This window comes from Varanus komodoensis, unplaced genomic scaffold (genome assembly GCF_004798865.1).
Source record: "Varanus komodoensis strain SLA01 unplaced genomic scaffold, ASM479886v1 scaffold1, whole genome shotgun sequence".
NCBI lineage: Eukaryota > Metazoa > Chordata > Lepidosauria > Squamata > Varanidae > Varanus > Varanus komodoensis.
In genome coordinates this window covers 55331813-55403901 of record NW_025335268.1, presented here as the reverse complement: position 1 = coordinate 55403901, position 72089 = coordinate 55331813, and the positions used below count along the sequence as shown (strand labels likewise).

Here is a 72089-nt window from a genome sequence, read left to right as displayed (position 1 = left end):
AAGTCATGCTTGATCTGATCCGTTTTGTTTTGTGGAAAGGTTAATTTCACATGTGAAAAACCAGCAATCACTCCTCCTCCAAATAAATAATCGAGCCAAATAAATAAATATAGAGATAAAAGAGTGTAATAGCAAAGTGTAAGCATTGGTTTCAGTGTAAAATAATTTGTCTACAGAGCTAGACTGCCAGAAAAATAGTGAATTGCAAAAGCTTTCACTTGAAGTAATTCACAGTAGTGAATTACACAGAGATCTGTTACAGTCCATGCTCAGATAGGGTCTTAAAGATGGACGTGGATCTGCACCTCCATGCAGTGTTTTGTATCCATATATCTCCACAGGTATTTCTCCATGGAGGATAAAGATTATATCAGAATTGGCTATAGAGAGAGATTTTCAATTTAAACTCTTGTGAACTCTAGCTTGCATCACAGATTTTATTTCAGTGCTAGAACTGTAGAAGAATTCAAGAGTTATATGCAGAGTTGATATTAACAGAGCTGTATGCAGCACCTGAATAAAGGATGGACAGAAAGCACTATATTAAAATCAGATTCATTTTTATTAGATTGGATCATGATGTACAACTGAAAGTGGAGGAGGCATCGTTTTCATAAAAAGCTCTCTAGTGACACCCGGAGGCCACTGCAATGTACTACAGTGAAGGTCCAATATTTCCCTATTCGTTACTAAATACACTGCTACAGAGGTAACATGATTATTCTTGAATATAAAAGAGTTGTTTCAAATTTGCCACTGGAAAAGGTAGCATGGAAAATGCCAGGTAAATTTTATTCAGAACATCTTCTCTTACCTGGCACAATCCAGACAGTTATTTGCAACTTCATGTTCCTTGCTCGACACCTGCAATGCCGAGCAATAGCTGTCGTGTCTAAATAAGGCATTGCATAGATGTAACACCACAGAGAGAACTCCCATACGAACTCTGATCATAGCATAAACAACATTCCTCAAGGATATCAGTTTATGTCTTCTGAAGGGATGTCTAGTCCAGGTCAGGTTTAAAGATAAAAAATCTCAGAACGGGGAGCAAAGCCTCGAAGTCCTTAGCACCTGCTCAACAGGCTAAGAAGGTGCTCAAATCACCAGCTCACTGTCTGCCCCCCTATGGCAAGATGTATGTCTATTCAGATTAGTGTAGTTCTACTTTAATCTGAATTGTTGTTGTTGTTCAGTTGTGAAGTCGTGCCCAACTCTTCATGGATCTGATTTAGCATGTACAATTTTTGTGCTACCCTGTGTTGTCTTTTGTCCTCTTTTTTATGACTATCATCATTTGCACTGTTAACTGGCTACCTATCTCCAGTGGGCTGCTCGAAGCTTAATGTTCCCACACAGAAAGTACTGAAAAGCACTTCTGGGTGGACTGACTGCCTCCTGAGCAGTGAAATAACTCACATGTAAGTGCTGTTATTCCATGCATACCTGAATACACTCCAGCGCTCCAAAGGCCAAGCATGTACTGGCACGGACATGCATGCGCTCCGTGTGACTGTGTGTTGTTCAAGGTCAGGAGCATTAGACGTGGGTGTGTCCGCATGGAGTGCTGCTAGAATGGCTTTTGGTTATAAGAGCCAGCAGGCTAAAATCACTGTTGTAATAATGGAACTAAATCTAAATACTAGATTTCAGCAGCTATGGTCCCAACCAAACAGACATTAAGACATTTCCATTCTGAAACTGCATTAGTTGTAGGTGGGGGACTTGTAGACTTCCAGTTTCTAGAGATGCCTGTAAATAAAAGTTGGATTGTGGTAATTCTCTGAGGAAAGTGCACAGATAACTCAGTCATGTCAGCTTTCTCATGTCTTTCTCACATGAGAGTTCCTTGGCTGCCACATGGTCCACTGGCACCGGTTCTCAGAACCTTCTCTTAAGACTAAAAGGCCCAAGGTAGCAACTATCTCCAACAGGATTGCCCACTCCACTATTTAACCAGGTTCTCTAAGTTAATAGGAGTTCCATGACATAATTTTAGAACAGTGTAGGCATTCCTATGTAACAGAGCAAGCTCACCAATAATTTTAAGCAAAGAGAAACAATAAGTGACTGTAGAAACAGAAATTACAATAAGATCATGTATCAACCCACAGCTCAGATGAAACTGAGATAACATTCCATGAAACCTCCTAATGGATGGATGTGTGACTGCTTGTTTATATACATTTAAATCTCGCTGAGAGAACAACACTCTTCCTTGGGTGCACTCGGAATTTTTCGTTGTAATTCTTTTCAGATGGTTGAATTAATTTTCCTGATTCAGCAAAAGCTGCTCTTTGAAAAATGGCTTGTGATCCTTCTACATCCAGCAGGCCTTTTCAGCAGGAAGTACCACTGAGCTGTGCTTCAGAACTCACATATTCATGTATGTCCTCCAACAGCCAGCCAGCAAGCTCATAGGTAAAAAGTTCGGGGCAATAATCTTGTCTTCCTTCATTAGACCCCAGGTTCTAATTTACTAGTCAAACGACAAGCTGTCTCCAAGAAACCAATCTCATAGATTTTCAAAGAATCCATCTGGAAAGCTATTTACTGAATGAGGATACTAATTTGGCCTTGACACAGCCTCTTCCCTGACCCCTTCACCGAGAAATCTTTTGATTCAGGTCTTTCGAAGAATCCAGAAATAGAGTGTGTCAGGATTTCACAGATGCCTTTAGAACAAAATATATTTTACACATGAAACTTCTATTAAATGAAGCTGCTGCCCATTATTAACCACTCAGTACTTTGTCAAAATGCAGCAAGCATAGAAATCTCTCTCTCTCTCTCTCTCTCTCTCTCTCTCCCCCTCTCCCTCTCCCTCTCTCTGTGGGTGGGTGATATTAGTGCTGACTGTGCCAAAGATGATGATGTAGCAGATGGGCTATTGGGAGGATTTGACCATGGCAGGGATTGATTTGAGTGGGATGCACCATGTGGGAGTATGTGGGAGGCTTTCTGCCTCGTTACTTGTTTTATTCCCTTGTTCTGGTGTGTCCTTTGTAATCTTTGACAGTAAGCATTCAGAAATAAGAACACGTTGTCTTTCAGTCCTCCACATTCCTGTTTTCTCCTTACAGCATTAAGAACTGCTCAGGGTAGGCATTTTAAATGTGGATGTTTTACAGGCATGCTTTTAAGTAGTCTTAGACAAGAAGGGAATGAATACTTGATATTTCAGTATTGTATTCTAAGCACTGCTTCACACATCTTTTCTCTGTGCAAGCAGCCTACCCTGGTGTTACAAAAACTAGGGACTCTGGATGAAGATCATGGAGATGACAATTTTGCTAACTTAAAAAGTGTCGTTGGTAGTGCAATTCAGGGAGTGTACACCTGCCAAAGTAGATTTGTTTCATTTTATTTATTAAAAGCATTTCTACCCCATCCTTTACCAAGGTCTCAAGATGGCATGACGTATGTGTGACCTCCACTTATGGCAAGGGCTACCCACTGATGGTGGTGGTGTTTTTACACCGAGGAAGGCACGAAGGATGAAGCAAACCTAGATAAATACATGGATTTGCTGAAAAATTACTAATGCACTGACTGATCCTTGGCATATGTAACCTTACTTGCCTGACAAATGTATTTTAAATGCATTTGAATGAAATCAACTTGAGTTAACTGATGGAAAATTATTGCTTTAATTTATTTTCCATGTCAACAATTCTTTGAAGTCAATTTCCCCCACCCCCATACATGCACACACCCATTGCATAGTTAACAATATTGTCTTTTGAGGCTGTACACCAACAGGAAGATTCCTGGCTCACCTGAATAAAATCTCTTTCCTTAAGCTTTTCAGTGTGGCTTTCAGCTTGACTTTAATTTGACCTTGGCAAGTCATCTTCTCTTGCAGCTATATGTCACTCTTGCCTTCCTAGCAACCCTTAACACGATGGATCATGACCCTTTACTACACTAGCTTGAACTTGCGGGAAAGAGTGGGTTGACTTTCGAGAGTTTCAGTCCTTTGGGGGGCAATTTCAAAGAAATTTTCTCACTCATCCCGGGAAGTGTACACCACAGATGTTTATTTTGTGACCAATATTTTTAAGCCTCTGTATGAGGCCACAACGTGAGATTGTCGGAGTTTTCAGAGTGCTCCATCATTAGCTGGGCATCAGAAACAGCTACTTCAGCTGTTAGCGAGTGGGGGAGATGGCGGTCCACAGGCTGACAGTATTTTCAGAGAAGATGGAGGCAAAGTTGGTGGGAGAGCCTGTGCTGGTAGTAGGTGTGCAAATAAGTTTGGTATGGAAAAAGCGGATAGGGAGGTTTCTCCCCTCTTCATCATGCTTGAAGATGCAGGTCAGCCCATGAATCCGATTGGTGGGAAATTCAGGACAGGTAAAAAAGAAATACTGTACACAGCACACAAACTGAGGAACTCATCACTACAGGTTGTAATAATGGCCACCTGAATAGCTTTAAATGGTTTACACAAAGTCATGGGAAATTATTGTTGCATTGCATTTATATCCTGCCTTTTCTGCAGGGAACCTGAGGTAGCTTGCAAGGTTGTCCTTCTTTCTATTCATCCTCACAGTAGCAGGTAGGCTACCTGTGAAGTAGGCTGGACTGAGAGTCCATGACTGGCTCAGAGCACTCAATGAGCTTCGTGGTTGAACAGGGAGTAGGATCCAGACCCTCCTGAGTTGCAGTCCAGCACTCCAACCACGACACCCTACAGGTTTCTCAAGACTATCAGTGGCTGCTAACCATGCTGGCTGTGCATGACACTTCAGTATAGGCACACCTATCTCTCCTGCATACCAGTTACTGCAAAAAATGAAGGGAAAGAGACTATTTCTCTCTTGACCTATTTATGGGCTTCCCATGGGCAACTGGCTGACCACTTGGTGAACAGAACGCTGGACTACTTAGGCCTTTGTAAGATTCTCCATGGCTCTTCTTATGTTCCCGACGACTGAAGGCAAAGCTACTACACAGTCAGAAGTGAGGCACTGTTTGGAAGTATGTCAAATTTGTCTCTGCCTATTCCACCTTAACTTGTATAGATCCATGTATTTTCATGGGGCCTAATGAAGTTCCTTTTACTGCATGGAGAATCAACTAGGAAGCAGGAAGTTAAACTGTAAAGTACAGTAAAATTGAAAGGAATGGTATATATCTACCAAGAAATGCTGGATACTGTATATATGTTTGTAGTCCTATCGTCGTCATTTTATTTGGGGTTATTGTTTAATTATTATGTATTGTTTTTGTTTCTAGTTAAATGATCTTTTTAACTTTGTGAACTACCCAGAAAGCCTTTTAGCTATTGGGTGGTATAGAGATTAAATGAATAATCATTTAATACATAATCAACATAGCTGAACTGCCCCCATCCCCGAAGTGCACATGTGTAAGTCTCCAAAGAGATATACAGGCTACCATCTGGGTGTGATTTTAGAGTTAGCACTATTGATCAGAGACAACATACAATTAAGAATGAGGTCTCAGATTCCAACTACCAGGCACAGAAGCCAAAGTAGTCCTTTTTGTTTCTGTCCAGGTTAGGATTTCTAGTTGGAATAAATAACTGAACCCTGTTCAACTTTTCTCAGAAAGTAACAATGAAAATGTTGGTACTTGACATCACACGCACAAACAACATGATTAAGCTCATTGTGCTTACCACGACTTATAAAAACTTCATTGATACTGCTTGGATGAGCATGGTCTTTGTTCTATGTCAGAATTTATTTTTTAAATTACTTCTTTTGGAATTACTAGGTAAATATTGACAGCAGCATTGCTGTATGCATCTGGAACAACTGATTTTTTAAAGCCAAACTGGCATGCCAGCAAACCATGAAATAAACATAAAATATACATGCCACTTGTTTACATAACATACCCCTTTCAATAATTGGTAATAAGAAAGCCTCATGAGATTTCATAGTTCATTTTAATCCCTTTATTTTCTGTGTCCCAGTGCAGCTAGGGATCGCCAGCTTCCCTTGCTCCTGGCTGAGGCAGGGACGGCCCCACATTCTGCCACACTGGTGCTTTCCCACAGCAGCTGTCTCCTGGCCCTGCTGAGAGCGAGCAAGAGGTACAAGTAGTGCTGGCCAGAGGTAGGGGCAGTCCTTGCAGTGCGAGGCTGGGAGCCGCAAATGCAAAAGCAAGCTCCATTTTATTTCTCCAATGGTCAAGCTCCAAGACCATTTACATAGATCATGGTGCCATGATCTATGTAAATTTAAAATGCAGAACGACACAGGCTCTGAGTGCTTTGTAAAGTCAAGTTTGAAAAACAGTTTTCTTGTTCTTGTTCTAATGTGTGCCATGACTGTGGGAGGGGAAAAGAAATGTTACTCATGGGCATTACCACCACAATAATACCCATGGCCTCAGTAAAGACCCCATAAGACGAGTAGGTCAATGGTCCAAAATTATCTAGTTGGGCCACTGGCAGGGTTTGGGTCAAGGAAGCAAATGGCCCACGAAGGTAAGAAAAGTGAGAGGCAGGGATGGGGGAGAATGGGAGGGAAACCCTAACCCTACCCCCACTCCGCCCCACAACAGCAGCAAGAGGCTGAAATAGGAAGGAGAAGGGATAGACTGCAGCAAGCAAACTGGGGGAGTGCCCAGAGGAGCTTTCTGCAGAGCGTGAAAGTTCGTATTGGGCTAGAATTAGGAAGAAGGTCCATTTAGCCACACAGCGGTAAAGGTAAAGGTTTGCCCTTGACATGAAGTCCAGTCGTGCCTGACTCTAGGGGGCGGTGCTCATCTCCGTTTCCCAGCCGAGGGAGCCACCATTTGTCCGCAGACAGTCTCCGTGGTCATGTGGCCAGCATGACTAAACACCAAAGTGCACGGAACGCTGTTACCTGCCCACCAAAGTGGTACCTTTTTATCTACTTGCATTTGCATGCTTTCGAACTGCAAGGTTGGCAGGAGCTGCAGATTCGAACCTGCAACCTTTCGATCAACCAGCCCAGCAGCACAGCAGTTTAAACCACTGCGCTACCTGCTACACAGCAGTAGAGGAAGGGAAATTGCCTGAATCAGAACAGTAACAGACAGGGAGGGTTTTGGCATGCCTCTGCTCAGTGGGAAATGGCCTTTATGGCTGATTCTCACTTCCCTTGTGAAAGTAATGCCTGGGTTTAATCCAAAGGGCAGCGAGCAGAAGGAAGAAAAGTCACTAATGCTGCAGCTCACATACACACTTGCACGAATGTTAGTGGAAGAGTCCATTCACGACTCTCCCAGGTGAGCTCCAAGGCAGTTCTGATGCTTATGACTGAGTTTTGACAACACTCTTGCATATTTTTGGATTTGATTTCACTTTTCTTGCACAATAGGCCAGCAACCTTTAGGAGTACAAAGCACTTTCTATGTGCAGAGTGGCACCTTTGATCTAGCACTGCATTTTAAAAGCATCCCATGGTTTTGCTTTCCCCAGCTGTTACTGACCACAAACCAGTAGCTACGCAGAAGTGAAACAGTTGGAAAGCAGTAGGCATGAAATAGGAACATCTCTTTCACAGATTCATTGCTTTCTTCTCCGAAACACTGTGGGTTGAATCCAAATGTCACATTAGTAGAGGGCCTTTTGCATATCGATTTTGTAGTTCCTTCACCAACACACTGCAAGCAGGAGGTTAAAGTTCTCCATGTTGCTTTCCTGTTCACATGCTATGGACCTCTAATGAGTGAATGAACTTTTGCCTCGGACTCATTCTTGCACCTCAGGAAAAAACTACAGTCCCTTTTTTTCCAACTGATGAAAGGGGCAGGAAACACACCTTACCATTATACTCCCCAGGAAATTGTCAGCTTTTGCCTGCATAGCTGGTGATTGCGCAGTTTGGCCTTTTGGCAGTGGATCTTACGTTATGTTCTGGTTGGGGATGATGGGCAGAACAGAAGGTGAGCATGGTGGGACACCCTTTGAGGATCCCCATCCGGCAGGGCCCCACTGATAAGCTCCCTTCAGTTTCTTTTCCTCCACGCCAGGGCAGCCTGTTCACTCGCCTTCCTCTTGCCCTGGCCCAGGCAGTGGCAGCGGGGATGAGGCGCAGCGGTGGAAGAGACCACTTCTGCCTTACTTTCATTCTGCTCTTTCCATCATATGCCCGAAATGGAGTGACATGCAGACGCTGCTTCTGCCCCCATCGCCAGCCACTTTACGTCCTTGCTCTCCCCACCCCTCTCCTTGAATAAAGCTGATCTGGGAAACCCCTTACAAGTCAGCAGCTGTGTGTGCTTGGAACAGTGGAGCTACATCACTCATGCTGGAACCAAGGAATGTGGTTTCTTTTTCTTTTCTTAAAGGAAAGTCATAGTTCAGACTAGAGCTTAGCAGTGTACAAAAGAGTGTCAATCAACAAATCCTTGATGGCATTTTACAGATTTGTTTGAAAAGTTACTGTAACTTTCATCAGTCCACATTCCTGTACACTAAATACAAATATTCTTCTTCCAAAAGCAAAAGAGGGTCTTCTTTCAAAATCAGAAACTTTGAAGAGAGTCCAAGGGTATGTTGCTCTTTTTCTTTTTTTCTTTCCCCCTGCTGGCCTAACCAACATTTCCTTAAAATGACAAAGACAAAAGAGGATTGCTCTTAATCATATCATGTAAGCCCCCCCCCCCTCTCTCTCTCTCTCTCACACACACACACACACACACACAGAGAGAGAGAGAGAGAGAGAGAGAGAGAGAGAGAGAGAGAGAGAGGGGTTGCTTTTGTTAAGCCAAAATGCTTTTTATACCTGTGGCAGGGTTCAGGGGTTCAGACACTTGTTTAGAAATGTATGCCCTGCCATTGAAATGCACTATTATGGTGGCTTACAGTTAAACATGCCACTGAATATGCTAAAAACAGTAGCTGATGGAAGCAGAATAATCAAAGCAAAACAGAGCAGTGGAGACCCTTTAAGCAAGTCTTTATCTGGCCCCAGAAGACTGTCTGCATGGAGGAGGGCAAGAGACAGGCAAGCCTTTCCTCAGAGGAGGTCCAAGCTGCAGCACCACTGCTCACGTCTTCCTGGTGACCCCCCACTGCACCTCAGCCAGGGATTGCGCCAGGACACGGGCTTCGGATGAGGCACTCAAAGGGCAAGAGGGTACCTGTGCTGAGACGGGATCCTTCAGGTATCCTGCTCCCAGTTGATGAAGGGATTCGAAGGGCAAGGCCAATGGCTTGAACTGGGCCCGCGGACAGACCAAGAGCCAGAGAAATGTAATCTGGCACACAAAGGTTTTCTCTCTGTTAACAGCATCCTATTACACAGCACTGTGCAGTATTCTTGTCTGAAGATGGTAAAGATGGATTTTACAGAGCTACCCGAAGCAGCACTCGTTGCCAGCAACGCCTATGCCATGCGAATGTCTACTCCCTCTTCTATCAATTAGAAAGTATAATAGAAATGAAATTACCACCCCATCCCCATTATGAAGCATACGCCATCATAAAACAGGCTAGGAGGCAGCTATGCATTTGTCTGCAGCTGCGGCCCTTCTGTGTATCCACATTTCTTGCCAAGTATTTCTCAAAAGCAACACTTAAAGCAGAGCTGGGGCATTCGATCTTCCAAATGTCTCCACTAGCTAATGATTAATGACAACAGTGGTGGCAAAAGACAGAACATGTATAAAAACAAAGATGTCAAGAGCAGTTCAGTTGGCTCTGAATCACTAATGCTACTACTATTGTAACCTCTTCTATAACGTGCCACTGTGCGTTGCTTTCACACAACAAGCAACCCTTGTTTTTATTATGAACTACCTGACAGTTGAGCAAGGGATTTCTGTGTTATGTCTCCATCGTCCCCACTGATTCCTCCCTCTGTGGGCACGTATCCCACCAGCCAGAGCGCCTGACATTCAACCCCAAGGTGTGTTGCTTGGCTTGCCTTATCCGCATCGTGCTGCAAATAAAGGCCAGATGGCTGGAGTCATTCTTCCCAAGGCATTCTGTGGTAGTTGCCTCTCAGGACTATGGGAACCAAAATCCTGGGTTCAGACAGCATGACAAGCCATAGTAGTACAAAGAAACCATAAAACAACCTGATTTTTAATGGGATTTCTAGAGAGCAAACCTACCATATGAAATACCAGAACTGCACTTGGACAACATGACAGACCAACAAAAATAAAAAGCCACCATGGCTTGCCATGTTGTCCGAACACAGCCAGGGTAGTGGATTTGTATCAGGGGGAACTGGATTCAAATTCCCACACAGCTATGAAGTTCAGGTGATAGCCTTAGGCTGGTTACAGTCTCCCATCTAATCTACCTCACAGAGGTGTTGCAAGTCTAAAATGAGACAGTCCCGTGAGTGCTACTCTTAGGAAAGTCAAATGTGACTTTTAATAAGCACTGTACAATAAAAGAGACTATATAATCATTTTTAATTGAACACCCTTCCCAAATCTTGTGCTGCCATATGTACGGGGCTGTATTTCCCAAATTTCTAGCCAGCATTCCGTTTTCCAACTCCTCTGGAAGGCACCAGTTTGGGGAACGCTGTTCCATAGAAACAATTACAATATATAGTTCCAGGATGCACTCTAAACACTCTTCACACAAAAGTTATTTCTGTGCCATGGGCTTCACGCCTGCAGCATTGTCCCCTTGCTTACAGGAATGCAAAAACACTTCCCTGCCCAGTTCCTTGCCATATATTTTTACCGAGTCCTGTTGGATCAGACAAAAATTCTTCTGCCTAGCGCTGTTTCCCATAACGGCCCATCAGACTCCCCCATGGAGCTCAGAAGCAGAACATGACGGCCATAGTTCTTTCCTCTTTTGTCCCCAGGAACTGCTATGGGGAAACATGGTGCCTCAGAATCCGGCAGGGGTTCTGTATAGCCATTAGAACTCCTAGCCAATCACAGACACCTGACATGCATTTTAATTGGCAGAGCTCTGCTGGATCCAGGCAAGTACTCATGTCATTTTGTTTGTTTGTTTGTTTGTTTATAACGTTTGTGTGCCATCCATTACTTCTGTCTCTGGACGGCTTACAACATTAATCATCCAGGTCATCAAGCATGATGCTTTTACTTTAGAGTGTGGTAGTCATCAAAACAGCATATTATTGCCTGGAGATCTGGACTGTGGCCCATCTGTTTTCTATCCTTGCTTAAAGGGTAGAGTAGTACAGGGATGGGTAGAAAGTGGATGCCCTAACATTTTGGACTCAACTCCCTGAAGTCCCTGTCAGCATTGGCAATAGGAATATTTGCAGTTGAAGTCTAAAGGAACTGGGGATCTGCTCTCTGCCCAGCCCTGGCATTGTTGGTTCAGCTCCAGGAAATGTATGTACAGACCCTCTTTGTTATCCCCTCTTGAATTGGGATGCTGATAAAGAAATTATGCATATTGGAGGAGGGGAACAAGTGTGTGTGAGGGTTCCAAAAGGAAAAAAAAACCCTTGATGATCCATGCTTAGTATCACAGACATTGTAAGATCACATTCTACATACAGTACAATGTGCGTAGTGGGGATGTTTCAGCTCTACTGAGTAAGTAGTAAAGCGATGACTATTTACTTTGCATCTCCCTTTCAGTCCATTTGAGAATTCCCTAACAGGTCAAGTACACTTACAGTGCATCCTATACACGTCTACTCAGAAGTAAGTCCTATAATTCAATGGAACTTCCTCCTAGGCAGGCCCTTCCTTCCTGAGGATTTCAGTCTCAATTACCAGAGTTGTATTTGGAAACAAGAAAGAAAAAGTTTGACGTGAGAAACTGGATGGGCATAATTGCATTCCATTCATGGGCAGGGGGCAGATTTCTACGTATCAGTGGAATTGAATAAAAAACACTTTCATCCTTTGTGACTAACATTCCTTTTCAGACGGAAACAAAACTTCAAAGACACAAATGTTCAGGACTTTCTGGATGCCATAACCTAGTACTGGAAGATTATGATTTTTAAAATATTTGGGAATTGGTCTTTGATGGAGTAGCTGATTAATGGAGTAGAAACAAAATTGTTTCCTGGTGATACAAGTTCCATTCTCCTTGTCCTCTGTATCTTGTGCTGTTTGTTCCTTTACTACAGTTCTATTCATCTTCTAACACTGCTTCTTAATAATATTGCAGCCCTTCTATATCAATCTTTTCCTGCAGAGCCTCATAGACTAGTCTGAACAGTTATTTCACATTTAGCCTGTTCTGTTCAGACTGCACTTGCTAGTAAATGCCTGTGCCTTAAACAGCCATAATCCTGATTCCTTGTCTGAATAACAACAGAGACAGTAAAACCTAAGCTGTGTTTTTCCACAGATTGTCATGTGTAATGAACATTGCAATATGTTGTTTCTATTCAGAATTTAATCCAGGAAAGCAGCTGACAGTACAAGGTGAATACCAGACAGAAGGTCTGTCTTCTTAATATCTGTTATCCCTTCTTAAATCAGTTCTGGGATTTCCTGAAATGAGATGAAATTTGGAGATTTCCACAGTTGAAAGGAGTAATTTGCACACTAGAACATTCTTCCATGAAAATCTCTGAATGAAAATTGGGGAAAAAGTGAAAGAGGAAAGTGACCTTATGCTGAAATTCTTGATCTTCAAAGGTGACTATAATCAGACTTGTACCTTTGAGCGAAGGAGTGTTGATTTTGATCAGCTCTGTGAAATGTCAGGTATGATTCTGTGTAGAAATTTACTTAACAGGGGGAAGGGTCAGAGAGAGATGGGAGTTCCCGAGGTTGGCATTGCTAAAAGCTCAATAGCAGGCAATTCCAGTAAGACAGAAATGTGTGAAATGTCTATAATACATACATACATACATACATACATACATACATACATACATACATAATAAAAACTAATTGTGGCTGCCCAAAAAATTGTAGGAATGAGTTGAATTTTTTAAAATAAAATTGCTACTTATGAGAAATGAACAGGACAGGTCACCAAGCAGAGTAGCCCAAATAGGGACAGTGTCAGAAGGAGAAAGGGAGGATAAGGGCAACAAAAAATATACTTGAAGGCGGAGGAAGGAAATAGAAGTCCACTAATTATTAAGGATGGTAACAAAAGAGGAACAAAGAGGAGGTGAAACCCCTTCATCTTCATCTTCTCCCAGTAGGGGAACTCTATGCAATATCACAGGGTAGAGCAAATAGTGAGGGGTCAGGATTGCAATTCACAAATGCATCACTAGTGCCGAATTAGGATTTCAATACAACATTGATAAGGATCAGGACAGAAAAGAATTAGCTCCCTTAAACAAGTTCAAGGACTCAGGGCAAGATGAGCTGTATCCTAGGATGCTAAAGGAACATGCTTTACTCTCAGGACCTTCTTTTTCACTTCTTCTCTTGTTCTATTAATAATTTGTTATTTTGTTCCTAGCTTCGGATTTTAGAAATCATAGTCTGGAGACAGAATTTTAGTTGAACATTATGGCAGATCAAGCATCATTACAAAAATGTGAATAGCTATATGAGAATGCGGAAATAATTTCCTGGATAATTTGAAGGTGTGTTTTGCTTGCATCTTTTAAAGAAGCTGACAGGCACTTGTCAGAAATGTTTTGGGCTGGAGTGGAAAATATTTGTTAATTGCTTCATTTCTTTGTAATGAATCCAGTATTTCTACTTCAAGTACACTTGAAGTGATTACTAGTTTTAAACAATCCTCTTTTATCAACTTACAGGTGTAAGTGTAGTGTGGTGCAGTGGTTAAGAGCGCTGGACTAGGACTGAGGCAATCTGGGGTCTAGTCCCCACTCAGCCATGGAGCCAACGGGGTGACTTCGGGCCAGCCACAGACTCTCAGCCCAGCCTGCCTCACAGGCTTCTTGTTGTGGGGATAAGATGGAGGAGGAGGAGGAGAATGATGTGTGCTGATTTGAATTCTTTGTAAGAAAACAGATGAAATTTAACTCTAATAAATAAGGTTAAAATATAGAAGTAAAATATAAGGTTAAAAATGAGAACTGTAAAACCAACATTGCTGAGTTTTATAATTCAGGTTTTGATACATATTTCTTGGAATTTAATGGTGACCTTTCATTTCGTTCTGGTTAAACTGTCCACCAGCTCTGGGAGTTCTTCATGAGACAAAAATTGAGAGATATGTTGAAAATGTCTGAAAAATAAAATCCATTCACAACCGATGAGAATGTGAAAAGACTGGCAGTAGGAGAGATCCACAAATTCCCTTCGGTTAACTACCCTTTACATTTACACCTGTAGCCCTTACAGGAGTTAATTCCTTCTACCAAGTAAGAGATTCTCTCCATCCTCCATTTCACCTTCAAGACCCAAGTGATAATATTGTGGAGATAAAGTGACATATGCAAATTACAATACATTCCAAAATATGCTCCTTTGTTTTACTGATTCATGTTCACTATTCATATCTCCCTTCCTGAGCTAAGGCACCTTCTCTTAAGGTTCAAGTCAATCTTTTTTGTTAAACTGGTTTGTTGGCTTTTCTTTATTACTTCAGACTATTTTAAGTTGGGTTTCTAAAGCCAATGTTCCAGAACAGTCCATTTTCCAAAATGATGTACTAAAAAAGAGAGAATAAAACTCTTTTACAGTTTTCTATTAAACTGGCCAGTTTTCATTGAAAATATTCATTTAGATATTTAATAACATGGATATAGACAATCAAATTGTTCATTTACGGGATAAGGCAAAATGTCTCATGATTTCAACATTTTAATTTGCATGAGATTTTATTTCCTTCAAATGTGTGAGCAGCGTCCAGCTTTAAGGTTTATCTTGGGAAGGGCCGTAGTTCAATGGCAGAGCACATGGTTTCCATTAAGAAGGTCCTGGTTCAATGCCTGCTATATCTAGGGTGAGGTGGGAGGCTAGGAGAGAAGCTGCCAGTCTGTGTAGACAACCTTCAGTGAAATGGACCAATGGTCTGATTCCATATAAGGCAACTCCATATGTGGGGGCAGATAACCTGATCTCCACACCCATCCTTCTTTGGACTATACCTTACCTAACGGCTGATCACTGGTCATGCTGTCTGGAGCTTATGGGTGGTGAAGGCACTAGGTTGCCTACCCCATATTAAATATTGTCCTACTGTATGAGTGTGCACCATTATTACAAATGCCATGATGAAAACATAGTTCCTGTGTTCACTGAAACAAACAAGACATCAAAACAAGCAGAGAGAACTGCATGGATACTGGAGCATCTGTGTTCCAGAGAAATCACTGAATTACAAGCAAATGGTCATGTTTAATTATATTTTAATCTTTCTCAGAAGTCATATTAGTTGAGCTTCCTAAATTTTTTTTTAGTGTATTTGATCACAAAATAGTGAATGGCAAAGTCCTGTGGCTGGATTTGATTTTAAAGACAAATGTTTAAAACCCACACTATACGCACACATTCTTGCCATGTTTTGTCCCATAAAATTCTATGGGATAAATTTTGCATATTTAGAGGACTGAAGGGGAAATAGAAAAGAGAACAGCAGTCAAAGCCCCCTCCAAAAGTTGGAGTTCTGACATGGTTTGCCTCTCCACTCCAGCTAGTTTTGATCAAGCTACTACTACACAGGACCAAAGAACAGAATAAAAGGAGTATCTAGTTTGACAGTAAGTTAATGTGGCTTACTTCCAGAACAGGATGAATAAGACTCCATCTGTGAGAGCCAATGTGGTGGAGAGGTTAAGAGTGGCTAGGTGGACTGGAATTTAGGAGATGAAGGTTCTAGTCCTCACTTAGCCATTAAACTCATTGGGTGGCTTTGGGCCATCCACCGACTCTCTGCCTAAAACCTCACAAGTTTGCTGTGAAGATAACATAAAAAGAAGTACAATTATTTAAGCCACCTTGGGCTCCTTGCAAGAAAAAAAGGAAGGCTATACATAACCAATTGATCAATCAATTCACTGATCAATCAATCCAGCTCAATTCTATGCAAGAAGTCATGCCTGCTAGGTACAATCTATCAGCCCTTTAAGTGAGGTTACAGCCTTAAAGTGATGCTTAGCTTTGGGGCATAAGCTATATTTTGGAATTAATGGGATGTGTCAGTGAATTTCTCTGTGCTTTCAAGTGTCAGATACTAACAGTACAAGGTTATGCAATAGTCAGGTATACCAATCAGGATTTCAAGGTGTGCAGGAACAATAAGAGGTGCTACACAAAAGAATGTTTGCTTTCTTTGGTGAATGAATGACATCTAAGAATAAGGGGCAATTAAGAGTCATGCCTTAGAGTGTCTGGGAGAAAGACTGAAGAAAATGGGCTATAGGAGAAGAACATCTTAAAGATCATCAAGAATGCATCAAGAAACCAGGCTTCCTCCCACAGAGAATATAGAAATTATAAGCAGCACCATGCATCGTGATTGTTAATTTGTTCTCCGCAATTATTCATACTTTTATCTGGGGATTTGTATCCTGCCTTGTGTCATAACAGTGATCGCTGTCATTTTTCTACTACTCAGCTGAATGTCGCATCCTGTTGTTTCTGCAATAGGAAACCCACACTGGAGCTAGAACCATGTAATGGGCTTTAATCCGTCATTTCTCAAACTGTGGGCAGGGGACCACCTGCAGGCCTCATGCTGCAGGCCTCATGGGGACCACCTGCAGACCACCATGTGTCTACAGCAGGAAGGAGGGCTGGAAGTGTGTGTACGGGTGCAGGAGAGGCCAAGTTGTAGGTCAAGTGTGGAGAGAGAAAGGGGATGAGTAAGAATACGTGAGAACTGGTGGGGGAAAACCATATAGTATAAACAATCCTACACACAGAGCCCCCTGGATCGACAAAGTTGGTCCATGGCTGAGTCATGATGCCTCCAGTGCCACCTTGAGAAAATCTGAACTGTGGAGCAGCCTGCTCCAAGAAGTCACTGTAGTCAAGAATTTAACAATTTTCAAAAGGGGCTTAAGGTATCTATGTATAATGGTAGCTGACCATGTCATAGCCTGACTTCCTATGTTGCCCTTTTGAGGCAGATGCTGCTGCTGTATCTCTGGAGGGCTACAGCCAGATTGGATGTATGCTCAGTATTGCAGATTAACAGCACAATCCAATATACCAAGGAACAGGAACGTTTTCACAATTCCTTTCCGTTGGGGCAGGGGGTGGGGGTGGTTTGAGGGCTTATTCCTTCATGAGATTCTTCTGGGGACTGCATGCAAGGTGTAGGCTGGAGCCAGCTCTCTCCCCCCCCCCCCCCGCCCTCACCGGGTTCAGACAACATGACGAGGAGGGATGCGCAAGGAAGCTGCTCTGGGTTAGGAATCCATTGGATTCCCTGCGCCCAGCTCCCTGGACTATCATCCACTCTGCGGAGGCCCAGAATCTGAGTTCCTGGAGAATGTGCCCAGTGTTCAGCAAGGCAATCGCCAGGCATTGGGCCCCTCATTGGCAGCCACTTCTCATGCCAAAGAAGGCTGGTCTCAGGGCACTTCTTGCCAAAAAACAGCCCCCTCTGGCTGCTGAAGAAGATGCCTCTCTGTCCTAGCTACAGCCACCTTTTGGGCTGCTGCTGATGATGATGCAGAAGAAGGTTGCTGGTTGTGCATCCAGGGCTCCAAGATTTTCGGATCTCTTCTTGGTTCAGCTCACTTTGGAAGTCTGGGTTGAGCACAAGAGAGCAAGTCCATGATTGCCTGGAAGGACAGATTCTGACAGGGTTTATCCCTGAATTCCAGCGCAAGGTGGAGTTTTACCACTGTTGGTCTGTCATATCGCCCAAAACCAGTTGTCCTATTTCACCATGCTAAATTTGGACTCTAGAAGCCATGAAGAGAAATGGTTTGTTTTAGGGTTTCTGCATAAATCCATAGTTTGTCATGCTGTCTGAGCATCCTCAGATGAAAAGAAGGCAGCTGGAGGTTGGTGTTCTCCAGCCAAAACTGTGAAAGGAGACTTAAGCAAGGTGGCAGAGAAATGGGACACAGGAGAGGCTGGGAAAGCCAGTTGGGAGAGACTATGCGTAAGGTGTGTTTGTGTGTAACAGAAGACTTCAGTATGGTTCTGTCTCTTGAAATGTGCAAGTTGTGGTTTTGTTGTTTTAAATTAATTTTGTTTCACATGTGTGTTCATGTGTTTCAATGCTTCCTTTTTTCATTTAACAGTCCAGAGAGCCTTGGCTAATGGGTAATATTAAAAAAATGCAACTAACCAACCCAGGATTGTGGTTTCTGTGATCCCGATATGCAACTAACACAGAATCCCCTAGAAAGAGCAAGGCTTATGCTCTAGAGGTCCCAGCTGCATCCCCCTATCTCTGCTTTCTCCACAGTGATTATGCTCATCAAATGGTACCTTCCCCAACAGTGAATCTCCTAGTATTTTCCCCACATAGCAGGTCCTGTGTAAGAGGGTGTACTCTAAAGGAAAGCTCCAGGCTGCATGGGGAGCCATCCCACCCCTAATTAATGTTTATCTAAATCGCATTATATTCAGGATCACAGTCCCACTCCCAGGACACAGTTTCTGATGCCTTTCTTACATTTTGAAACATGTAAGCACAGTTGTAAAGCCTGCACTTCCCACATAGTCAAAGATGGCAAGTATATCCAAGTAAACTATAAGCAGCATAGCAACAAACTGGATTTAAACACAGTGCCTATCCCCTGTGAATTACAAAGGTAGGGAATGGAGCTGATGATCGCTCTTGGCAAGTATCCCAGCATTAGCAGGACTGCGATTATGAAGCTGAATGGGATTCTTGAGAGAGGAGTTTTGGGAGACCAGGAAGAAGTTTGGGTCTTGGAAGTGCCCTCAAGGTTGCTGCTCACAGGTTCCCAGGTCTGGGATCAGAAGAGTGAGAATGTTTTGGAAGAGATGTGAGGGGTCAAAGGACAGCAAAGGAGACAATGCCTTGCCCAGTCCCTGACCATGACAAGGAATTGGGAGAAATGAGCTGCCCAGTTAAGAGAGCTTGTGTAGGCCCTTCACCAGCAGGAGCCACCCTGAGGGTGCAACCGTTACTGAAAGGAAAGGCTCCTGGGGAGAAGTCCCTGGTTGAATTCAGTTTTCCTGATATGAGATGAGGCTAAGCTTCCAAACTCATAAGAGTGCTTTTGGAGTTGCTTTGTCTTGTAGCTGTAAACTGCCAATAAAGATCTGCTTTGCAAAGAGATTATCTGGTATTTTGGAGCTGAAGGGCTAGGAGAGGGCCAAGCCCTGGAAAATGAGTGTTTGCTCAAAGGGTGGCTGTCCATTCTCTCCAGTGCTTTTTTAAAAAGTCTTTACATACATACATCCTGTATCTGAAGCAGATTAGTCATTTTCCACCCAGGGCAGGTTTCTGTCAACAATTATGCAGAAGTGAGAATATCAGCAGGTGCAGACTTCTCATCACAAAGATGGAAGAGATTTGTATGATATATTCTATGCAACTTGGGCAGTTCAAGAGTTTACTGCCTGATGGTGTTTACTACCCACACACCCCATTCAGAACCCAGCTAGACCATCTTGAATCTTGCCTCTATACAAATGAAGGTCAGTATCTTTCACAGCCCTCAAGGGCAACATGCTACCTTAGGGGATACAGAATCCTTCAGAATCCTTCACTGCACCATTCACAAAACTTTATAGGGTGCAGACAGAAGATGCTGTCTTCTATTTATAATCCTCTCATGTTTTACTACAGCTTCCACCCTTTTGTCCCTTCCTGAAAAAAAACCCTTAAGAAAACACAGAATGGCTGCACATCACATGACATTTTGTGCTTCAAACTCCATCATGCACCATTTCATGTTGCATGCTCAGCTCTGCCCTCTTCCACCTTCTTGCTGCCACCCGCTGTTCCCCAGGCTCTGTTGGCAAAGCTTTACACCTCACTTTGCCTAGTGAAGCAATGTGAGCCCTACCTTATATTGAAAATGGCAACACTGAGTCCAAAATCCCACTTATTTCCATTACTTCTAGCACAAGACCTATGGATTCTATAAATCATATTGCATTGCATTGCATTAGATAAATCTTTATGGAACTGTACATATGGATGCAAAAGTGGGCGGAAGGAGTTGGGAGAAATCTTGATGCTCTGCTTGTAGAAAGTGGTTGTGCAGGAGAATGCTATCCCATGGTGTAGTGTAATAGAACTTTATCTCCATTTTGTTTCATAAGTTTCAAGAGGCAAATTGCCCAGCAGAAAGGGAAGGTAAGTTTGAACTTTAAGCCGTTATATTGGCTTTGGTGTTGAAGCACACCCGAAGTTGAATGTCTCATTCCAATTCTGATAAGACTGAATCCTTGTCCTGGTCCTTGTAGTCTAGTGTAGCCTATTCTGGTTGGCAGCCATTGCCCAAAATCTCAGACAGAGGTCTTACCCAACTCTGCTACTCAAGATCTGTTTTTTTGGTGGTGTGATGGACTGAACCTAGGGACCTTTTCCAATTGTGTCACAGTTTATATTTAGCAATAGCAAACTTCACTAACTAGCAGCTATCCTAGGTTTTTTGACATTAAAGGAAATACTGTCTAAAAGCACACTTTCCTAAAAATAGACATTAGAAAAAGGACCATATGAGCACATGAATTATCTACAAGGAAGTGGATTGGCAAATGCATGATGTGGAATTACTGAACACTTGCCTGCAGCTCACTCACGTTTTTCCTGGCAGTGGAATTTGGGGAAAATATCAGCACTAGATTCTTAATGAAAGCTAGGAGGTCGAATTTACTTCTGCTGCCACCCCCCACCCCTATATATCTTGTTCTTGGCATCCATTTACAATACACATTCAATGCTATTTTTAATTCAGTATTTACAACCCAGAATACCAAATACTGTGGGTTGAAAACTACTGCAGATGGTAAATGGCCAGTTTGTAATGCTGCCCACTGTGTATGTCTGTACCATCTGTGTTGGTGTTTGTTCCAAAAGGGCTCTGCAGAATGATGCAAATAATCCCAGTGAAGAGAAAAAGTATTGCAACAGATTAGACAGACACTTAATGATGACATCAACACCTACATTGACAATAGTTTGGCCATGTTTAATGTAAGCCCACTGCCAAACAGGTTCTACGAAATGGCACAGTGTTCAATGAATTTCAAAAACAAAGATGTAAAAGCACTTTACATATGGGTCCAGCATATAAGGCACATTAGTAAACTTAATCCCAAATGTTTTTCTCTAGGAAGAATTATTCAGGAGAAACCTATAGCTAAATCTTTATAGAGATGGGAAAGATCTGTCTTAAAAATGAGAATGGAAAAATATGGCCTAAACAACAGAATGACAAATTAAAAGGAAAAAACATGGCAAGAATCAGTAATCTGGATAAATCCTACTTTTTAATTAACATGTCATTCCACCATGAAACTGATACATTTCGGTAAGTGCATATAATATTGTTGTAGTATTGAGAGTGAGTGCAGTATCTAGTCTAATGAAAAAAAGGAAGTTTGGCTATCAAACTGAGCCAAAACTGTGGATGCCAGATGCCAGTATTTATTTAACCATTCATTTAATTAAAATGGTTGTCTGCATTATCCTGGCAAGAGGAGAGAATTTTAGTATTCCCCTGATCTGATAAAGGAATGCAGGTAAGAAAAGTTATCGTGTTAACTCATGAAAGGATTATACACAGCAGTGGTTAAGGCTGTAATCCTATGGGTTCTTACCTGGAGTAACTCCAACTGCATTCAATGGGGCTTACTTCTGAGGAAGCATGTGTGGGACAATGTTAATGCACTGGGTAAATGACTATGAATTCACCTTTACTCCCTGAACTTCATGGAGGAAAAACATTACTTTTACTGAGATACATAGGAATACCAATAACTACAAAATGGACACAGCAAGATTGTGTACTATCTTCTCCTTGCAGTACAGCTGCCTGTAAAGCTTATTGTAGTTTGACAAAGTAGTTAAAATGATGGAATTCAGCACCACAGGTATGGCAACGGGCATCAAATTGGATGAGTTTTAAAGGATTAAATGAGTTAAAGGAGAATAAGGCTATCAGTGGTTACCAGCCATTATATCTGTTTTCTCCTGAATCAGAGGCAGCATGTAGAGCAGGGACAGCCCAGCTGGAGGACCAGGTGGCCCGAGAAACTGGGCTTTCTGCTTTTCTCCACAACTTCGGATACAGGGCTAAGTTCTGAAACATCAATACATACTGAACACCTTGGATTTTGCATTTACATCTAATTTACAATGATACAAGCCATGCCACCATTTGAGAGTTATTCATTGTAAAGCATTCAGTTGTGCTTAAGCAAATGTAGGAGACTACCTGGAGGTTCCAAGGTGGAATGCCTCATGCATGGAAACAGGACAACTTTGAACATTAGCTGCTTTGCTTCACACTGTAACTGAAGGCAGAAATTAGTTGCATACAATAATTTTGTTGAAGTTTTGGTTGATTTGCCTTTCTCTGTACTGTGCGGCTTTGTTCACTTGCTCCAGGCTTCTGAGAGCATCCACTTTCACACAGAAGCAGGTTAGCTGCAATTTTCATACTAATCTTCTTGATGGGGGAGGTGAGTGGGAAACAAACTTACCTTTGTGTATTTGGGTGCACAATGATTTTCTGGTCCTTGTCAGAACTATACGGATTTTCAGGAGCACTCTATTTGCATACCATCTCCCTGTTTCATCCAATGCACATGCTAAAAGAATCTCTGCATTGTGCCCTTTAAGCAGTACCAAAAATGCATCTCAAGTCATTCTGTGCTATACTCTATGTCAGCCTTTTCCAATGTGGGAGTCTTGAGATGTGCAGAACCATAAATTGCAAGTGTCCCAAACCAGGTACCCATGTGCTCTCTTTCCTAGCTCAATATTTCCAACAGGCCACCAAACTGCAGGTAACGTGACTGCTGGGAAAGAGACCATGCAAAGGAAACTGTTTCCACCCATCCTTTTCCCCAGATAATCTTGCCACCTCAGCAAAGGAAGGGGAATTGGGGAGCACCTGTAGTGGGCCTTATACAGGTGTCACCACAGGTTGCCATCCCTTGGTCTAGAGCACACTTTCTAAATTCAATTATCTCCATGTTTTGGACCACAACTCCCAGAAATCCTGACCATCTGAATGGTGCTGAAAGAGGCTGGAAGTCTAAAACACTTGAAGGGCATACTGGCCTTGAGTAATAGATTAACTATTAACCTCAATTTTATTTTCTTATTCATTAAATTATAAGATCCCAAATAATGGCCTTGGTTCAAAGAGGCTCTTCCAGGAACTAAAAGCCACTCTTCACTTTAATGGCTAGCTAAAGGGGAGACACATCTGGTTTTTATTGCTGTTTTGCTGCAACCCCTATGATTTCAAAGAGCAGAATCCAATGGGGCACTTAAACTCCTGCCAATTCCTTTCTGCAAGTAATAGGTCCAACTGTAGTGCAAATGAAGGAGCCACTGTCTACACATGGAAGAATTGGTGCTTTCTAAAGGAAGCCCTAAAGGAAACACTCATTTCTGGAAGAAGGCAGGACAGCAGAGCTCCCTTATGTGAGCTCCCTACTGACCTGCCTTCTTCTAGAAACAAGCATTTCTTCTTGTTTCAGGTTGCCCTAGCAGCACTATCTAGCTGTTGTGCTAACAGTGAGAGACACTTGCACAATGAAATTGGCAGGATGGAAGAAAATCAGTTAAGGGTGTAAGCACCCCATTGGAGTCTACCCAAAGGGGGCTCTAAAGCAAATTCCAGGGTGCAGGTGGTAAGGGAATCAGACAAATACAGATCTTTCTGTGAATTGCAGAAGCTCTGGATCCAAATGCAGTATTTGAATGCTTTCCTTTTATGGCTAAGGAATGAGTGTCCCATGCCCTCAAAAGAATAAGACTGTTTGCAATCCAAATAGGAATTTCTGCTCAAAATATCCTGTTCTTTGTTCTAAAGGGCACTGACAAGTTAAGAACTGCCTTCTATGACTTTTTCCCATCATTGTTGCTTCATCGGTAAAAAAGCACTTCAAAAGCTGCCCATTTTTAAAAGAGACTAGCTAATGCAATGAGGCATCATCTCTACTTCTTTGTCCAGAGATACTAATACTTTGATTAGTGCTTTGATCTCCCAAACAGGATTATGATCTGAAGGCAGAAATTTGCAATGGAAATTTTAAAGCAATAAATGTGTTTCAAGATGCTAAGTGGAGTATCTTTTTGTAGGTTACCAAGTGCTTGTTGTCATTGCAAAAACCATCAGTGCTGCAAGTATTTGGCACCCTTTGCCATCAGAAACATCTTGTTAAGATACTGACTGGAATGCCAGCCTGTGCCCTTCAAGCAGCAGCAGAAAGATCAACACTGAGGCTGACGTAGTTCAGCCTTGAGTCACTGCTGATTATTTCATTCCCACCTTTAAAGAAATACATCTCTGAGGGAAGAAGGGTGCAGTGTGTGTGAAGAAGGAGATAATTGCATAGAGGCATATAAGGCTGAAGGCAATCTGTCTCCTGTCTTTCTCAAGCATACATATCAGTAAGGATAGGGGAAGGCAGAATTCGTTTTAAAATCAATTTTCATCTACACTACAAACCCACCCACCCCTTTCTCTTTTAAGCACTATATTTATTCTAGATCAGAAAGGGAAGAAAGGTACACATGACTTGCAAAAGCTAAAGGTGGCATGACCCAAGAATCATAGTAAGATTGCTTAAAATGGCACAAAATTATGTAATTGTCTTTTCTTGATAAGTTTGTTTCCTACATATGAATAGTTACCTCTCATGAGCTCACACCACTGCAGAAGCATTATTTTCTTGTATTTATTTATTACATTTCTGTACCACCCAACAGCTGAAGCTTTCTGGACTGTTCACAACTAAAACCATAAAATACAGGATAAAAATTAGAAAGTTTAAAACTACACTATAAACAGAATCCCATCACATGCAGAGGTGTAAAATACAATCCAGATTTAAAACAAACTGCAATACCTGCAAAAATACAAAGGTATTTATTTAGTACTGAGAAGAGCAGTTGGTACAAGGTGAGCATCTCAGGAAGGTCACTCCACAACCAGGGTGCCCCAGCAGAAAAGACACTCTTAGTTGCCACCCACCTCACTTCCTTTCGAGGGGTCTCCCAAAGAAAGACCACTGGAAGCTCATATCAGGGTCTAAGCTGACGTGTATAGGAGATAATGTTTTAGGTAATCTGGCACCAAACCATTTTGGTCATTGAATGCTAATACCAGCACTTTGATTTGGGCCCAGATGGAAATGTTCTAGTCAGCCCATGTTAGCAACCTCCCTGTCCCATTTCTGAACCCCCTGGAGTTTCTATAAAGTTTTCAGATTAGGAAAACATTTGGATTTGGGGTGAGAGAGAAATGCTGCAATGGACTTGATGGAAGACAAGATGACCCACAAGCTTCTTAGGCTACGAGTCAGGAAACCTAACACAGCTGACAAGCCAAGATCAAGATACCTTATTTGCCTGTCAGCTTAGAACTGCAAATATTTGGCTGAAACAGGGTAGCTGGTAAGATGTGTTCTTCTTGGAGAGCCATATATTACGCAGGCCTGATCTATCTACTGCAACTGAGGAATGCACAGGACAGGAGCAAACTTGGCAAGAGAAAGACATTTCCTGTCTCAAAATACCAAAAATCTAATGATGTCAATATTTTTCAGGATACTTTTAAGTTACTTGCTTCTGTTACCACTGAATATTACTGAAGTTCAATTATTTCTCTAGAAGGACCAAAGGTTAATCCCTACTCAAACACAGCAACCATTCAGTTCAATGCTCATCATCTGCTTCATTAATAAAGTATTCACGGAGTATTCTTTGTGGACTGTCCAAATGCAATCAGATTTCTTCATAAACAGTCTTACTAGTGTGAAATTTACTGGGCAATGATAGACAGACAGGCAAGTACATTTTTTAATAAAGATATAATTACAAAAAGGGGTAAAATCAGCTCAGGGAAGGTGAATTTTAATAGATCAGTTTAGACATTCAACATAATAACTCACAACCATTTTAAATACTATCGTTTTAGAGCCTGGTGGAACAAATTTTTAAATCATAATTAGGAAATTCACAATACAACTTGCCAAAAACTGAAACACAGTTGTTTCTAAAATAAATACGTTCCATGCCAAATTGTACAAAATGAAAATCAAGTCTCTTCCCATATGAAAAGCTCCTTTTAGCATTTTTTCTCAATTTAGTATTGTGTCCTTTACTTGATGTGAGGCTTTAATTTCAAGGATTGCTGAGCTGTTCTGACTTTGCGCTGTTCAGAGGGGGGAAAGCCAATCATTAGCATGAGTCACAATTCAATCTTGTTCTTTTCTCATTCAAGATGATAGGTGTTGCACGTTTATATCACTGTTTTTAAAAATAGCTATTGATACACATCTATTGTCATCCATAATGGAGAGTAGGTGCACAACGAACATTTCCAAGTAGATTAACATTGTCAAGCAGAGATACATGATAGGAGAGCCAGAATTTACTTACCCTTTGGTATCTGCCTTTTCACCACTGCTATCCTTGGATTTGTCTTCCTCTTTAATATCTAGAAGTAATGGTGGCAGTTTTACATAAACTAGGGAACTTGTGACTCTCCAGATGTTGAACTCCAGCTTCCATCATTCATGACTACTGGTCTTGCTTGACTGGCACTGATGGGAGTTTAAGTCCAAAATCATCAGTGCAGGGGGGCACAGGTTCACCAGCCAACATAAACAGTGCAATCCTACACGTGACTACACAGAATAAAGCCACTCTGAGTTTAATGGAACCAATTTGCCAGTAAGTGTGAATTAGGACTGCAGCTTATTTTTTTTCTCAAATGACAATGTTGACTTAAATGTTAACAAATTACAATGATAGTGCATGTTACACCTCTGTGAGGTTTATACCTTGTGATTCTTTCAAATAAAGAATGAGAATTACACAGATTAAAGGAATATTCTAGAAGAGATGAAAATATATGCTAACAACCTAACCTAGGAATATACAACTTGTGACTGCAACAAAAGGAAACCAACATGGATTACATAGTCTGAGAGGTACTTAACATCCTAGCTATTTCTGCAAATGTAGGAAGAGAGTTGTGTGCCAACATGTGACTTATGTCACAGGTTGTGTATGGCTTTCAACCATATTTAGTCAGAAGCAAAGCCGAATTATTTCAGATACTTGTAACATATTGTCACATGGAAGTTTTAGGATTGTAGTCTAAAAGGTAACAGGGAAAAAAATTCAGTTTAGTCATTGACCTCTTACCTGCTTTTTTGTCTTCTGTCTCTTTTTTGTCTTCTTCTAATCGGGCTTTCTTTGCTCCTTTCTTATGATCTGCAACATTTCTGCGTCCACCTTCTCCTTCATCTTCAGAGTCAGAAAATTCTTCATCACAAGCAATCCGCTTATCAGATGCACGAACTAGAATTAAAATGGTAAGGTGAGAACAGAGGTTTTTTCCCCAGGATCTCCTTTCTGTGCATTAAAATTCTTTTACCACTGGGAATCTACACAAGATACATGAGTGTCCTGTCATAAGTTCTCCAACCATGCAGCTCTAAAGAAAACCTATTGTGATTGCTGCGTCCATAAGACCCTCTACTTGACAGCAGTGCCAAGGACAGGGTCCGCAGCTTGGACTGCTGTGGCGAGGAGCACTTTCCTTCAGCTTCGGCTGATCCATCAGCTGCATCCCTACCTGGAGAACGATTGTCTGGCAACAGTGACACATGCACTGGTTACTTCCTGACTGGACTTCTGCAACACACTCTATGTGGGGCTGCCCCTGAAGACAGTCCGGATACTTCAGATGGTGCAAAACAGAGCTGCAAGGTTGCTGACGGGGACTGGGCGTTGTTCTCATATAACCCCAGTCCTCTATCAGCTTCACTGGCTCTCCATCGAAGTCCAGGCCCAATTCAAGGTGCTGGTTGTCACCTATAAAGCCCTTAATAGCTTGGGACATGGAAATCTAAAAGAACGCCTGCATCCACATTTGCCCTCCCGCCCCTTGAGATCGGCGGCAGAGGCCCTTCTCCGGGAACCCTCTGTGAAAGATATTAGGAGGGCGAGTACCCGGAGGAGGGCTTTCTCTGCGGTGGCACCCCACTTATGGAATGCGCTCTCCAGAGAGGTCTGCCTGGCACTGTCATTATTTGTTTTTCGGCACCAGGGCAAGACCTTTTTATTTAAACATTATTTTAATAAATGCTGATTTTATTTATTGGTTTTAAATTATTAAGCCAGGATGTCTCCAGATCTTATATATATGTATTTGTAAAGGTATTTATTTATATGTTGGAAGCTGTCCCAAGGTTTATGCGAATGGGATGGCATACAAAAATTCCAAACAAACAAACAAATGTCTTCAGTAAGATATTCTGTGATTTGGTAAGTGGTAAATGAGGCTACAGTTTTCAACATCAACATCCTTTCTGTAATGCACTTTTATAATTCACCAAGAAAAATAGCAGAAATAGCATTCAGTTACCAGTTTGGACTTGAAATGGAAGAAGCATCTCTAGAATGAATCAGGTCTGCTGATATTGACATTAATATACAAAGCCCTAAACAGCTTGGGGCTGGGATATCTGGTGGAATGCCTATCTCCACATATCCCTACCAGACCACTGAGATCATCATTGGAAGTCCTTCTCCCAGAGCCATCCTCAGTGAAACGAGAGGCAAAATGGCAATGAGAAGAGCCTTCTCCATGACTGCACCCCACTTGTGCAATGCCCTCCTCTAAGGAAGCTCAGGTGGTAGCATCAATGCTTGCCTTTCAGTGCCACATAAAGGCTTTTTTAGTAGCAAGTTTGGTTTTTATTCTGTTAATTTATCGCTACTTGTTTATTATGTTCAATGTTGTGAATATCAGATGTTATATTTCTACTTTATTGTTTTATTGTTCCTATTTTTGTCTGTTCCTGTTTTTATTGTAAGCTGCCCAGAGATCCCTTTGGGCTATAGGGCAGCCTATCAATATAATAAAATAATTCACAGCCAAAGAGGTTGCAAGGGCCAAAATAGCAGTTGCCATTTGCCATCAATAGAATTCTAAAGCCAACAAGTATATTCTAATTGCTCATACACTTCCTGTAATTTTACTAAACTGGGTCAACATGCATTAGTCTATATTCCAAGAGAGGAACAGTCAGGAGGCCAACTACTGCAGTGATTAAAAAACGATGGAACAGAATGCCGCCAATAATACAAATAGTGCACAAAATGACCAACCAGAAATAAATGAACCCTAATATTTTGTTCTCCTTCATGGATCAATGCCTTGTCGTGGCGAAGGGGCCTGCATAGCTCAATGAAGCTATGAGCTATGCTGTGCAGGGTCACCCAAGACGGACAGGCCATAGCAGAGAACTCTGACAAAACGTGATCCACTGGAGAAGGAAATGGTAACCCACTCCAGTATCTTTGCCATGAAAACCCCATGGACAGTACCAAAAGGCAAAAAGATACGACGCCGGAAGATGAGCCCCTCAGGTTGGAAGGTGTCCAATAACAGCAGAGGGCTAGTACTGGTAGCGCCAGAAAGAATGAAGCGACTGGGTCAAAGCCGAAAGGACACTCAGTTGCAGATGTATCTGGTGGTGAAAGGAGAGTCCGATGCTGCAAAGATCTATACTCCATAGGAACCTGGAATGTAAGATCCATGAATCAAGGCAAGCTGGATGTGGTCAAACGAGATGACAAGACTGAACATCGACATCTTAGGAATCAGTGAACTAAAATGGACAGGAATGGGTGAATTTAATTCAGATGACCATCAGGTATACTACTGTGGGCAAGAATCCCTCAGAAGAAATGGAGTAGTCTTCATAGTCAATAAAAGAGTAGGAAAAGCAGTACTGGGATACAATCTCCAAAATGACAGAATGATCTCAGTTCGAATCCAAGGCAAACCATTCAACATCACAATAGTCCAAGCCTATGCCCCAACCACTGGTGCTGAAAAGGCTGAAGTTGACCAGTTCTATGAAGGTCTACAAAACCTTCTAGAATTAACACCCAAAAATGATGTCCTGATCATCATGGGGGATTGAAATGCTAAAGTAGGAAGCCAAAAGATAACCGGAATAACAGGCAAGTTTTGGAGTACAAAATGAAGCAGGGCACAGGCTGGTAGAATTTTGTCAAGAGAATACAATGGTCATAGCAAACACTCTTTTCCAACAACCCAAGAGACGACTCTACACATGGACATCACCAGATGGTCTACACAGAAATCAGATTGACTAAGTGTTCTGCAGCCAAAGATGGAGAAGCTCTATACAGTCAGTAAAAACTAGACCAGGAGCTGACTGTGGCTCAGATCAGGAGCTTCTGGTTGCAAAATTAGGCTTAAGTTGAAGAAAGCAGGGAAAAGCACTAGGCAACTCAGGTATGACCTAAATCATATCCCTGATGAATATCCAGTAGAGGTGACAAATAGATTTAAGGAATTAGATCTGATAGACAGAGTGCCTGAAGAACTATGGACGGAGGTTCACAACACTGTACAAGAGGCAGCAACTAAAGCCATCCCAAAGAAAAAGAAGTGCAAGAAAGCAAAATGGCTGTCTGAGGAAGCTTTACAAATAGCTGAGGAAAGAAGGGAAGCGAAAGGCAAGGGAGAAAGAGAAAGATACACCCAATTGAATGCAGAATTCCAGAGCATAGCTAGAAGAGATAAGAATGCCTTCTTAAATGAACAGTGCAAAGAAATAGAAGAAAACAATAGAATAGGGAGGACCAGAGATCTCTTCAAGAAAATTGGAGATATGAAGGGAACATTTCATGCAAAGATGGGCATGATAAAGGACCAAAATGGCAGGGACCTAACAGAGGCAGAAGAGATTAAGAAGAGGTTGCAAGATTACACAGAAGAAGTATACAAGAAAGAGCTTAACGTCTCTGATAACCACGATGGGGTGGTCACTGACCTCAAGCCGGACATCCTGGAATGTGAAGTCAAATGGGCCTTAGGAAGACTGAGTAGCAACAAAGCTAGTGGAGGTGACAGTATTCCAGCTGAGCTATTCAAAATCCTAAAAGACGATGCAGTAAAAGTGCCACATTCAATATGCTGGAAGAAATATCAACAACCTCAGATATGCAGATGATACCCCTCTCATGGCAGAAAGTGAAGAGGAACTAAAGAGCCTCTTGATGTGGGTGAAGGAGGAAAGCGCAAAAGTTGGCATGAAACTCAACATTAAGAAAACTAAGATCATGGCATCCAGTCCTCTCACTTCCTGGCAAATAGATGGGGAAGAAATGGAGGTAGTGACAGATTTTATTTTCCTGGGCTCCAAGATCACCACAGACAGGGACTTCAGCCAAGAAATTAAAAGACGCTTGCTCTTGGGGAGGAAAGCTATGGCAAATCTAGACAGCATACTAAAAAGCAGAGACATCACCCTGCCAACAGAAGTGCGTATAGTCAAGGTTATGGTTTTCCCAGTTGCAATGTATGGCTGTGAAAGCTGGACCATAAGGAAGGCTGAGCGCAAAAGGATTGAGGCCTTTGAATTGTGGTGCTGGAGGAGACTCCTGCGAGTCCCTTGGACTGCAAGGTAATCAAACTGGTCAGTCCTTGAGGAGATCAACCCTGACTGCTCTTTAGAAGGCCAGATACTGAAGATGAAACTCAAATACTTTGGCCACCTAATGAGAAGGAAGGACTCCCTGGAGAAGAGTCTAATGCTGGGAACAATAGATGGCAAAAGAAGAAGGGGATGGCAGAGGATGAGGTGGCTGGATGGAGTCACTGAAGCAGTAGGCGTGAGCTTAAGTGGACTCAGGGAGATGGTGGAGGACAGGAAGGCCTAGAGGAATGTTGTCCATGGGGTCGCGATGGGTCGGACACGACTTCGTGACTAACAACAACAACAAGAAGTATTTTGTTAGGATCAAAAAAGTTCAGTGACAATTATATAGGAAAGGAAAGCAGCTAGTAAATAACCACAACTAGTAACAATTTTAATAAATAAACTGTATCCAAGTAAGAGATCAGGGCTGGGACTCAGGAGACCTGGGTTCTAGTCCCCACTCAGCCATGGAGCCAACTGGGTGACTTTGGGCCAGTCACAGACTCTCAGCCCAACCTAACTTACAAGGTTCTTGTTGTGGGGATAGGACTGAAAGCAGGAGGAGGAGACTGATGTAAGCCAGTTTGAGTTCATAAGAAAAAAGCAGGATATAAATCTAATAAACCACCATAATCATCCTGAATTCATAAAGCATGTAATTTCAGGGACATTTTTACCACATTGCTTAGATTATACATTTTGTCTTCCAACATCAGCCCCTTCTTACTTGAAATACGTTTGTCTGGATCTTCACCATCTTCATCACCACTATCTTCATGAACAGCATCTTCAGGAATAGCTTGCATCTGCACACCAGGAGCATGAGGCAACATGCGCAAATTCTCAAATAAACGCTGTCTACAAGGCAAATAATCCAAGGGCAATTGCTTAATACTATGTCACTCTCTTCCCCATGCATGTTTGTAGTAGCCTAACTTTAACTTCCTTTCATGCAAAACTGTGCAGTCGCCTAGTCCTCTTCCTGATTACACAAGAACAAGACTAGTTCTTCTGCTAACAGGTCACAGTACCCAAATAAAATACATAGGAGAAAGTATGAGTCAGGTGCACCATCTATTTTAAACTGTAAAAAAAAATCAGTTTGAAAAAGAAAAGTGAAATTTATTCCACTATAAAATACTTGTAATAGTGATAAAGAATGAACTGATCAATTGACCCTGTTTCTTTTTTAATGAGTAGCTCCTACTGCTGTTCTCAGGACCAAATTAGCTCTCCCTTTACCTAATGCATGAAAGAAAATATTAGGACTTGTCTAAACAAACAGTTGCAAAGATTCAGACCTTTGCAAAGTTATAGATATTATCCAAAGTAAAAGCAGGATATTGTTACTTACTTAATCTTCTCCATATATTCTGGGGTATTCTGGTTTGTCATATTTGATGGGCTAATATGCAGTTTGAAATCTGGTCCAAAATATTCGAAGTAGTCATTGTATGGCAATTCTGGTGAAACAAAATGGAGATGTAATAGCTTCTTAGACAGCTTTATTGCTGGGTTCCATTACAGAGCTTCATATCATCACTATTGTCATATCTGACATCACTGAAAACATTTTTTATTTTCCTCCATGTTACTTAATGTAGATGAAGAACAAATTCATATTTATGGACCTAATTAACAAAGTTCATCCTGTGACAGCACTCAAACAATGTTAAAAAGAAAAGAAAAGCTGAAAGGTGTTATAACCATGAAAGTGGGATATTTCCTAACTTGTTCTCTTAAGAACAGATATTCTGGACCTTACTTTAAGACTGTGCCACATTTTCTTTCTTCATAATCATTTTGCTTTAATATTTAGTTTAATTTATATTTATTTGAAAATATTTATGTGCCTCCTTTAAGGGTAGAACCCTCTCAAAATAACTTCTCTTTGGGTTGCATCCAATCCTAGTGTAAATCCACTGATATAAATGGATCTACTCTTAAATCAGATTATGATGGATTCAACCCTTCAACTATATTAAATCAGCTATAAACCCACATTTAATTAAATCTATGCTTCCTGTTTAATATCCAATACTTAAAGGTTATATATTTCAAACTGACAATAATCAGATGCTGGGTTGGTTTACATAATCACTGTAGCCCACCATGGTTTATTAAACATGGGTTATCACATGTGAATGCAGCCATTTTAAATATTTAAGCCCCAATGAAGGTTGGTATGGTTTGTTGTCTCTTTCAAACCAGGCAGCAGGAATTTTTTGAGGGTTAAACAATAATTAAATAACACTAATAGCTGTTTAATCCTCAAACTATCTCCATCTCCCTGGATTCAGATGACACAACAAGCCATGGGTGCAGCTTGAAGAGTCAACATGAGGCCTGCAAGTGCTACAGCTTGTCAATACTTAAGTGAGCTGCAGTGGGTTGCAGTAATTATGCTATAAATAGTCGTTGTTCATAGTTTCAGGTACCAACATTCAGCCCTGAACAATGTAGGGAAGGTTCCAGGGGTTAAATGATTCATTTGCATATCTTACAAATGCGAACACATCGTAGAAGAGATTCAGATAACTAAAAGAAAAAAGTATAGGTTGTTTACGTCATTGCTTGGAACATGAATCAACTTAGTCATCTTTGGTATAAGACCAGTTATTTCCCAGAATACTTACCATTAGGAATTTCACAATCTAGGGCAACAGCAGTTTCATAGGTCCAACATCGCGCAACATTACGTATGGTATATCCACCTCCTCCAAGCATAAGAAGAGGTAAATTGAAAGTCTTCACAACTTCTACACATTTCGCATGGCCTGCCATAAATTGTGAATACATAAACAAATGTATAAGAGACATGCAGTTCTATAAATTCATAAAAGTTGCCTGAAAACTACACAAAGAAGACTTTTAGATATGAATCATATCTCTAAAATAACAGTAAACAGTTTTCAAGCCATGCAGAAACTAAACAATGCCAACTAGATGGGATGAGGAACAGAACATCTCCAAGTTTGACTTCATTTTCTGTTCTCTATTTATGAGTTTTCTTGCACATGTACAAATCAAACAGAAGAACACACAATTTAACCACACTGGATATAGTAATACTGTAATTTACAAATGAAATGACTGTGCCTCATAAATCAATGATGCAGTTGTAAAAAAAAAATACTCGAAATCTCCTGTGTCCCATATTAAGCCATGATTTAGAGCTGATTAATATATAGTTGTACATCACTGGATTTTTTTCCCATATGAGATCTGGCAACCAAGATCTAAAGATCTTTAAGATAACACAAAATCAGACCATTACATATAAAAGTTTCTACAGAGATTTTTCTTTTTGGAATGTTCTTTCAGTTGCATGATACACAAAACAAGGTGTATCTGTTCTTCACCACCACTGTCCATGCAAGTGTCAGAATATATGACCCATCTTCACTAAAGAACATTTGATGCTACAGCAGGTGGTATAAAAGTTCTATCTGTGATGGCTCATATATATAAGCACTCCCTTGATCTTGTATTGCTTGCTTGAGCAGGGAAGATAGCACTTTGAAACTTAGATGAAAGGGGAAAAACAAGGGATTCAAAGCAATAAAGAAAAGATTCTTCTGAATGGGAGACAAAAAGAATAAGGAACAATTAATGTATTGAGTTAGTTAAAGAAATCCATAGCCATGGTAAGCCATCACATGATAATTAGAAACTATGCAATGAAATGGAGGAATACATCTGGGGTTCTTCACCACCCTGTTCTAATGGATACTGTTAGGATTCCTGAAAGACAACTAAAGGTCACATGCTTTTTTTTTTTTCAATCAAATAACTATTTAATAATGATGTGAACACATGCATAGTTGTGAATCTTCAGAAAAGTTTTGCTCTCACCTTTGACAGTAAGGTTAAAACATCCCAACCTGTCACCAGACAATGAATCTGCCCCACACTGCAGTACCACAGCACTAGGCTGATACATTTCCATGACTTTGGATATAATCTGGGAAGAAGGAGAACGGATATTAAATCTTCTACTGAACCTCACCATATCAGCTTTCAAAATGGCTTTCAAAATCTACTTACTGGTTTAAATATCTGTCCATATGATTCATCATCTATTCCGTCTCTCATTGGAAAGTTAACAGCATAATATTTGCCTTTTCCGGCACCTATGTCCTATAAAGAAATGATGAATACAAGAGAAACACCTTGATATCAAAAGGATAAAGAAAAACAGCCTGACAGTTAATGCTTATCTCTGGACCAAATGTGTTGTGAAATACTACAGATGGTACCCCAGGCATAAAAAATTATTCACAGGAATTAATATCAATATATTATACATAGAGTGTCAGATAAATTGGCTATTCCAGCTTAAAATCTTCAGATGAAGCATGTGATCAGTGCAACAGAAGAAATCAACACATTGAAGTAGCATGTCCAGAGAACCAGGAGGATAGGCATGTGACGATACAGAAGAATTAGACCCAAAAGCATAATTTGAATTTTATGTCTTCATTCAATCTCAGGAGAATGTGGTTTGGAATCATTGTAGGGGATAAATAGCCTCTCTCACCAGGAGTGGGGATTGTATAAAAGAGACACATACTGGGAGATGAATTTTAAAAGACAACCAATTACCTGGGTATGGGGAGTAATGCCATGGGTCTGCTCTGTCAGATCCATAAAGTCACATGCTATATCTACAAGAAATGTGCCACAATTCACTGAGTGAAACACAAAGATTATTCTTCTTTGTCCACCTTTCAACATTCAAGATGTACAATTGAAATAGATGATCTACAATTCAGCTGTATAATAGCTAAAGAAATTCCTTAAAAAGTCTTATGTCAGCACAAATATGAACTTCATGTTCTCTTATTTCCAAAACAGAAACGGTTGGTTTGTTGCACCTAAACAAGCAGCCTGTCCACAAGCACTGTGTCACGTGAGTGTGCTAGGGGGACAAGGGAAGGGGACACAAAAGTGCCCTGCAGCAGTCTTCTCTCTTCATGTAAGCACGATTTTTGCAGAGCAGTAAATTATACAATGCTAAGTCTCTTATGGAGGAACTCAAAAGTGAAATTATTTTTTTATGAACCTCTTTTCACTGCCCTGGAAGAAGCAAAATTGCACAATGTATTTGAATATGTAACACTATTCTAGAAATCAAAACATCCAAAAGCATGGACTCCTTTGATTCATTAGCTGATTTGGGAGCTACATCAGGTTCTCCAAGCCTTTCCAAATGACTTGTTGAAGATTTCCTGCCTCTTTCCTGCTATTTTATGTGTGACCAATGATATGACTTGTTATAAAACTTTAAGTTCCATGTTAATGTGCTCTGGAAGAAACAAAATGGCATCAATGTATAGTACTATAGGAAAACTTTTAAAAACGCTTGATTAGGCAGTCTAGTTTTTGTTTTGTTTCTTGGAGACTTCCAAAGTGGTGTTGTCCAGAGAATCTTATGCAATGTTGATCTAGGTACAACCTAATTAAATATACAGTCCCAACCAAGTAGATAACATACACAAAAACCGGATCAGTATAGGAAGCCTAAGCCAGCTATGCTCAAAATTAACAAAACAGAAATTAAAATTAAAGCATCTGAACTTGTGAAAATGTATTGATGTTAGCTTTTACTAAGGCATTAATGTTAAATGTAGCGGACTTTGCTCTCTGGACAAATGACTGGGGATTTCAGGAGTCTAGATTTAATAAGAAGTGAATACTTAAATGTTCTTCACGGGTGAAAGAATAACTTAAGGTCAATGCTTCTGCTTTTTAAAAGAAATTTATTTCACTCATGTTTAGCATGAGGGAACAGTACCATCTTGTGGCCAGTCAGGATAAAACAGACTATGATTCTAAGCCAATATATATATAATTTCTATTAAAAAGAAAAGCCTTCCACAAACAGATTGGAATACAACTCCTATTATTTCAGGTCAGTATAGCCAAACATTGATTAAGTATTGGCTTAGCCAATGGACATGCTGACTGGGAATTATGAGACTTGTAATCTAATGTGTGGGGAGCAATTGACTTTAGTAAGGCTAGAAAAAATGGCTTCCACAGCCAACAAGTACAGAAATGTTTATTACTCCCAAGAGCTAGGCTAAGATAGGCATTTAGACCATTACTGGCCTAAAAGATTTAACAACATATCTAGTTAATGTCAGAAAATACTGTCTAACTGTCATAAAGGGTATACCAGGCATACCTAGACTTAGCAAAATAGTGCACCTCTAATATTTCTCAAGCCATTGGTGAATTGGCAAGGTTGTTCTTCTTCCCTAGAAAACAAGTATATCTAGGGATCCTGTGATCTCAGACTCTGCATGTCTCAGACAACAAAAATAATCTTTGGTCGAGGGTTATACTGAATGGTATTCTACCACAAGAACCTAGAAATACAGGCATTCTTATTTGTATGCTTACATTGCAACCCTATCACATCTTCTCTGAAGTCATTCCTGTAAAGTTCAATGGGACTTTTCCTAGGTAAATGTACATAGGACCACAGCCTTAATACAAAGTCTGAGGAATTGTTTCTACTGCTTTTTCTGTTAAGGTTACCATTTTTAAAAACGCTTGCAGGACTGACAGAAGCACTGATATTCTCAGTAATGGTATCAATTACAGATGTGACTGGGATGTCAAATCAAGGTACCAGTCCTTAATCTTAACGTGGTGGTATGTGTCAGATGAACATAGTGAGCACAGTGTGGCAGACAACATAAATATACTGCTAAACAGCAACATGGTCTGTGGCTGGGCTGCTTTTGCCAAATACAGGTCCCCATCCTCCCCCCACCCACACTCCCTGCACACACTCAACATGTTGTATTTCCTTGTCCAAGAATGCAAATTTCTGTTCTCCCTTCTTGCAAACCACTACTGCATGGGTAGCTCTATACCCAATAGAAGGTACCAGACAGTGCTTATCTGTACTATGCTAGTGACGTAATAGTCAAATGGGCTCAGGAAAGAGGTTTTTAGCAAGTAGCTGTACACACGTTTGGAAAAAAAAACAATTGTGTGCTCATACATATAAATACACCATCTATGGAACCAGACTAGGACATGGATACAGTGATGTCATCATTAAATTAATGTTTGGCTATTTCACTCTGATCAACTGTAACTGCCCTTTTGGGGAAGTTAGGACAGAAAATAATAACTAATTTAATTTGAGAGTTAGCCTTAAGGATTTATGTTTGCAAGATACCAGCTTAATCAAATGAAAGGCTCCTATCTGAACTCACCCTCAAATCTCCTGTGCCAGGAAAATATTCACCATACTTATGGAATGATACTGTCATAACACGATCTGTTGTATAAAATGCTTCTTCAACACCATCACCGTGATGGATATCAATGTCAATGTACAACACTCTTTGGTGGTATCTGGAGAAGAAATAAACCATCTTAGCAAAGTAGTAACCATAAGAAAGTTTTTTTTCTTTAAAAAGCACAAAGGACATCTGGTGTCACACTTAGCCCTGAGGTACCTTTTTTACTCAGACTAAACCAAGAATATAAAATCATTCACGTCAATCAGATGTAGATCTCTCTTCCAATCTCCACATAATTAAAGACAGCCTAATTCTTAAAACTGTATTATATCATGCCACAGTACCAAGAACTAGGAAGGTCACTGAGCATAACCGTACTGGCAGCATGTTAATGTAATAACATACAATTATCTGAAAAGGATCCTTTTTACCAGCTTACACCCCTAATCAAATAACAGGGCTAGAAAAAGATTATTGTTGGCCTAGTATTTTAAGTATGATTCCTACTGCTAGGCCATGCCAAGGACAAACTGTACTCCTATCAAAAATATAGCTGCCAGAATCATACAAGGCCTTTACCTGATTTGTAGCAACTGCTGCCCTCCTTAGCTCAGGGAGCAGGAAAGAGATTTTTTTTGGGAGGGGGGAGGCAGAATATCTCTTTCATGAGCTTTATTTAACTTAAAGTTGTCAAGATCTAAATGCATATATGTGTAAGATCTGTCTGCTCCTTAGAGCAGGGAAAAGTGAATACATGGCTCTGCAGATGCTGCAGGACAGAAATTCTCATGTTCTTCAATTCAGGCTGTGCTGGCTAGGGCTAATGGGAGCTGTACTTCAACAGCATCTAGAGGTCCACACATTACCCATCTCTGCTTTAGAGTTTTCCTTTTACATTTTCCCCCTTTCTGAATTAAAACAAACAAAGAAACAAACACACACATAAAATGTTGCTGCTGGGGTGAATTTATAACCCCAGGGGCATATGCCTGAGGCTAAGAATGAAAAATTCAAAAAACCTTTGTTCTGCGTGGAATTTTCCCTCAAGGAGTTGTGATCAGCATAAGGTTGACTTTCAGCTATCAAAAAGAACAGGTAATTTATGTTTTAGTCTTTCCCAAGACTATGCAAACTGAGTAACCATAGCAGCCCCACTGACTTTTCTCTGCATAACAGTTTGCAGGAGTTTTTAGCTTAGAATCAAAAATGAGACCAGGACAATCTGAACAGAACCTTGCTTTGTTCTGTTGTTTTCAGGGCCTTTGTTTGGAGTCATAAAGTCACTCCACTTAGCTGTTCCTATAGAGCATCCAGGGTGACTCTTTAGAATTTCTTTTTAAAAAGAAAAAAGTGGGAAGCTGAAATTTGGGGACATTTTAGACTAGGCACCTTGTGACAGTATTGTAAAAGAACAGGTTGGTAGGACTACTCATGTGTAAATTACAGTATTGACTGTATGCTTGTAGTACTGAAGACAACCCTCCCAGTGCAGCTAGAAGGCTACAAGGAGGGGAAACCTTCCTGAATTCTGTAAGCAACACACTGGAATGCTACAAATAAGATACAGCAATGCCTCTCTTACTATTCCTATGATAAGCAGAGATAACTTTAGTCAGATTCATTGACTCTGACAGATAGTAACCTTTTGCCACTACCAGTCTGAATGAATTGTTTGTTACCTTAGGATACATATGAGATCATACCATATACCAAAGGCAGAAAGTAAAAGCTTTTCCTGCCTGAGCACTTCATGTATTTTCTTACCAAACTGTAACTGGCTGGAATCTGCTGTTTCATCCAATCCCATTTCCTCCCAACCCTGCTCCAAATTTGATAGTACTGGAGTCAGAGAGTGCCCAGGAAAATTGAGTAAGAAACCAAAATACTAAAAGACCCCATGAACAACACAGACGAGCACGTCACCATTCAGCAGAATGGGATGTGACAGAGAAGCTCAATGTATACTGTATTTTTTGCTCTATAAGACACACTTTTCCCCCCCTCAAAAGTAAGGGGAAATGTCTGTGCGTCTTAGAGCGAATATGTGTGTGCAGTAAGTCTGTCAGATGTGCAGCCCATGGGGAAGTGATGGGGAATGTGCCTGTGATTATGTGCCCATTTGATTCAGAATATTTTTTTTCTTGTTTTCCTCCTCTAAAAACTAGGTGCGTCTTATGGTCAGGCGCGTCTTATAGAGCGAAAACGACGGTATATTGTCCTTGAATCTTGTTTCTAAATCTTTATTCTGAAGACTGATTAAACAAGGACTTTGGATGATCCTGGATATGGAAACTACAATTTGTATTTGCTGAGTTAATTGAATTCATTCATGCAGAAGAGGGATTCCCACTCAAGGGAGGACACAGCAACATAGGAGGTCTCCAGTACATGCAGGTGCTTCTTAGATTGCCTAGACTTCCTTCTAGAGTAGTGTAGACAAGATGCAAGTTTCCTGAACACTCACATGCCAACCGCTAATGTGGCCCTGCCACATGGCTGAAATTCAGCAGCCAACTATGATAGAAGTTTAAAAAGGGAGAAATTCAAAAGAATTCTATTTTGCCACTGTGCTGCCAAATTTAGCAGAGTAGCAGAAGTGCAGTTTGTGGAGGTGGGGGAATGACCCACAGAATTCCTAAAGTTTCCTAATATGGGTTTGTGCCAACCCACACCACAACCTCTCATGTTTGTCTTGCTGCAAGCAGACCTCCTTGCAGATCCTGAACTTCCCTTGAGTAGTCCCATATTGTCTTCCAGGATTACCCTTATCATTGTCCTTATGTCTGAGACATTCAGAAGTTTAACCTGGTATGTGTTCAATCCAGGATGGGCACTCGTACAAGGACTGATCCCCTAAAGTGCTAATTTAAAGGGAATATCAGTATTTTGTCTACACAGTAGTTAGATGTTCATCAAGCACTGATTGTTATTTAACTTGTATGCTGAAGTTTACTAGGTTATCCTTATTGTGTAAAAGAAAGAGACTTTGAAGACTAGCGATCAAGAAGTATTTCTTTTATAGTTGCTACTGTGAATGGATTGTATCCATTACCCAATGTGGAAAGAAAACTAAGTATCTTTACCAAATCAAAATCAGTTATCCATTGCAACCGTAACAGAACTCAGTAATACATTGCAAAACTGTAAAGTATAATATTGGAAGTGACTGCTTTTGATTTCTTTCACATACGAAAGACTTCTTTAGAAAAGACAATTAACATCTTTTTTAAAAAATATTAAGTTATTTGGAATAAAGAGTGCTTTATTATTTACATTATTCTGTTCTTTAAAGTTCCAAAACCAAGTATGAAAACTTGAATAAAAAATGATTGCCAGCTACCTCCGATCAACTAACCATCAAAACCCAAAGCCAATCATTTCAACAGGACAAGCATGAACTTACTTCAGTAGTTCAAGAATGGCAAGCACAATATCATTGACATAACAGAAGCCCGAAGCCTCTGACTTCTTAGCGTGATGAAGTCCTCCTGCCCAGTTAACAGCCATATCCGTCTGTTGTCTGTTTAGTTTTACTGCTCCAGCTAAAGAAGCATTGTGCAGAAAAAAGTGGTTAAAATCATGAAACGTAGTCATGAAAAATCAAGAGTGACTGGATTCAAAAAACATAACTAAGTTTAAGTTGTGTTTGAATGGGGTTTTTCACTGAACCAGATAGTTGTGCTGTGTGAATCCAGCCACACGAAGATATGATGGCTTGTTAACCACAAAAAACCTACAGTTCACAACTGTAGTGGGTTCTCATAGTGGGTTGTTCAAGGTTAACAGGCCATGGCACATTAGTATGGCACAATTTACACAACATGACCCACATTTTAAGTACAGCTCATATGATGGTAGACTATAATGTGATGTGAAGGCAAGCAATATCTTGAGAAAAGACTAAAAAAAGCTACGGCAGTGAGCAGTATAGAAATGAAAATAATGATAATCTATTTATCACCTTTCAGCTCTATCTACATTTTAACTGTATGGCTTAGTCTATGTTTGGGTACACCATACCATGAAGTATAAACAACTATGAATTTATTAATGCAAATGCATTTCTGTGCTTTTTTTCTTACTTTCTTATTTTAGTTTCAATCTCTCTTTAATTATTCCTTTCCTTTCCATTGATTGTCAACTTGTCTATAAAAGTGTTATTGCTCTATAAAAAAGCAGTAACTCCACAAGCAATTTTAAAGTATATTCACTTACCTACAGAGCCTCCTGTTGACAGCTGACAGAACTCAAACAGTCCATCAAACACAGGACAATCTTCTCCAACATTAACTATACAAAACAAATTCCATTAACCCTCAAGTTTACTGTTCCCAAATATATAATATTTATTTTTAAAGGGCTGGTACACTGGTCAGTACATCAGTCAAATAATGGGCCAACACGGTCAATCAGTCAAGCATTCTCACTGTCAACTAATGTAAATGGTGGCCTTTTGACAATAGCATCCATCCTGTCCAGGAAACTCCCTTGTGAATTTCTGGAGGCAGAAAAAGTGGAATCTTTCAAACACATTCTGAAAATACATTTGTTCACCTAGGCTTTCCTTGACTTGCAGTTGAATTAATATATTAATGTTATCAATATCACCACCACTTTGTTTTAAATTGTATCTTAAATGTGATTTTAATATGCCAGGGTGTATATGGTAATATACCAAATGCGGTAACATCACTAATTATACTGTATCTTTAAAAAAAAATTCTGAGGGGAAAAAAAGCAGATGAAGCATGGAGTGTTCCAGCTATCAAACTGCTGCCTGCCAACAGGGCAGCATTATGTTTGAACAAGTCTTGCATGTTATAATTAGTACAACAGGCAACTAACAACTGAGAATGCTAATAACCCACAAGAAGTCAGTCAGAAAGGAAACTGCATATTAAAACAAAAATATACAATCCATAATACTCTACCATAGCAATTCAAGGCAATACCAAGGATGAAATTGGGATGTGGGAAATATTTAGGTTTTTCTTGTATACAATGTTAGATAAATCTCCATAGTTTAGAAAAAAAAAGGTTCTCAAAGGATTTAACTGCATTTAGTTCATTATGAAACTTACATCTTTGCATCTGCTTGCTATATTCAGACATATTGTCAGGTCTAATTGAGCGAAGAAATTTGATGTACTCATCACTGTGGTATTTGGTCATTTCTTCTGCTGTAGCTTTGTGAGGTCGCTAGAAATAAAAGGACTGAAATGGGTCTAATACAAAATAAAAAGCAGCAGTATTTCTAACTGTTCACTTGAGATAAATTTGACAATCAAACACGTTAAATTGACAATAGTGGAAAAGATTTCGTGGAAAAGATTTCAGGTTATTCCACTTTCATTCTGCACCCATGGGTTCAAAACAGTTGAGAGATTTTACTGTCAAAGGTTCAAACAAGGTATGAGGCATGTAAGGACTATATCCAACATCATGTTTTCTATCTGTCATATGTATTATGTGTATTCCAAATCCTTTTACTTTTGGTTCTCTGATGCAACATTTTCACATGTATTTGTCTACAGTCCTTTGTAGTCTCCACAACAGAGCATCAAGAGAACTGTGCTTAGTGCTCTCCACAATAAAGCAAAATGTTGAAATGCAAAACCCTAGGAAAAGTTCTGAAAATTAATATAGAAAATTTAATAGTATTTTGACTTGTCACCAACTCTTCACTGACAAAATTGTAAAGGTATACTCACATATATTTCCATTTTTCTGTACAAGCCATAATTCAGCAACAAGTTGTGTGTCATGCGAATCCTGTGAGGCTTCATTGGATGGCCCTGTCCATAATAATAGTTCCCAATATCACCTAGAAGTGAAGAAATGAGTGATGCTTCAGTGTCTAATTGTTACTTTTGCTAGCTTCACTCAGTAAATTTTGGACCCTAAGGGGTCCACAATCACAAAAGGAAAAACTACCTTCACATTTTGTTAAGTATTCCTTTTCTTATCCGTTCAAGCACCTGGATGTCCAAGTAAGCCTTTAAAGGTCCTAGCAGAAAGGACCATCTTAACCTGGTGCCAAAAGGATGTCAAACTTAGAATTGCCCTGTGCTTGGCTCCATTCATCTTGCCTCAAACCTAACCAGTTCCTGAAGTGTCCCACAACATGCTGCTGCCACCACCACTCTTCACCATGAGGATGCTGTTTTCAAGGCTATGGGCACTGTTGGCTTTGGGCCATACATTTTGCAGCAGGGCCAAAAAGTTCAACTGTCGTCTCATCAGACCAGATAACCTTTCACTATATATTTACTGTGTCTTCCACGCGTCTATTTGAAAATTCCAAATTTACTTGATATGGGTTTGTTTTAGCAATAGCCTTTTTTCCACTCTTTCATGTAAAGTCCAATTTTGTCAATGTCCAGATGACAGTTTTCCCATGGAGAGTTTCTCTTATCTCTGCTGTGGATTGCTCAAGTTCCTTCAGAGTTACCACTGGACTCTTGGTTGCATTTTAACTACTGCCATTCTCACCTGATCACTGAGTTTTGATGAAAACTTCCTGTAAGCTGAATTGCGCATAAGCCATATTCCTTTCATTTTATATTAATGGATTTAACTGTGCTCCAAGGAATGTTCATTGTTTGGGATATTTTTGATAATGCATCCCTGTTTGATGTTTCCATCCAACCTTATACTGGAGTTGTTTTGACAGATCATTTGTCTTCAGGAGGCTGTTTGTTTCATTTTTTATTTTATTTTAAAAATATAAACACACAGTCTACATTGAAAATACAAACATAAAAATTAACATACAATAAAATAATTATTACACTACTGTGCTCCCCAGCACCAGGACCAAGGATACATGTCACAAATGAAAGAGAAAAAAAACCTTCAGATACTTCAGGACATTCCCCTTCCAAAACTGTAATAATTCTTTTGAGAGCTCAAATCCTTTTCCTTTCTTTAAAACTTACACAACGAATTTACCCCAAATCTCATGCAACTTACTTTCCTTTATGTGCCCATTTCTCATTTTAATATCACATGTTAATTTGTCATTAATAGCTATGTTCCACATTTCTCTATACAAATCTGACAATTGGTAATCATATTTATTTTCTAATTCTTAGCTATAATTAGTCTCACTGCAATTATTAAATTTATTATTAATTATTTATTATTCCAACTGCATTGTTTTTATCAAACATAGAAAATAATGCAATCTCAGCACATATATCTATATTTAGACTTAATATTTTACTGCCTTCTTTAAAAACCTCTTTCCAAAATTTCATTAAATATTCATAGTTCCACCACATATGAAAATATGTACCCACTTCACAACCACAGCTCCAGCATAAATTGGAGTATTCATTAGCTATTCTATACAATTCAACTTTACTGGACTTCTATACCACTTCCATACAATTTATAGAAAATTTCCTTTATTCTTACTAAAATACACGTTGGCATCATCTTTATCCAAATATTTTCCCAATTTTCCTCACTAATATATTTTTTTCTCAAATCCATTTCCCATGTTGCTTTAAGTGAATCATATTGCCGCTGTTCATCTAACAATATAATTTTTCTTACTATCCCTTTCATCCACATATTTTGTTTTTCTTTTTCTATAATCATATCTTCAAATTTTGTCTAATCCCTGTATTTACTTATGCACTCTTCTAGTCCAGCAGTCCAACTGAATCACATTATAGCAAGTTATAGTCTCCTTTCCCAGTACTGACTTTATCTCCCCATTTGTATTTATTTTTTCTAACCAATCTTTTGATCTAACTATTTTTACTCCTTAATATTTTCCCTGAATTTTCCCTTAAGTTTAATAGAAAATGTTTTAATGCAGTGGTGATATCAGTGGCATAAATTTTCCCTTACGCTTAGAGGCTGTTTGTTTCATATGCTCTTCCAAAAACAAGTGTGTTTAAGTCTAAGTTCATGAGGCACTGGAATTGCACATTGAACATTCAATGACTCACAGTACTCTGCAGGTTGCACCAGAAGCATATCAGTAACCAATGCTTCAAGGTCAGTCTTCTAATGACGTTCACTAGCTTTTAATACTGTATTTGGGTTTTTAAATGCTGCCTGAAATGCTTTGGGATCCTTTATGGATGAAGCCTGGTTTATAAACTTTTAAAAATAAATAAATAAATGTGTCAATTCATAAAACTGTTCCATCCATTTCCACATTAAAGTGAACATTCTGAAAAATCATGAAAATTCATATTTAAGTATTCCTGAATAAAATATTTTGTATAATACTCATTCCTAAATATATTCTAAAATTTGTATTTGGGATATATATATATAGTTTTTATATGCCATCCAATACTAAAGACTCTAGATGACTTTATGAGCAGAGAACGGCAAAAACTGTATTCCAGCCCTTAGGTTAGTCTGAAAGTTGCAGATCAGGTCAATTCACTTTGAAATGAAGACCAAACAAAATCCTTATGAGGCAGTATCAACATATTATAACCACTACCAAAGTATTTTTTCAACAACTGAAGCTTTGCTCTATGTAGAAATTATACTGATTGGATTGAAATCTATATTCGTATGTTAATATCAAATAACTATCAAGCTATCAGTCCAATGTGTGCGTCTTTGCAATAGATCCTGATAGAATACAATTTCCACTATATTTTTAAAACTATGATTGTCAGTATGGACATTTTAGTACCAATAATATTCACACATTTTGGAATTGTCTTATACATGTATATTCTTCAGTTGCTAATTTGAATTACTTGGAATTTTGGAAACAGCAAGTTATTTTCTTGTGGGAGAGAAAACCTGTTAGGCCAGACATCCACAAATCTAGTTACAAGCTCACCAGAATGAGTGCCCCCATTCTTTTGGCAGCTCTGTACAGCAGCTCTGTTAAGGTGGACCCACGCCCAAGAGATCTTATTTCCTTTGAAAGAGGTCAGCAACAGCAGGAACCCCTTCTGAGCTGCAGATGAGATTTCTACTGGTAGTTAACACAGACAGCCAAGGAAGAAAACTCATGCTTTGTTGTTAAATTGTGAATTCTGGATTGTTTCTGGTTAACTGGTAGTTAAACTACAGTCCATAATATGGATGTAACAACACCAGCTGCTAATCTGGGTTCTCATTACAAGCAAATTGCAAAACTTTCTCCATTAAGCCACACAAAAGGAAAACAAACAAACAAACAACACCTAGCATCTTTCCCAGGGCTTCAGTGCATGCCAGAGGATGGTAAGGGAAAGACAGTGAAAGTGTGTGCAAATAATGGCAGCTAGGAAATCAAAGCAAAATCTGTGGACCTGCTCAGCATTCTACTAAATAAGACAACAAGCCTCAAGACTCAAGCTAGGTCCTGCTGAATGCCTATAAAGCTAAGGCAAAATACAATACAGGCAGGTGAAGAAAGCTGACTCCCACCCCAACATTCCCATGCTTTTTAGTTTTTAACCTTCCAGTGTGAAAGAAATATCTAAACCAGCCTTCCCTAACCTGCTGGCCTTCTGGACTGCAGCTTCCAGAATTCCCATCTAGCAGGGTCATTGACTGGGAATGCTGCATGTTGCAGTCCAAGCCTGTCTGGAAGTCACAAGGCTGGGGAAGGCTGACCTAAACAAAACAGTATGAGGCAATCAGGGAGGAGGGTTCAGTTCCACCATCACTACCACCTGACTTAAGATACTTCCTTGCTTTATAAGGGTTTAGGGCCAAGGTCCATCACCATTTTTTCTTGCTTAGAAGAAATGGCTCTGCAAACAAGAGATCACTATCTGGCCACTGTCATTTTGCATGGATTCTCAAAGCACTGCATTCTGGGCACATATGCATTCATATGTGTTTCAAGGACTCTTAAAAGCCCATAGAGCCAAGGAGCAACTCTGGTTTACTCAATTAGGGAACCAAAAAAAGTAGATTCTGGCCACCTGCAGATAATGGCTGCCTACACTTCCAAGAGGAAACATGGACTTTCTTTGGACCAAGAGGCAAGAGCAACCTCTCCTATATGCATCTTTCTACATCATGACAACAAGAAAGCAGTTCAACACCTTCTTAACTGATCCATTTGAGGGAGACCATCAACATAGAAATCCTAATTTTCTTGTACAGTGATGCTTAGGTACACAGAGGTGGATAAAAATCAATGATTTTTTAAAAATTTAAATTCATTTTTTCTTTAAATCATGCTTTTAATAAAATGCTTTTTGACAAAGAATTTATCTAAAGATCGTTTTCTATTACAGTCCAAAGATTATTCATCATGAAATAGGGATTAGTTTTTAATTATGTAGTAACTTTATATTCATGTAAAGTTTGAATTCTTTACATTGAATTGAAATGATTTCCATTAATCCATTCACAATGTCATGCTCTTCCAGAGGTTTCTGTAAGATTGTTGGGCAATTTTTCTATCTAGAAAATATTTTGGCAGATGCTTGGTTTTACAGTTCTCGGAACTGTGAATTTGTGCCTGGAGAGATCACATCCTCTTATTCACAGCAAAAATGTTATAAAATAAACATACAGAGTTGAGCAAAAGACCTAAATCCCATTGTTCCTTTGAAAATTCACGTACACAGAATCAATCCCTCACCTCTTAAGTGCTGAGTTTCTATGAACAGAAGATGATGCTTGGGACTGGAATAGATCTGCACAAGAAGTTAAGTGTGAGAAGGGAGAGGCAAGCAGTAAAAATGAATGTGAACCCCTTTGAGTACAATATTCCACAAGTATTTGGATCTTTTTGTGTATAGCCTGACGTTTATCATATTCTTTCCCTGGAGGATAATACCCATCATGACAGGCTGTAAAAGTTTGGTATTTTAATTAAGTTCCTTTACATATGGGAAAGGGAGGCATGCATACAAATTATATTAAAGCATAATTTAAATCTAGTCTTACTGACTAGTGATACAAATTGTGATTTAAATCAAATCCACCCTGAGTACACATTTACATTATAGATATACACAATGGCCCCCAGAGAAACTGATAACTAAGAAAAGCTAAGAAACCAGTTACTTAAGTATATTTTCTTTTCTACCAACTAATTTTCTTATCTACCAGAAAGATGCCTACATTTATAGTATCACTCAAACACTTGGATTTTTTTAGTTCAACTTTAGTGATAAACATAACTTTTATTTTTGATATTTTACAACATTTAAGCAATGTTTCTGTGTGTATATATAGTGCTTTGAAAATGCATCTAAATTTTCAGAATACAGACATACAGCAAAGTTTTAACAATGTCCATTTTCATAAAAAGTTATATCTCAGTTCACAAACAACCCTCTTTCTCTCTCAAGAGCTAAACAAAGAAGACTTAACAACAAAGGAAGAGGCTGCAACTGCCATTCTGCCTTTCTTGGCAGCATTTTGGAAGTCTACACAGGGCTACACATTTCTGCTTCTGCAAGGCTGATTATTCAGTTCAGCCTATCTCTAGTATCCATGGGTGAAAGCCACAACTATCTATAAACACTTTATAACTTACCATATAAAGTGCAAATTATCACTTAAGAATTTCTTTTCTTCACCTATCTCTCTCCAAGCATAACTATTGTTCAGGGTTATGTGACACACACACACTTCTTTATTTTCTGTATCTCAGGGTTGTAAATAAGTCTTCAAACTTACCAAATGCTTTCCCCCCTACTAGTATTGAACACAGGCAGTTTAGGAAAGAGACCTGCATTTCTATACTCAGCATGCAGAATGGCTGTCTTCTTCCAGCAGCCTCTTTGGTTTCTATGCTTGACACAGATGAGGATTCAAATACTCTATCCTTCCTCCACTACTTTTCACTCACTACATGGTTTTCTGGTCACCTATGGTGGTGATCATACTAACCCTTAAAGACAACACTAATACATTTATTTAGATCCTAAGCATATTTACTTGAAAGTTTTCCAAAGAGATGTATTTAGTCTACCAGTCTAACAGTTATTACTAACTAATAATGTAGGTTTGATGGAAATTTTTGATTTGGAAAAAATTCTAGACAATACTTTGATGTAAACTAAGACAATATATATTGGAATTTTCTGATATTCTCATTATCTGATGTCCAAGCAAGTCATCTAATTTGGTTCATCTACAGTGTGTTCCAGTGTGGCTGCCCACAACCTTCCAAACTCAGAGGATTATGACAAACATATTGAAGGCAGGAAGAGTACAGAGGAAAAGGCTGGCTGGGTGTTTCTCTTGCCTTGCAAAAGACTTAGATAGTGGATTTCAGTCACCTATGGTGGCACTGTGGATCGCTGTTAGTAGTCCTAAGTATTTTGCCACAGTTTGCAAGGAAGCCAGGTTAAGAGGATCACTCCTCTACTGCCCACTCCCAGAACACTCACTCTAAGGTTGGTCTTCTGACTTGGAGCATGGTTCTTTCTATGCTGGCTGTGAGGGAGGGCACTACGAATTCAGAGTCACTACTCTGACCTTGAAGCATGTTTCTGACAGAATTGGGGAATCCGCATTTTCCTAGGACCATCTAGACCATCTACCAGTCACAGGATTGTGCCTTTCAATGATGCTAGCTGTTCTAGTACTTACCTTTCAATGCAATGCCATTGAAATAGAAAGGGATGAACTGCATTCCTCTTCCAAAACACCTATGCTGTTTTAGAACTTAAGACTTTTTAGAACTGTTCTCCTCCTTCCCAACCCAGTAAGCCTCATCACTTGCTTGTCCCCAATCTCTCATAAAAATCAGAAATAAGGAAAGAGATTCCTTTCATAGCACTAGGGATAGGTAGCACTGCTGCCACAACAGACACATAGGGGGTGGTGGCACACAACCAGAATTTACTTAATGGGCCACCTACAGACTGCATCCTTTTCACACTGCTGTTCTAACAACTAACTTTTTGCCCGTTTCCCTTATTTACATATAAAAAACAAAAAGATATTTCAGTCCTATCATATAATTTCTTCTCAGTTTTTTTGGGGGGAGAGTTTTTTCCCTTGCAGCCTTTTCAAGCAGATACAAGGTTTTTCAACATGCCTTTCTTTTCTTGCTTTGTAAGGTTTAGAGCATTTTGTCATTGATGATGTAAGGTTGCTTACCTGTAACTGTCATTTTTTCCAGTGGTCAACTGTACATTCACAGATACAGGCTTTCTGCCTGTGCAGGACTTGTTGGCAGGAAGACTTCCTAGCTAGTCTTGTTTTTGCAGGAGCCCCTCCCACTCTGGTATATCTGGGAGGGGTTCCCACCCATTCCTCAGTTCCATTTAGACCAACATCAGATACCAAGGAGAGGCTGGTGAATGACTGACTTCAAGTCTCAGGATAACAGTCAAGGAGTCGTAGCGTGACGAAGCTGATCGGCACCAACTCAAGATCAGTGGGTGGATTGTGAGAAGACACAGGTGGCTACTCAAGGAATGAATTACAGGTAAGCAACCTTACTTTCTTCTTCGTGGTCTATGCACATCACACATATAAGCAACTAACAGAATCTACCTTCAAGTTTGAGTAGGGGAGGTGTCATCAGAAAAGAATGTCAAAAACCTCTTCTACCAAAAGAGCAGTCTTGTCAGGGATTGACTACGAGAATCAGTAATGCTTGACAAATGTTGATGGGGTGGACCACACTGCCAGTGGATCATATTGCCAGTTTGCAGATGCTCTGCAGTGGGATACCAATGAGGTGGCTTGGGGTCTCTCAGGAAGCTGCCATCTTGCAAACTGGTAGGCAAGTATGATGGTTTTAACCACCCAGTGTGTGACCTGTTGAGAGCTGATTGGTTCACCTCTGGACCTCTCACTGTAGCAAATGAATCTACACTATGAATCTAATAAATAAATAAATAGTATGAGAATGGCAAAAGGATTCTTTTTAAGACTGGTAGAAGGCAAGGACCCTGTGTGTATCAGGTGTGTGTGGGGTAGATTCCATTGGGTTTGATGGCATAGCAAAGAAAGGTAAAGCACTGGAACAGTGAGCCAACCTTTGGAAGGAACAAGGGGTATCGATGCAAGACTGCCTTGGCTCTGTGAAAAGTGAGGTATGGTTTATCAATGCAGAGTGAGCAGTTCACTGCCCCTTCTGGCCAACATAATGGCCACAAGGAAACTTCTTTCCAAGAAAGAAGTCTTGAGATCTTTGCCAAAGGTTTGAAGGCTTGTTTTGTAAGAGCTTGGAGACCAACAGAAAGGCTGCAGCTAAGGACAAAGGACTGGGTTTATGGAACAATGTTCTGTAGACCTTTTAGGAACCAACATGGTAGTGGATGTGAAAAAATCCAAAAACCTCAAACTGGGGAATGGAATGAGAAGATCACCATCAGGTAAATCTTGATGGAAGAGGGTTTCAAACCCTTGCAGAAGAATGTGTGTAGGAAGTCTAGAATTTGTTGCATAGATGACTGATGGGAAATGTATTCCATTTTGGTGCATACAATTTCCTCATGGATGGTCTCAAGTGCTACTGCACTGAGTATTATCTGGATTTCCAGCTGGAGATGTATGCCTCAGTCCACTGGACAATCTTCTATGCCATGAAGCAGAGGGTGGCAATGCCAGGATGGAGAATTTCCCCTGAATTCCATGAGGTAATGTTTGGGTTTGACAGAAAGCAAATAAATGTCTTGTTTAGTAGCCAACTTGAAGCTGAAGAGGCCCTTCCTGTCAAATGGCAGATGTTCTATTCCGGTGCATGCCTTCTAAATTAACCTGCCCACATGAAGCCAGGTGTGCCAACATATCGCCACCATGCCAATAAGGGCCCTGGAGGCATAGTCAACATGCTGGTGTTCCTTACTCATCTGTTGACCAGATAGACAGAGGATCTCAGACTGAATGACTCATGCCAAGTCCTTATATTGCTCCAGAAAGTGTTCACAAAGAAAGTACATCTTCTCCCAAAGAAAAAGTTGGTAGAAAGTGATCAGGGATTCATAATTAGAGACATGAAGGCACAAGGCCACATACAAATACAGCCAGCATGCCATCACATCCGACTATCATCCCTCCTTATCCACAGATGCCCTCTGGAACCACCCGTGTCAACTCTAAAATAATTGAATTTGGCCTGGGATGCTGAAGCAAGAACAGGATTGACTTCTCTTGAATGCGGTGCATCCCCTCAAGCCACTTTGATGTTGGTGCTAGTCGTGCTGGTGTCTTTCAATTCTCCTTAAAGGGAATTGAGGAGAGTTGGAAGAGATCAATACCAGTACTGAGATCTCCATCTGTATTGGTACCACATTCTCCATCCAAATGGCATTAAACACTGGCTATATGACCTCCTTGATGTATTGTTGGGTCTTGAGCCCAAACATGGCTGTCATCCAGAGGAATTACTTAGAAAAGCACCCCATGTCCTCCGAAGGGAAACCTGGTTCCTTCACTATGACAAACACATCTGGAGAGGAGGTGAGCAGGTCTTCACACTAGACTGAATCTGAGTCTGAGATGTAGTCCTCCAGAATCAAGGAAGGCAAGTCAAGCCTTGGTTGTGAGATGGGGGGAGGGGGCAGGGGTAGCAGCAGTGGAGGTTGAGATGCCATTGCTAGTGGCCTGATGTGCTCCTCTCCACACTATCCAGGGGAGTCACTGTGTCTATGCCTGGCTGGTATTGTTGTAGAGTCAGCTAACAGGTGCCTCCATCCCAATCAGAGAGGGACGACCAAAATCAACCATGTGGGTGGTGTTCTGAGGCCATGTGAGATGATGCCAGCAGGAAGGCCTCCAGATGTTGAGTGGACAAGACAGTGGCAGATTGACAAAGCACACTTGTCAGTGGTCTGTTATGGCTAGCGGGATTGGGGGTCAGAGGCACTGCTTTGCAGTGGTTCCGCTCCTATCTCAACGGCCAATTCCAGAAGGTGGTGCTGGGGGACTATGGCTCTGCGCCATGGCAGCTATGCCATGAAGTGCCACAGGGCTCCATTTTCTCCCCTTTGCTGTTTAACATCTATATGAAACTGCTGGGAGAGGTCATCAGGAGGTGTGGGCTGCGGAATCATCAGTACGCTGATGATACCCAGCTCTACCTCTCGTTTTCCACTAATCCAGATGAGGCAGTGGCTGTGCTGAACCGGTGCTTGGCCGAGGTAATGGGCTGGATGAGAGCCAATAAACTGAAGCTCAATCCAGACAAGACAGAGGTCCTGTTGATTGGCGGATCGGGCTTCGGAGAGGGTGGATTTGACCTGGTCCTGAATGGGGTTGCACTCCCTCTTAGGGACAAGGTCCGCAGCTTGGGAGTGCTCCTCGACCCGGAGCTTTCATTGGAAGCTCAGGTGACAGCGGTGGCGAGGAGCGCTTTCCTTCAGCTTCAGCTGATTAATCAGCTGCACCCCTACCTGGAGTACGACTGCCTGGCGACGGTGACACACGCGCTGGTGACTTCCCGCCTTGACTTCTGTAACGCGCTTTACGTGGGGCTTCCCTTGAAGACGGTCCGGATACTTCAACTGGTTCAAAATAGAGCTGCCAGGTTGCTGACGGGGACGGGGCATCATGTTCACATGACTCCAGTCCTCCATCAGCTTCACTGGCTTCCCATTGAAGTCCAGGCCCAATTCAAGATGTTGGTTATGACCTATAAAGCCCTAAACGGCTTGGGTCCTGGTTACCTGAAGGAGCGCTTACATCCATATATGCCCGACCGCCCCTTGAGATCTGCGGGAGAGGCCCTTCTCCGGGAACCCTCCGTGAAAGAAATTAGGAGGGCAGGTACTCGGAGGAGGGTTTTCTCTGCGGTGGCACCCAATCTATGGAATGCGCTCCCCAGAGAGGTCCGCCTGGCGCCGTCGTTATTTGTTTTTTGGCGCCAGGTGAAGACCTTTTTATTTAAACATCATTTTAATTGTTAACAATATTTGCTTACTTATCTGGCCAGGGCGACTTCTTTTATACGACTTCTTTTATAACTTCTTTTATATTTTTTATTTATTTTATATTGTTAATTTTAATTTTATATTGTCATTTTTGTGTTTTATTGTATTTTATTGTGTTGTAAGCCGCCCCGAGGCTTCGGCAAGGGGCGGCATAGAAATGTTATGATGATGATGATGATGATGATGATGATGATGATGGTGTGGCTACTGGCAACAAGCAAACCATGGATCCTGTCTTCCAAGATCAATGTAGCCATGACTGGGTACAACGTCAGAACCAGGTCCACATGTGGTGGAGTCACCCTTGGTTCTGAGTGGTGCAACTGGGGCGTCTTCTTGTGCTTGGCCTTTGTCAATTCTGCCATCTTCATAGCCCTTTGGGCATCAGCTGAGTGCTCTGGTACAGAAGGAACATGGCTGGATGAGCCCCTTAATCTGCAGATAATGGGCACGGTGATAAGGTTGATCCTGCATCACAGACCTGACTGAACTGGCAACATAGCACAGTTCCACAGTTCAGCCTACAGTCTGTCCACCCTGCTTTTCCAGGCCCCTTTAGTGAAGGCCTGACAGTGTATATTGGCCTCCATGATGTATATATAATGTACATGATGTGTACACCCACACACACACACACACACACAAGTGTATAGTACGAGTCAAGGAAAGCAAGAGCCATCAATAGAGAGAAGTCCCAAGGCACCCTCAATGGCAATTGAAAAGTAACTGAGGAAGTGGATGGGAACCCATCCGCAATATACCAAGGGGTGGTAGCTGAGGGGCTCCCACAAAAACAAATCTAGCTAGGAAATCTTCCGAACGGGTTCTGTGCAGGTGCAGAGTCCATGTGTGTGATGTGCAGAGATCACAAAGAAAAACAACTCTGGCACCCAGCTTTTACTGTTATTAAACTAGGTGAAAAATCAATTAAGTTTCTATTTTAAAACAATTATCAAAAAACAAGTTTCAAATATCTTTGTTCACTTAAGGTAGCTCTGAACGTAGCCATTCAAACTTTAAAAGTTTAATAAATGTTTTATTTTATTCCAAGAGTGGGTAACCTCAGGCTTTCCATTGGACATAGTCTAATAAGCTGGGACTGATAGGAACTGAAGTCCAACAATATTAATTTGCTTATTAAATCTGTATAAAAGCCACCAGTTTAGCATTATGATCTTTGGGTAGCCATTACAATAGAGAAGAACTGCAGGTTTCTCATCCCTGACTATGGCTGATCATTTACTTTGTGCTTTTTGATGGGTGTAATTAGTCATTTCTATGGAATTTAATGAAAAGCATAGACTCCACTTTACCTATACAGAACAATTTGCAAACACGCTTCTTGAAAATCCCTAAATCTGTACCTTGATTTTTCAATGGAACAACATTTGCAAATGTAACCCATCATTGAGAAATAAAACTATAGCTAAAGGAGTACTTTTCTGAACCACTAATATTTTTTTCTAATATTATAACCACTAATATTAAATATTTCTAATATTTTTTGAGGAGTAGTTGCTTGCATTGTGGTGAGCCATAGTTGCAACAAACAGTATAAGGCTCTTGCGATGGGACAGGATACAAAAATTATAGATAGATAGATAGATATTCTATGAGATCCCTCCAGTGTTTTCCATTAACAGCTTTGATAGGAGTTTCAGTCTCACATCTTCCATGGATTTATCAAATGGCCTTGGGATCTCAATGCAACACAGTGACTCTTAACGAAGTCCCATCAAATCAGAGGGTTAGATCCAGAGTTAGTCCTGCTTAGAATAAACCTATTGAAATCAATGGGGCAATATAGTTACAACTACCTTAAGCTGCACCGATTTTAACAGATCTAGTCTGTTCTATTACTAAGTCTGCTTCCATTGCAGTAGGACTCATGCTTGGAATCGCGAGGCAAGTCTCAGATGCTCATTTGCAACAAGGAGAGAAAAGCAACACCGCCTTTCCAAACAGGTTAGTGTCAACTAGACACAAACACACACGCCTTAACATAACCCACTGCAAACAGACGCGCGCAAATTCGGAAGAGGAGAATGCACCCGGCGCAACGAACAAGACAGACAGGCGGTGAGAAAAGGACCCAGCCTTTTCTTCCATCCAGATGGAAACGCTGCAGACACAATAGGTTAAAAAAGGGGGAGATGCTGGGCGAGAGGGGTAGTGGGCGGGGCTGCATGCGGCGCGTGCGCCGAGAAAAGAAGGCGCGCGAGGACAGATGGGGCGCGGGGGAGGCGAGGAGCAGGCTCAAATGTGGAAATGCGGGGGAGGCACGCGAGCGGGGAGACCCTCTGCCGCCCCCACCACGGACGGAGCAAAAGCCCACGCGACGCCCTGCCCTGCCCCGCCCCCTCAGTGCGCCCGCCCGCCCTCACCGTCGTAGTAGTAACAGACTTTCTTCTTGCCACCTCCCTGACTGTACGCCATGAAGCCGTCTGATGGCAGCCTGGGCTGGTGGCTTCAGATGAAATGGCGGGGAACGGCGAGGAACGGCAGCTAGGGCGGCAGCGGCAGCAGGGACGCCGGAGCCGGGGACAGCTTCGGGAAGACCCAGTCGCCCCTCCTCCTGCCGCGACTCGTGCCACTCGAAGGAACGCTCCTGGTGGGGGTGGGAAAGCTGGAACGCTGTTTCGTGCCGTCGTCCTCTATATGGGCTACGCTTTACCTTCGGTTCGAACTATATAACTACTATTATTTTTACTCGCTGGGCGTTATGGATCATGGTATGACCCGCTATTTTGCTTAGAAGAAAAAAAGTAGAGTCGTAAGCCCCCCATTCTCATTCGAAAAATGGTACAGTCTACGTAAGGAGGCGAGTTGCTCTTCTCGGCTCTGCCCGGCCCAATCACGATGCATGAACGGCGCAGGCGCAGAATTTATTCGTGCTTTTAAATATATATATAATTTTTTAAAAATAAAATAACTCCGCTTTACGGTTTGACTGTGTGGTCTCCGCCTACCACTTTTTCTTTTTAAAAAGTTGTCTCCAACACAGTGGAGTGCTGGCTTTCAATAGGAAGAAATCCTGCCTTCCGTTGCACAAGGGCTCTCCTACTAACTCCTTTAGTTTGGTTTTTAGTCACCGCGATGAATGACTTACGAGAAAGGAGTTCTGGACCAAAGTGAGAAACGCTTTCACTCTCAGTAAAGCGCGGCTGAGCAAATCCTGCAAATAATTGCCAGCCGATGTTGACTGAGTTGGTGAGTGCCTTTCTTTGTGGACAGCCATTTTTAAGAGCGGTAGCAGGTATTTGGCCTGCCCAGACATCCTGAAGTCATTGGACACTTTATCTCACCCGGGGAAACCAGTAAGGACTCGAGTTAGGACTTTGATGGAAAACAACACCTTCGGTGACAAATAGCACGCATGAAGACAACAGAAATTGGAGCTAGGGTTGATGCAGATCTAGAGCACATCTTAATTCTGCGCCTGGTGGCTGCTTTTTTTTAAATCTAAAAGCCTGGTGAACCTTATTGGTATAAAAATGTGACCTACATTTCATGTCTGCCTCTAATGTTCTAATCCTATATTTAGTTACTCGAGCTAAGTCTCACAACTTAATTCTGCTTACTTCTGATTAAACATGTGCATTTATCAGCTAAACGTGGAGCGCTTTCTTAAGGAGTTATTTATTTATTTAAAATGTGGTGCATAAAATGAAGTTTTGAGGGGTGTAGTACTAAGCACATAGATACCATGAGTAAGAAATACAAGATGCTGTAGTATTTTTAGAGTTTCAACTATTGGCCAGTATCTAAAGCAGGGGTCTCAAACTCAACTGACCTGGGGGCCGCTGGAAGTAGAGTCTGGGTGAGGCTGGGCAGCATCAAGTATTCCACCACCGCGGTCATGGTGGGCCGCTCATCCCGCGTCGCTCCCGGAGGCGCTTTGAAGGCCGCAGGGCCCCTCCCCCGTGACCCACCCGTCCCGGCAATTGGCCCGCGGGCCACGAGTTTGAGACCCCTGATCTAAATAAATATATATAAAACAAGTTCTACATTCTGCCTGACTTAACCTGACTTAAGGAGCTTCAGAGTAGTTTACAGTGCAAAATCAAAAAACCATCCCCATGACTATTAGACACAATTAAAACAAGTTGGAGACTGCCATTCAGAGGGAGAGTGCAAGCTTTGAAGAAGGTTTACGCTTTGATCTCTAGGTATGGCTGGAAAAATTCCTGCCAGAAATTCTGGAGTGCCATTGCCAGTCAGTGACAACAATACTGGTCTAGGTGAATGGATGGGTTGACTTGGGCTGGTGTACACAACTGCTGTGGGTTAAGCAAACCATGGTGCTTTTCTTGTTTGTTTGTTTTTTTAAGTATGACACCATTGGCCTAATCAACCCCCCATGAATGGTTTGTTGTAATACTACCAAAATATCTAAACCTGGCTGTGTGGCTTGTTGAAGGAGGAAACAACTGTCCAACAACACATAGGCAGTTGTTTTTGGGATGGTTCTATTTTAATGAAGTATTGTAGTTGATGTTCTATAATTATGGAAGGCCTGGAGGAATGTTGTCCATGGGGTCACGATGGGTCGGACACGACTTCACCACGAACAACAACATATAATTTAGAATTATTCAGAGTTAACTAAATTTCCATAATATTAGTTCAAATGAACAATTGAAGTTCTTTAGGGTGGGCTAAAACAAAAAGGGATTGCAAACAGCTCCAAAAAGCTCTCCCTGAATTGAAGGAATGGAGTCAAAACAGCAAATGCAGTTAGTTGCAGGTAAGTAAAAAGTGATGCATACTGGGGCAAATAATCCCTGTTTCACTTATCAACTGATGGCATCTAAGGTAGCAATGGCTGACCAAGAAGGAGCTCTTGTTGTTGTAACAGACAGCTCAGTAGAAATATCATCCCAGTAGCTGTGGAAAAGGCAAATTGTGTGATAGGCTTAGTTAGGAAAGGAATCAAAACTCCAACGGTTGCCCTTGTCGCTGTACCCTCAGAAAGCAATTGCAGAGTTTGAAAAACTGCAGAAAAGGGTGACTAGGATTTCAATCTTCTGCAGTGTCATACAACTCTTCCCCAGACAGCATAACTGGCTGGGAAATACTGCAAGGGTTCCCCCCCCCCCAAACATCAGGAGCTAAGATTGTATCCTGGAATGATTAAGGAGCTGAACCAACTAGGAAAGTTTACAATATTTCGAATTGATTAGGTCATGGGGAAAGGCAAATAAGGAAAAGGTGATAGCAGTATACAGAGTTACACATGGTGTGGACAAAGTGGATAGGGAGACACTTCTCTCAAAATACTAGAAGCTAGGGTCACCCCATAAAGCTGATTGGTGAGATTCAAAACAGATAAAATGAAGTACTTTTTCACTCAGCACATAGTTAAACTATGCACCTCTCTACTACAAGATGTACTGATGGCCACCAGTATGGATGGTTTGAAAAAGCAATTGGACAACTTCATGAAGGTTGTGACAATCGGTAGTTACTAATCATGACAGGTGTATGTTATTCCAGTAGCAGAGGCAGTAGGATTCTCTCTACCAGTAGTTGGGAAACACAAGTGGGATGGTGCTATAGTGTTCGCATCCTACTTGCAAGTTTCCCACAAGCTGCTGATTGTCCCTGTTTTGAACACAGTGCTAGCCTAGAGGGCCCCTTTGGTCTGATCCAGCATGGCTGTTTTTAAGTTAGAAAGCTGCCAAGGAGTGATGAATATAGAACTTGTCATTAGGGAATTTGAATATGCTGACATATCCTTAGATAGCACTAACAGCAATATGCAATTCTATTTAAAACTGCCTGCTTGTTACATTCTCATAACATAATGCATGACCTCCAGCACTGTCCAGAAGAGGTCTAACTGCATAATGTCGCAGTTGTATCACACATGCAACTTTGATCCTTGCTATTTAATGTCTATTGACATCATTCTCCTTTTCTTTGCAGCTGGCATCCCTCCATGTAACTTTGTAAAGTGCTAAAATTTAATCTAGAAGAATTGACTAATACATATCCTTAGCTGTCTTTGATTCTTCCCATATAGCGCATTTTATGTGCCAGTGATAATGCATGCTAGAAATACAAAATTTGGAAGCGAGACAATAAATCAAAGGGTTGTATCCAACTGTGTCCATCTGCCAGTGGTATAGATATCATGGGCAGAATGGATTCCCCCTCCCTTATGTAGTTTCCAAATCTGTTCTGGGAGGTTCAGAGACCCTCCAGAGCAGATTTGTGGGGCACGCAAATGCATCAGAAAAGAATTTTGCTACCTTAGCAAGCATATGTTGCTAAATTCACTTTTGCCAACACACCCCAGGAGTAGGGTTGCTTTTGTAGGAAATAATTGGTTGATGGGAGGGATGTGATTAACACTTTTTGTAACTGTTGGTTCACCATTGCAAAAATTAAGAAAGCACCCCCACCACGACCTTTGTCAGCCTTCCCCCGCCCATCTGGCTCTTTGAGTTTCCAAAGCCTAGTTAGGCAAAAAACAGCCTAGAGGTATTTTTAGGGAAGAGTTCATGGGAAGAAGGGTTGGCATAATTTTTTAAATGTGAGCCTCAGAAGATCATAAGGACATTGATGGTTTATTTACCCTTGCCCAATATGCTCTGAGTACTGAATGATCTACAACCATGAAGCTACATATGTTTCCCTATCAAAGACAAATGTGGGGCTTTTCCAGATTCTTTTAAAAAGAAAAGCTTTCCTTTGACAGCTGTAAAAGGGTTGGGAAGAAGCAGGAGCCTTGTGATCTTCATTGTCCTGAATAGCTGGCAATTCAGGAAAAATAAGGAAAATAGCCTGGGAAGTATGGGAGACACACACACACACACAAAATTCTGAGGATGCCACTGTGAAGGGTGAAATAATCACCCCCTTTTGGAAGCAAAGATTTCTAGCAGTTTTACTTTCCCTTAGCAGCTGTCTGTTCAACAGTTGCAAAGTGAAAGTAATAAAATAGCCTATTTGCAGGTGCTCTTGGTCAGATCCCCTGGTTGGTTCCCCTTGCACTTTGACATGGGTACTTACTAGGACATTACCTGGCCAAGTCTTCCCCTTTTATCTATTTGAAGCTGTGCAATTATGCAACCACAGAAGCCCAACATCATAAAAGAAAGAAAATTAAAAATATCTGTGCACATTCAGTTGTACAAAAACAGTTGTTTAAAAATAGGTGGTAAACGACTGACAGCCCTCCCAATGTGCCCCCTGGGACTGTCACTTCAGAAATTGTGAGTGATTTTGAAAAAACAGGGAAGGCAAAGCTGTGGCAAGCAAAAGGGATCACTGTGGGGAGCAGAGACAAGGCCATCAAATTCCCTGGGAGACCAGAAGACCAACAAAGGTGTGTGGGACATCCCATGGTGAAGCTGCTCTGGTACACTGTAGGCAGGAACAAAGTAAATTTGCCATGTCACGTGAACTCACCAACCCACTGCTCCTAAACCACTAAATTCAAGGAATGCTGAAAAAGTGTTGGGTCACATGGGCACATATGAAAAATTCATTTCCTTGAAAATGCCATTCTTAAGAGATGATGATCTACTTCTAAATATGCTCTTTTAGTTTCTAATCATGCCAACATATATCACACTTTGCTTTGCTCTTACTGATACATCCCATAATAAAAAATAATCCTAAGGTACCAAGTTTTTATACTTGTATTCTGTGTAACAAAAATAGCTTCAATAGTTTCAGGAAACTTGCCTGCCAACTTTTGCTAGAACAAGGAAACAGATGCATACAAATAATTTAGAGATTCACCATAAAAGACAGCCAAGACAGAAGCAATGAACTTTGGTTATTAAACACATTTTTACTCTCAGAATGCTTTTATCTTTTACTGAATTTCTGTTTCTGACCTAGATACTGCTCTCAAGTCTTATAATGACTATGTATAAATACAGTGTGTACACCCATATTTCATTTGGCTTCATTTATGATTATATTGTTACCTCCCCTTTCTAGCCAAAAGGTCTTCAAAATAGCTTATAGATTGTTTGTTTGTTTAATGCCCAACAGCTTAAGCTTTCTGGGCCTTTTGTAATAATTAAAACAATAACACAACATAAAAATAGAATATAAACTTTAAACTACAGTATAAGATATAATTAAACATCCAAGTAAAATCTAGCAGTAGTAAAAAGATAAGAAATATGCAAAGGATTTAGAACAATGGAGAATGGAAGACTAAAATTCCTGGGAAAATTAGTTCTTCCCTACCTTTCAAAACTGCATAATGGAGGTGCCTTTCTGGAAAGTCCATTCTGCAACCCAACTGCCATGGCAGAAAAGACCCTCTGCTTAGCACCCACTCATTTCCTTCTGCATGGCCCCCCCAGAGAAGGACCACGATAGGTTTAAAGCACATGTGTTCAGATAGGAAATCCTTTGTTGAGCCTTGGCCAGCATTGTCATGAGCTGGGGTTCCTCCCTTTGCGCATTCAGACCCACAGACCTTTCTTGCAAAACTTTCTTTATTGACCAAAGTGTTTTCCAGAAGCACAAACACTCAGAATGAATCTCTGAGCATGCACAGAGCAGTGTGTTGAACCATTCAGGCCTTTGAAAACAAACAAACACACCTCCTTACTGCACACCGATCCTCTAATCAGGCTTCCCTCCTCTATTGGCATTGCATTATTGGGTCAAGAGCCGTACCCACTACATCTGTCTCTGAGAAACTCCCCATTCAAAGTCTCCTCCCACCAACTGCTCATCTTGGTTATTCCCAGAGGCTCCTGTCCACCTGGCGAGTCTGGCCTTGATATCAACATCCTGCTTCTCTGATCTCAGCATCTGGAATGGGCCCATATTCCAATCCCCCCCCCCCCGGCTCCTCCTCCTCCTCTGAAGTCCAGCCAGCAGGCCTTAAGAATATGTACCCAAAACAGCTCTCCCTCTCTCACTCCCAGCAAGCATATTGCATATGGATAAATTCCAGCTTAACCATGTGTTAAGGATGATTTCCAGAATGAAATGGAATACTTATTATGCTAAAAAAAAGAATGCTTAGCCTGTTTAGCTAAAACAACTAATCATGAGACAGACTGAACACTGAAATTTCAGATTGGCTGATTTTGTACTGAGTGCTTGCTAATGGGGTCTGGTATAGTGAATCTCCTCCCACCACCACCCCAGCAAGAAATTCACAGTTTTCAACTTATCTTGGGAATGAGTGATCTGGATACTCATGTCCTAGGATATCTGTGAAAAACTTCTATGGTCCTTTGGAAGCTTTGCTTACATGCATTGTGGCTTGGACTGCATAAGCTGATTCATCAGTTTAAGAGGATTGCTTAATGTAAGGCCAAAAAATGGTTACATCAAGTCGAGCAAGGTACAAGTTTTGACACATTTGTTGTGCCCTATTATTTTGGGAATGAAATGTGGAAGAAAAAGAGGGGAAAGGGAGAAAGGTTGTCCAGGCAAGATGTGATGACTACAGTATCTGGAGGCTTTTTTAGAACTGTATTCTTTATCGGAATTAGCCACTGGTTTTTAAGTGTATTATTTTTAATGGCTTTTTTGTTCCAGATATAACTATAATTGCTAAATTGCTACTTTCCTGCTATTTTATTATTTTTTTTCTCCTGTAAGTTGATTTGAATATTTTTAATAGAAAGGCAAGAAAGAATAATACACTGAAAAAAGAACATCAGGGGCATTTGTGACCCCTAGAATTTTTTTTTTAAGGTTATGGACATGTCCTCTTCTGGTTTGCAAAGCTGTGACATTTTCACAAACTTTGTAATTTATTACTGAGCCATCCCATCTCATTAGTCAAAGTAAAACTGAACCACAAAGAAGCACATTTCTCTTCACTTTAATTATTCTGAAGTAGCAGGAGAAGCAGCAGTGGGTTTGTTTGATAAATGAAGAAAAGAAAAAAGAAAAAAGGGAAAGAGAAAAGCACTTTGGAGTATGTAACTGGCATTGCAAACAGTGGGAAGTTTGTATCATCTGCCAGAATGTGTTTATTGATACAGATGCTCAACTTGTATCCTGAAAGCTCAGGATGGTTCTCAATCATTTTGATGCTAAACTGAGACTAATTTTAATTAATTAATTGATTATTGATTTGATTTTTATCCCACCCCATTTATAAGGGTCTCTGGGCAGCTTACGAAGTTTAAAAATATGCAATAAAATACAATTAAAATAGCACTTAATATAAAAAATGAAATCTAACAATCCAACAAACAAAGCTGCACCATTATAAAACTTCTCAGTTCCATAATTTATACAGGGACAGTATAAAAGTCACAGCAGCAGATGGTAACTCAGTGTAAGGTTTAAAACCATTAAAATAATTCTAGCAATTGAAACAGCAGGAAAATGAAAAGGTCTTCAGAGTACAAAGAGGGTGCCAGGTGAACCTTTCTGGGACACCAGTACCAAAATGGTGGGGGCATTGCTGAAAAGGCCTTTCTCCTTGTAGCCACCCTTCTTGTTTCCTGAGGAGAGGACTACTTAACAACAGCCTCTGATGATGATCTAAGGGGCCAGGTAGGCATATATGGGAATAGGCACTCCTTTAGTTTATTTATTTATTTGTATACTTATTTTCCACTAAATTGGCCTGAGGGCACTCTAAGTAGATTACAGTCAATAAAACACATCGCAATAAAGGCAACAATTAAACACAATGAGCATAAGACAAGAAAACAAGACAGCATGCAGCTGAGGAAAATAATTTAAAACTGACCATATTAAACAACAAACAAGTTAAAATATCAGAATTAAATCAGTTACTAAAATGCCTAGGGGATAAAACTGTTTTCATCTGGCGCCAAAAAGACTGTAGCGAGGGCACTGGGCAAACTGCTTTTGGGAGGCTGTTCCACAGGTGGGGCACAACTACTAAGAAGTCCCCTCTTCTGTTAGCCATCCTCCTTACTTCCTAAGAGAATGGCTCTTTCAGAATGGCCAGGTAGGCACATATGAGAGCAGGCAGTCCATCAGGTGCCCTGGTCATGGGCCATTTACTCCCAAATGTTACTCTGAATCGGGCCCAGGCTTCAAATGGTAACCAGTGGAGAATGTAGGGGACTGGCTTTATACGGTTGTATCTGCCAGTCCTCATCAGCAGCTGAAGTTTCCAGACCATCTTCAGGGAAGCCCCATGTAGAGAACATTGCAATAATCCAGACAAGAGGTTACCCGTGTATGTTTGACCATTGCCAGGTTCTGCCTGTCCAGATATACTGTGGCTAGTTAATCAACCTTAGCTGATAAAAGGTGCTCTGGGCCACCAAATCTACCTGGAATTCCAGCAATACTTCAAGGTCCAGGAGCCACTCCAAAGCTACAGACCTTATCCTTCATGGGGAATGCAACCCCATCCAGGACAGGCAAAATGTCACCCCTCTGAGCAGAGGATTCCCCCACCAACAGCATTTCTGTCTTATCTGGACTGAGCTTCGGTTTATTGGCCCTCATCCAACCCATTATCAAGACCAGACCAATATATGGCCACATAACCATTCACCAGGTCCCAAAATATATGCTGTACAAGCAAACTCCATTCCTCATTTCCTTGTACCCAGCTCATAACTTCATCTCTGTCATTGCCAGAGAGGAAGAATTCCTGTAACAGTTACGGAGGTGCTCCCAATATTCATCTGCATCACCTCCATCTCCTTTCTTCAAAACTATTCCTTTAGAAGTCTTCTTGTCATTGTGTCAAGAAATGACACATGGAAGTAATGGACAGCAAGCTATCAGACATTTGTGAAAGGACAAACAAATAGGGTAGGCATTGGCTCAGGAATGTGATCTCCAAGAGGTAGAGGCCTTGTAGGCCAAGACTGGTATTTAGAATGTTGCTCAGAAGGCTACAGAGAATTAGCACCCATGCTGCATATCTATGTGATGTGCTTCTGACATCCTTCCATACCATGAGGTTGGCTGCCATGTTCTGCGCAAAGTCTAGAGTCCATTCAGAAGACATTTGAACCACACATTATTCTATGCTTTGGCCACTGATATGAGATGAAGCAAAAACAACTGTTTGCCATTTGGTGGGATGATACACATGGCCGAACTATCTTGGGGTGAAAGTTTCCCTGAGGTGATCTGATTCTCTTTAGGGATTCTCCAACTGATAGTTGGCCTGGGGCTTTAGGGGGAAGGTGAAAGGATGCTTTGCCTTCTCACCATTGGCCAAAGATGAGTAGCAAGTGCCACCAATTGCTACTCAATTGCTACTCAGCCTGGCCCAAAGGGCATTAAAATGCCTGCTTATAGCTTCCCACCTTATCCCGGCCTTGAACAACTAACCTCCCATATCTTTTCTCTCATCTACCCTTTTTTGGAGTGTCTTATCATTCTAGTTTGTAAGCAGGGCCTGTCTCTTTTCTGCTGCTAATGTGAGAAGCTAATAACTCTCTGAAAAGGGGAATAAATGTGTGCATAAACAAACAAATAAATGGTACATGTAGGCCCAACAGGCTGGAAATTGGTTTGATGCACGTTCTGTTCCCCTTCAAAGCCGCCCCCACCCTAAAACGCGCACGATGTATCTTTCCTTCTTTCAGAGGGAACTATTCTTTATGTGACTGCTTTGAAAGCAAGAAAACACCTTTTCAAAATGACTTCAAACCTCCTGTGGGCAGATTTGGCTCTGGAGATAGCGCTTGTCCTCTGCTGAACAAAACTCATTAGCCATGCTCTGCAATGCAACTCAAGAATGATACTGATCACCTGGTTTCCTCATTTTTTTTTTTTTTTGTTTTCCTTATCAAATCATGACATTGACTTTTGAGCACAGTCAGTTCAAATAAACCTGATGCACTTCCAATACCCCCAAAACAACTTTTTATCTGAAAAGTCGGAAAGATGTTGAGTTTTCCTCCTGCCCTTAAAGGTCACTGGAATGTAAACAAGGGCAACCTGGCATGAACAATAACATTTGGTATTTTTATCCCCTTATTTAGAAAGTTCAATAATGGAGGGGACTAAAAACTTCAAGCTTGAAGCGACTCATCCAGAATAGCAAGCAGGTGACTCAAAGAGATTGTGATGACTGAGATTTGTTACAAACCTATTCAATGAATTCTTTCCTCAGTAATGAATCAAAGAGCACACCGGGAAGAGAAAAAATGGAAGTGAGGCTGAATGACACACAATGCATAGAGAGCATTTCTGGAGTGACAAAAAAGGGTCAGCGATGGCTGTGGGTTTCACATGGCTAAAGCAACCAAACAAACCTTGGTTCAGATGCATTCACTTAGATGGACTTAGATGTTCCAAGTTAGATATGGGTTACACTTTTAGATAGCACCAGCAATGAGAATTGGCTTTGTGTGGAATGGAATAGCCTTAGTCTGACACAGCTTAGCCTTCAGGCAAATGTCCACTGCCACCAGAAATGGACACATTTTAGCAACCCAATTTGAGAGATTCCAGACTTGTTAGCATCCCAAAATGTAATGCATGCCACTCTACACCTGTCTAGCTCCCAGAAAGAAGGGCTGTCCACTCCCTTCCAGGGCTACCTGTAGAGGGATGGGGAAGGCATCTCTGCATGGGCAGATGCTTCTCCAAAAGAGACACTTCCTTGATTTATACAGTACTGTTCTGCAACCTGTTAAGTTTTAATAAAAGAACTACATTTCTGAAGCTTTGCTTGAGTATGCTGGAGAGGGAAAGAGGGAAGTGACCTGCTCATGACGCTACCTCACAGCAAAGAGTGGGAGGAGGCTAGTTTATATCCCAATCCTTTGGCCAACTAATCTCTCCAGACTTCAGACAGTATGAATTGCAAGGTCATATGCTGGTTTGGGATGTCTGCCCCTAGTGGTTAAAAGTGCTACTGCAGACTCCAGCCACAGGGGCACATCTGAATTCGTTACAATTAATGTGTTTCACAACCAAAATAATCCTAAAGTGCACAGCCTTGTGGCTCCTTCAGTATGCTTGCCAAATTTCAGTTGTCTAGATTTCACAGTCTTGGCACTGTGGCACTAATGAATGGATGAACGTGTGTGCGCGCGGACACACACACATTTTGCTTTAATAGATGATGAGAACTTAAAAGGCAGATAAGGAGCATTTATGGAATAACCTTTTGTGCCCAGTATTTCTCCATATAAATGCCCTCTTTCACAGAACTGTTTCTCCCAACCCAGTCTCATTTCCAGTTCAGAGCCATGCTCAGGAAGTACTTCTTCTGGAGGTACTACATGCAGAAGAAAAATGTCAAGCAGGTGGCTTAAGTGCCCCACAGTAGTTTTATGAGAAAACATGCAGCTGAAACCCGAATGTCTTAGAGCTTCTCTACAAAAGGCAGTTTTGGTGCACTCCTCATCTTTCACTCGCGATAGCTTCAGGATCCTTTACGTGGCATGATCATGCTTCAGGGCTTGTCCTGTCTTTTACAGCCATTTTTCTGGCATTTTAGAATGAGGATAATGAGCTATGCTTCCTTTACCTCAGGAAAAACACTAGGAAATGCCTGAGCAAATTCACAGTTCCACAATATAACATTACCATTTTATAGTTGTGGAATGGAATAGGAAGGAAGGAAGGAAGGAAGAAGGAAGGAAAAATGTGAAGCTGAGGCAGACAAAGAAAATGGAAGAAGAAGCTTTAGAAAACCAGTGGAGTAAATGCCTTTAATCTGTTCTAATGCTCAACACAAAACTAGAGTTTGTCCTGAGAAGCTATAGAAAATGCAGTAACCATCACAGAGGAAAATGTTCAGGGCACAAATGAAGTAAAAGTGTGCAGGAGGGGAGTCATGGTACAGCTCTAGCAGCCATTCACTTCAAGGCAGTTCCAGAACACTTTGGATGGCCAGAAACAGAGCCACTGGTGGGCTAGGACAATGTGGACGTACTTAATAAGGAAAAAATCCTATGCATGTTTAAACAGAAAGAACATCCTTCAATTTCCAGCATCCCTCAGCAAGCCTGAATAAGGAACACTGAAAAGTGTAAGACCTTTTTCTTTGTCTAAATATGCCCAGGACTGTGCCCCAAATGCACGACCCTCCTGTGGGGTTAGGGGTTAACATACAGCTACTACCATTTGCATGAATTGGCAGGAAAGACCAGGGACGTGGCTTGTTTAGTTCTCTATCTAATTTTGTTGTTTTTTTGTTTTTTGCTGTAAATTCAAGGGCTTTGGTTGTTGTTGCAGATAAGACTTTTTGCCTATTATTATGGAAGCTCCTAGATTGCTTTCACCTTCAGATTTATTTTTACTTTTTTAGCATGGCAGTGAAAGGAAATGTGTCATTTATCATTCCTTCAGAAATTCACTTATTAAAGCCTGGGCTGACAATTTTAAGATGTGGACAAAGTACTACAGAAGATGTGCATACTTTAACCATCTCACAGACAACCTTTGTGACATACCAACACTTCAAATGGACAATAAATATTAGGGCATAAGACAGTTTGGCACCAGAGGTAAAAACTCAAAATTTTGGCCCCAATTCTATTGCCTGGTATGAAAAATGACAAATAAAATAATTGTTACTGTGCCAGCATGCAATGGTACCCAAAGTCTCCCACCAGATGGGGCCACAGTACTCTGCCTCATGGAAGAATCAGCCCTAATTCTGATGTTCATGACTTTCAGTATCCTACAACTCTTTCCCAATTCCTTTCTGTGCATTCAAAAGTACATTCATAGCAAAGTGGGATGTAGCACTCTCTTCCTCTGTCCCACCTGGAAACAAGCATGAGAAAGGGAATAACATGTCCTTGACCAAGAAGAGGTGATAAGCAAAGCTTGCATCCCAAAGGGAGGAGTTCTGCAGGCAAGAGCTGCAGGACTCCCTGCTCATGCTGGGGCTTAAAGAGGCCTGGGAAATTTGTGAGGGGGAGGGCAGAAAAAGGAGAATAATTATTAAAGGGTTTTTTTTTTTTTAAAGGAACTACATTTTACAGCAAGTGAGACTTTAGACACTTTTCTAATAAATGTTTTACAGCAAGTGGACCCTATTCTGATATATGTTTACTTGTTTACTACTGATAGCTACTTCGCATATGATGAGGAAACAGCAGTGTGCAAGTGACTTGCAAAAGTGGAATTGGGAGAGGATGCAATTCCCTTGTTTATAAGCCACATAGCCTGATCCCTGGTTTTGTCTGAGCTATGTGAAAAGCCACTTAAGAATCCGACGGAGACCAGCAACAACAGTCAATCTGACACCCCTGCCTAGCCTTGGTGCCTTGGCAGATTAAAAGAACTCTCTAAGTTTCAAGTGCTTTTTCCTCCAGAGTCATCTGAATATGCAAACAGCTGTGTCAAAGCTCATATGTGCAGATATGAGAGAATGCAAAAACAGAATAAAGGCACTGTGAAACTGGAGCTGTCCTAGGTTAACCTAGTGTGTAGACGATTGAAACAGTGGCATTGCAAGTTAACAGGACGTGCCAGTTAGTAGATGTTTTGCTGCCTTTCCTCTATGTACACACTCAGGAATAAGCCCATCCTGAGTGCATCAAATTTATTTATTTACAAATGTGTATACCTTTTACTCAACCATGCTGGCTCTCTGAAGGCTTTACACTTCATAAAACATAACACAATGCAGTAAAACTAAAACATT

General features: G+C 40.9%; 1 protein-coding gene across 2 annotated transcripts; it reads right to left on the bottom strand.

The window, feature by feature from the left end:
- Positions 1-24637: 24637 nt before the first annotated feature.
- Positions 24638-58104, bottom strand: HDAC2 (histone deacetylase 2). 2 transcript variants are annotated; one of them, XM_044426158.1, is made up of 14 exons: positions 57922-58104; positions 44423-44535; positions 43793-43910; positions 42927-43001; positions 42115-42253; positions 38682-38823; positions 35494-35586; positions 35302-35410; positions 34083-34223; positions 32801-32909; positions 32174-32304; positions 27128-27283; positions 26357-26414; positions 24638-26129 (listed from the first exon to the last, which is right to left on the bottom strand). In XM_044426158.1, the coding sequence occupies exons 1-14, from the start codon at positions 57971-57973 to the stop codon at positions 26099-26101; spliced, it is 1467 nt and encodes a 488-aa protein (XP_044282093.1). In that variant the 5' UTR covers positions 57974-58104; the 3' UTR covers positions 24638-26098. The 2 variants fall into 2 exon arrangements, with proteins under 2 accessions (XP_044282093.1, XP_044282102.1); XM_044426167.1 differs by lacking the exon at positions 24638-26129 and having other exon boundaries at positions 26401-26520.
- Positions 58105-72089: the final 13985 nt, after the last annotated feature.

Bases quoted from the DNA above. Each gene is read 5' to 3' on its own strand.
- HDAC2 (XM_044426158.1), bottom strand. From the start codon at position 57,973: ATGGCGTACAGTCAGGGAGGTGGCAAGAAGAAAGTCTGTTACTACTAC. The intron at 43,002-43,792 runs GTAAGTTTCATA...TGTTTTGTATAG, and splicing joins TAGCAAGCAGATGCAAAGAT to TTAATGTTGGAGAAGATTGT. The intron at 34,224-35,301 runs GTGAGAGCAAAA...AATTTATGGCAG, and splicing joins TTTTAACCTTACTGTCAAAG to GCCATGCGAAATGTGTAGAA.